The sequence below is a fragment of the Haliotis cracherodii genome, unplaced genomic scaffold, assembly GCF_022045235.1.
Source record: "Haliotis cracherodii isolate W230 unplaced genomic scaffold, xgHalCrac1.p SCAF_2, whole genome shotgun sequence".
NCBI classification, from domain to species: domain Eukaryota; kingdom Metazoa; phylum Mollusca; class Gastropoda; order Lepetellida; family Haliotidae; genus Haliotis; species Haliotis cracherodii.
The window spans coordinates 68,550,138-68,622,226 of NW_027266275.1; the positions used below are offsets into that span (position 1 = coordinate 68,550,138).

At 39.1% G+C, this 72,089-nt stretch overlaps 1 protein-coding gene across 1 annotated transcript; it reads right to left on the reverse strand.

The window, feature by feature from the left end:
• Positions 1-276: 276 nt before the first annotated feature.
• LOC139468418 (phosphatidylinositol 3,4,5-trisphosphate 3-phosphatase and dual-specificity protein phosphatase PTEN-like) lies at positions 277-48,801 on the reverse strand. Its single transcript, XM_071250373.1, has 9 exons — positions 48,416-48,801; positions 35,972-36,056; positions 31,155-31,199; positions 17,601-17,775; positions 15,511-15,618; positions 13,171-13,312; positions 11,796-11,962; positions 10,324-10,554; positions 277-8,157 (listed from the first exon to the last, which is right to left on the reverse strand). Exons 1-9 carry the CDS (start codon positions 48,492-48,494, stop codon positions 7,729-7,731), a joined length of 1,461 nt encoding a protein of 486 aa, XP_071106474.1. The 5' UTR covers positions 48,495-48,801; the 3' UTR covers positions 277-7,728.
• Between the last annotated feature and the right edge of the window lie 23,288 nt (positions 48,802-72,089).

Here is a 72,089-nt window from a genome sequence, read left to right on the forward strand (position 1 = left end):
ATGTCAGTGAACATAACCGCTCACCATACAGAGATACTGTAATTGTCTTAACAACTAACTGTGGAATTGGATGGGGGAAATTAAATGTGGGACTGCAGGAAATGAAATGGAGTATAAATATGTAAACTAAATCAAATGGAAGCGACACAAACATTAGTTTGCTTTATTATTCTGAACCGTGCATTTGTTGTTGCTCTTATCCAAAAATGAGGTAATTTAATTTTGTGAAAAAAAAGAAAAAGAGGTAATTTAATTTTGTGAAAAAAAAAAAAAAATTGTTTTAAAAAGATATCAATCTTGTTAACTAAAGGACATAACCATACTTACATCTGTCATGCAAATATTCACCCAAAAATATATAATGTTTCAACACCACATTTCTTAAAGCAGGGAAAACAAGGTGTTATGACCACCTCACACTGTGTTTGATCATACACACTGTAACACTGATAAAAATACTTTTTCTGATTCAGTTTGTCTCTATTTATTCCTGAATCTGCTCTATTTTTGACATCTTGGAAGAGGTATTGCCAGTGGCCCTGTGAGACACAACTTCAACTTTCAACTTAAAATATACCTTTTTGAAACAATGCTATTCTTGTGTGGATGATTTAGTAACTATACAAAAATGAAGCAAACAATGCAATACATTGTATTTGACATCATTAGCGCCCTGGGGTTCACAAAGTCTGAGACCAAAGGGGGGTTACATATATAGACACCTTATAAAACAAGGAGCATTCATGCCTTGGAGCTATTAACAATGTCCATTCAAGATTGGTGAACAAAGTTTTCAATCTTGTACATCTGATTACATATTAAGCAATGGTCTCAAGGTTCATACAGGTGCGAAACACTAAAATTCAAGGCCTTTTCAAGGCTTTCAACTGTCATTTTCATGATGTTTGGCTGGGTTATTAATCTATGTCTGTCAATACTTTTTTTAAAATCCAGCATACTAAATATTAGTTGCAAAACCTAAAAAGCAATAGGAACATCACAAATTTTCCATCAGGATTTATTTTCACAACCAACAACTGAAATAGAATTTCAATACTTTTTAAAGTTTTAGTTATTTTGTACAAATTCAAGGTTTTACAAGCTTTTCTGGTAATTCTCACAGCTTTTCAAGATTGACACTAAAAATAAAGGCTTTTCAATCGTGACCTTAAAATTCAAGGCCTTTTCAATCCTGTACGAACCTTGGGTTTGACATTTTTGTTAAAAATAATTTTCCCAACATAGGTGTTGGGAGTTTTAAGTGAGAACACAAGGATGTGTCACTCAAACTATTGTCATACGGCACTGGAGGGCATGGTTATCAAGGGAGGGGCGCTAATAACAGCAAATGCGATAGTTGTGACCACCTTGAAGCATGACATTTATCACAATACTTTCCTGGAAGAACATGCTCTCTCAACCCCTTGCAACTCATCACCTGCAAACGTAACAATATTCACACCCTTGGGTTCGGCTAATATGTCTTTAATTCTTTTTCTCGTTGCGTTTACAGGCTGACAACTACTTAGAAGCAATGCTAAAGCTTTGCACCAAAATGGATGCCATGAAGTTGTCTAATACACGATCATGAAGCATTTTGATTGACACCTTCAACACTGACGAAATATCGGTTCTTATTGTAGTAACGGCTTACTTTGACCAAACACTTGCTCCCATCTACATAACCAGGGCTGCAGTTCACCTAAGATCAGCCCACGTTTACATATCCGTCCCTGGTTGACTACAAAATACTGGCTCTGCATTTGATAACCATATTCAAATGACCTGTTTCTCAAAAATAAACATCTTACCGCCTATTACTGTGAGAATACACATTGAACCTTTTACTGTCAACGTAAACTGTGAGGTTTAGAGTTGTTGATTCTGATGTAATTTATGAAAGCTTCTTAAAAACTAATACATTTTTTATTCACTTATTAGACCAGAGATAGTGTCAGTTACTGTCCTGTGACCTACCTCTTGAATTTGCCAACTAGGTCTCTTTGTATATATCAAGTTAAGGTCTCACTTCACTAAAAATATATTGAAGAATATGCAAAGCGTTCTGAAATGCTTTCAATTTAAGATGTTAAAATACCTCTCATATCTATCATTCAAGGTCATATAAATCAAAATTAGCTTTCAAAACAGTTTTCAATCCAGTACATGTTGTACAATCTATGGCCAGATATCTGGTAGGACTTCCTGCACATGTAGGACTTCGTGTCACCTCACAATAGGCTTGTGGCGTACCACCTTCACTAGCGATGCCCTACTGTAGGGTGTGGCTTCCGCAACTGAACACAAGGATGGTAGGAGATGGTTAGTGATACAGTAGCCCTGAAAGGATGAGTACGGTTTGTGCTGCCTCTCACGAAAATAACATGTGGTACCTGGTCACACACGTTAGAGAAATATTGTATTGACATTTGCCATAGCTGTACCTTCTGCAAAGTGAAAGAGTTGAGTCTCAACAGCCCATTGCAGCATGTTGGTCTCACAGATTATTAAGTTTAAATACAAGATTTAATAAAATGTTGGTTTATGTAACTCTTCACAGTTTCAACTCTTAATAAGTAGAACCTTGTCAATGTGGACTGTCATGATCTTTCAACATGGAGGGCGAGTGGCTGAGTTGGTTTCACACTACAGAACAATACTTCAGTATTTTCCAGAGAGTCACATTCCCCGTAGACTCAACAATCAGCAGATCCTAGCAAGGCCAAGGTGAATTGCCAGACCTCAGACCAATGATCTCTTGAGCCAGCTCAGCACATATACTTTGGAATTTCATTAGTGTCTTGTCAGGCTGTTGACCCATTTCAGAAATCTAGATTATTTTGAGTGAAAAGAAACTGTCCAGATTAACAAGGTTACTCTTTGCCAGCATCAGGAACCTGTCATTTTTTTAATGGGGCCTTTGTCTCCCACAATTCTACTGAATAGAGATAAACAAAACTCATTGCCTGATGGCATTGTCAAGGAGATACACTTTTCATCAACCAATGCAAATATTCTAAAAGTTATTGGTGATCAGAAACAAATGAACAAGAATGTCATCAATGCATGATAATTTTGATGAAGTCAAATGACTTTTCCCTCTGACCCTCCCCAAAATAACAAATAATTTTAACCAAGGAAATAATACTTTTTGTTAACTCACAAAGTTTCTTTCCTGAAATGTTTTCCCAATAAATGACAGGGCCCTTACTTCCTTGCTGTATTTCTCAAACTGTCTTGTTGACCAAGTATGGTATGTTGTCTACATTATTCACTCCTCCAATCATCTCTTGAGCCATATTTAACCAATCACATAGGTACATTTCTCTGTAGTAGCTTCAGTTGCCATGGTGTGAATAACAACATGGTCGGATATTTGTTCCCAGGCATATCAAACATTATTCACAACAATCAACAAAGTAAACGGGACAGTAATATCAATACAGTCTTGTATGTATACACTACGTTCCTCCATCAACCATGACTACATATGGCCGTCTCCACTACACCACATGTCGACCGGAGGCTGGCGTGATGGAGGAACATCGCGTGTATAAACTTGTGAAGTATTGAAACTGTAAAGTAGAGCAAGGTGTGTTTATCCCAGCACTAGTGACATCCCCTTCACACAGCAATAATAACAAACGTAACTACGACGAACAGCGTTGATGTCTGACAGACACCAGGCTATAAGGACCTCGTCGTCACACACTCTCAAGACACATAACAATACATAACAATCGATAATTAACATCATAAAATATTTTCAAATGAAATCAACCAATCTATACAATCTTCAAAAAGTAACAAGTTAGCCCTAGGTTTGAATGCTGAAATTTCATATAATATCGTGTTCATGACAATTGTGAAAAAAAATAATCAGTGGGGAAACCATTTAATGAAAATACTATATTCTTAAAATAAAGATATGTTTTGGTGATAAGTTGAACATGATCTCATCTATTTCGTTGCTAAGGAAACCGTTTCATACAATTTGAAGGTTTCCATCAACAGATATCTTTCCATGGAAATTTCATTGATTTTCCCAATTAATATAATCACAAGTCAACTTCATCCAACATAAATTGCTACTCATAAAAAAGACCCCAAACTTCTTTGCTTTGTATAGAAAAATAAAAAGAATGCCTCATTCCACAAAGCTATCTTAGCACGAAGTTCATCGTAACTCCAATTCCTTAAACTGACTAACAACAGTCATAGCGGTAAGATTGCTTTGTGGAGCGGGCCTAGGGGCCTGTTTCACGAAGTGATCGTAGTGCAACGATTGTCAGAAGTCAGAGAGTTACGATCATCTTAGCACTAAGATCGCTTTGTGGAACAGGCACAGGGCCCTGTTTCACAAAGTGATCGTAGCGCAACGACTGTCAGAAATCTGAGAGTTACAATCATCTTAGCTCTAAGATTGCTTTGTGGAGCAGGCCTAGGGCCCTGTTTCATGAGGTGATCGTAACGCAACGACTGTCAGAAGTCTGCGAGTTACGATCATCTTAGCGCTAAGATCGCTTTTAGAAACAGGGCCCTTGTGTTTAACAACGTTCCTTTGGACTTGATGTGTTTGATGTGATGAGGTTAAGTACTGAGGAGATACCTACATCGGAAATGTACAAGGTGTGGGTGCGCCTACCCTACATGCTTGTGTGTTTAAAGCATAGCTGGGAGTTATGTACAAGCAATGTAAGGAAGAGAACTTCCATGATAGCCAGCTGCCTTCACATGTCAAGTCAGCTGATTCTGGGACGATGCAGCAAAACCCTACCCAGTGCACCAAATTAAGCATGAAAATCAACAGCCCTTGTCATAGCTCTAGGTTAGAAAGAAATATTTAGTGGGTCCTTGGATTCAAATACATCAAAGAGCCCAGTGACTTCCTTATTTTCCAATCACTGCTATCTCAGTAATGCCTAGAGGGTTCCAAACGAACATTATCTTTGTTTAAGTTACAAAATAACAGGATTGTCTTGTTTGATTTTTACTTCCGTCAAACCTTGTCATATCAATGAGTTTGATAATCTTAACAGGCTTAGTTCAATTTAATCCCAGCATGTCAGCTTGATGTGTGAAAATGTCACCGACTTTGATGAAATGAAATGTACAGAGTCTTGATTTTAAGAAAAAACAACTGAAATCTCAAATTTGTGAGTAAGAACCAACTAAGAATTAATTGTATGCATATGATCTATCACCTTTATCACTAACTGATCTCAAATTACCAAAAAGTCTTTTCATATTAAGAATGTGTGTGTATAAAAATTTATTATCCTTCAATTCTTCTGACAATTTTAATCCTAGTTTCCTGCAGAGAAGGCGGTGGGGTAGCCTTGTGGTTATAGTGTTCACTCAACCAGGGTTCTATTCTGCACATGGGTTTGTTGAAACACATAATTACCAGACTCTGTCAGGGCAACGCTGGAATATTGCCCAAAAGTGATGTCACTATATCCAGTCTAACAATGCCTATTATTCTGAATGTTTGCATTTCTAAAACGTAATGATCAGTTTTATCAATATGACGAGGATTGACAGTGCATCCCAATTTGGCACAAAACAAAAGCCTATTTCTCAGTTTCTTCACCAACACAGTTCTACCTGATGCTACAATTGGAAGCCCTCATTAAAATGCATTAAGCAACATCATAACATTCTCAAACAAACTTCGAGTTCAACTGAAAGTTACTGAAATTACCTCAGGTCGAATCGGAAATTCAAAGAAAAGTTTAAATGTTTACGGAAAGTTAAGAAGTTTCCTGTATGTATGACAGGTTACATGAATATATCGACAGGAATCCTTCAATACAAAAACAAAGCGAGATGCATTTTATGATGCAAACCCTCCGCCCGATTGGTCCAGCAACAGCCCACACATCAACTCCTGCTTGTATTGACTGACTACCACGAAATATGACTAAGCTATGAAGAACTAAGAACTTACATGACTGGCACACTCCAAAGATTCAATGTTTGTTATAAATCGACTATTTTACCTTAACATAGTGAAAATTTTATCCATCATTTGACAAATGTCCAACATAATTTTCTTCCAACAGACCTGTATTGATAATACATCCGTCCGTTTTGACAGGGTAGGGTTCCACTGCAATCGATAGCCAGCTTACAAGTTTCCTGATTCACTGATCAAGGAACTAGATGTGGGGAAAGCCGTACAACGAGTATTGGCACTTCATGTTTGGTCCCCCGTGGGGAATAGGTCCCGAGTACCCCATGCTTGTCGTAAAGCTAGACTGGGGATTGGGTGGTCACAAAGATTCCTGAATGGGTGATGCCGGGAATGACCAGTTCGTGAGTCGTAACCTAGGCCCCGTTCCACAAAACAGCTGCAGCGCTATGGCAGTTGCAAGTCTGTGTTTGAGTATGGATACTACACTCGCTACATTAAAATCAGATCCCTGTTCTCGCTACCACTAAACAAAGATCTGAAGACATCTCATTAGGGGTCACGTCAGAACGACCTTTCATCCAACCAATCAGTGTTGCTTACCAGATTATGAAAGTGACTGTCGGAATGTGATTTCTAATCATGCAATCTCGAAAACTTTAACATGGGGTATTCCGAACGATAGTTACGGGTTTAACGACTGAATCCTTATTTTCTAGACCATCTATTAGTCATTCCAGAATGGTTATTTTGTTCAGGTTTCAAATTTGTAATCGAGAATTTGTCAAAACATGTTTCGAAGCGTAGTCGCCAATTTTGATCTTTGCTTAGCGGTAGCAAGAACTAAGGTCTGATTTTAATGAGATTGGTGGAACAATGTCCCTGACAGATCCACAAAGTGATCTCAGCACTACAAACTGTCACAATTCTATGTAAAACCATAGGATTTACGATTGCCTCAGCGCAAAGACTATTTTGTGAAATGACGCCCTGGTTGACTGGTCACTGTAATTGAAGTGTGATTTGTGGCGAGAGGTTGATTGACATAACAGGCCATTGTCATACTGTTGTAATATTGCTGACTACGGCATAACACCCCATTCACTTATTCAACTAAAATACTTGCTTCATGTTCGTGAAATAAGATTGTGACAGGAAAAGTTGTATGTAACACAATGTGATTATTATTTCTCAACGGAATCTGCCATGAAAGCCACTTATTCTGTCATCTAGGAGACTGGGAAAGTAGTATTGATGGCATCAGAGTAACCCTTAACTAAATGACTACAGCCTACTGAGGTTATTACCTTAGACCAGACCAATTTTCACCTTGCATACAAGTTTATGAACAATATTAAGTAATTTGGCATTGGATCAACATACAGTTCATCTACTTTATTGAGGCAAGTTATAATTTCAATAACTGATCATTCCATTTTCTAAAAATAACAATTATATTTTTTTAATTTGACAAAATAAAGGTCTTCATGACACAGTGAAATAAGCTGCTTATATCTGAATCAAATTGATCTGGCCTTAGATTAAATTCCGGCAGATAGACACAAAAAACTATTTTTCCTTTCTAAAAGTCATCGGAGTAGAAACTTTAAGAAACATTTGTGACCATTCAACCCACCAAAATAAGACTCGAATAAACAATGCACAGTTTCCTTACAAGAAACCGTGAAGCAAACACAAGCTTCTAAAATCAGAAGTATCAACAACTGGATGTAGATTGTAACACGTCAACAATACAGCTGTAAGGCAAAATACACCCAGCCTCCCACGATTGGCTCAACCCACAGGGTCAGGGGTCATACTTGGGTCACTTCACAACCATCCCACTCATTGTCCGATTCTGTATCCGAGAGATCGTCGTCACTGAAGCCCCCAAGGGACACCCCCTCCGTGCTCCCCGATACGGAGGCAGTATCGCTGCCCCCCTCACCGCCCCCCATCCTGTGATTGTATAAAGCGTTATCTGGCGGCACGAGGAGGACTCGGTTGGGTATAGAGTGTTCGCTGAGGCTCAGCTTGTTTACGGAACTAGACAGCGTGCTGCTGCTGCTGCAATCCATGGCTTGTGGCTGAGGAACCCACAGTTTGTCCGAGGTCTGAGACCGAGGCTGTGTGTACTCGTCTCCTCGCTTGCACGTCTTGCAGATCATATTGTCAGCACTTTTACTGCGTTCCAGGTTAGGATTAGGTTCTGCCTCCTTCATGGGGGAAAAGAAAACTTTAACCTGAAAGTGTAAAGCATAGACACAATGGACCAGGTTGATCATTTCATTTGAAAATGGGAAAAGACGTACTTACACTCGTAACATTTTTCATAACTATACAAAAAAATATTAAAAACTGACCATACTACCAGAGATTTATCCAGGATTCCAAATTAAGTGTCCTTGGCAGGCAAATTGGGAAATACCAAGTCATCATTTGTTCAAGTTGGTCAGTGAAATACAAGCCTCCCGTTTCAAGCCATAACATTAGTCATTACTATATATCGACTTTAAGAATATTCACTGACATCTGCTGCTGAGGCTTCCCGCTGACTTTGGGCCAAATATGGGTATTTGAGCAGGCCTACATAAATCCCTGACACTACACTTTTAGATCTGCTCTGTTGTCTTCTGCTGCAGTCAGCACTATCCAAGGTACTACACTAGGGCTGTTACGATTCACTCGTTTAGATCTGCCTTGTAGTCTTCTGCTGCAGTCAGCACTATCCAAGGTACTACACTAGGGCTGTTACGATTCACTCGTTTAGATCTGCCTTGTAGTCTTCTGCTGCAGTCAGCACTATCCAATGTACTACACTAGGGCTGTTACGATTCACTTGTTTAGATCTGCTCTGTTGTCTTCTGCTGCAGTCAGCACTATCCAAGGTACTACACTAGGGCCGTTACGATTCACTCGTTTAGATCTGCTCTGTTGTCTTCTGCTGCAGTCAGCACTATCTAATGTACTACACTAGGGCTGTTACGATTCACTCGTTTAGATCTGCTCTGTTGTCTTCTGCTGCAGTCAGCACTATCCAATGTACTACACTAGGGCCGTTACGATTCACTCGTTTAGATCTGCTCTGTTGTCTTCTGCTGCAGTCAGCACTATCCAAGGTACTACGTTAGGGCCGTTACGATTCACTCGTTTAGATCTGCTCTGTTGTCTTCTGCTGTAGTCAGCACTATCAAAATGTACTACACTAGGGCTGTTACGATTCACTTGTTTAGATCAGCTTTGTTGTCTTCTGCTGCAGTCAGCACTATCCAACGTACTACACTAGGGCTGTTACGATTCACTCGCATATTCGGTGAATCGAACCGTATCCATTCATGAATTGAATTCGTTATTCGTGGCCACTAGAATCGAATATTTATGAATACTCAAGCATGTGCACTTACATACCCTGTACCTAAAAATATCCATAAGAACATGGTATATGCCTAGATTTCTTCAAAGACAACTCTTTTATAATAATTGATTTAACAGTATTGTGGTCACTGGTCATTGTCACATTTTTAGCAGATACTAGTACCTGGATAAGTCCAGTACATAAATGTATAATGTATTAATAATTAACAAACCATGTCAGATTATTTATGTTGTTAATGTTTCACTGAATATAAAAAATAATATATTCACTGCTGACTTTTTATTGTATTCGTGAATTAATATTCGTATTCGTTACCCTATTTTCGTGATACGAATCGTATTCGCCTCATAGTGTATTTGTTGCAGCCCTATACTACACCCTGTCAATAATCAAGCCTGGACGAGGAAAACCAGTGGCTGAAAGCATCTCCAACATCCCACATTCTCGGGGTACAGTGACACACACTCAGCCACATAAGAGTCAAGAAGTGATTGATAACAACAGCATCGATCCACGCAATTGGGTTACGAAAACATGCATCAACCAAGTCAGCGAGCCTGTCCACCTGATCCCATTAGCCGCCTCTTAAGACAAGCATAGTCACTTTTTACGGCAAGCATGGGTTGCTGAAGATCTTCACGGGTCGATTATGAGAACAACCAATGAACTACAACGAATAATGAAGTATCTGCCCCGAGTGAATGAATAGTGTTTAGACTGAGCCTTTGGCCTCATAGACGTTATTCCATATATTACTCAATGACATTTTAAGAGAGAAAATGAAAAATAACGTATGAAAAAGAAAGAAAACTTCACTGAACGCAGACTATTGTTTAGATGACATAATGTAATAAATTTGTGATGTCATTGATGAGATTGTTTCATATTCCATAAAATGAAGCACTGTGACATCATTTGGCTTCAACTGACCAATCAGCATTGAGAATCAACAAAATGCACAGTTGCAATTATCGAAAACTTTTTACCACAACAATTCTACCCTTATGGGTGATATTTGAGATTCAGTACTTACTTTAAAATTAGGGCTGAAATTTCTATGTGACTTGTCTTTGTTAGCCCTGTCGAGTTCGTTCTTGGGCAGGGTAAGTGTGAGGTAGCCTTGGTTGTACTCCTCTTGTGTGTGGTCCCCCTCGTCCCCCTTCAACGACCCCCCACTCAGCCTCTGCTTTGCCCCGTTCTGCTGGTCGCAGTCCTCCCACTCCTTGATGAAGAAAGTGTTGAACCAGAAGTGGAACATCTTCTCCTGAAAATATCCGTTTACCACATACAGTAAACTACGTTCATAACAAACACGCTTATAACAAACTGATGGATGTATAACAAACTGTTTTTTGTCCCGTCTATTTGTTGTATATATGTTGCAGATATGCTTATAACGAACTACGGTTATAATAAACTAAAAATTAGTGATCCCTTTAAGTTCGTTACAACTGTAGTTTACTGTATTATGAAACAAAGGGGAATGTCTGTCTCATTCTGATTTGATAATCTTGGGCTTTTTACCGAGTATGATTAGCTTACCTGATAAGGGTAATTTGTCTCTTAGTTCGAAACTTGAAAGCCCCGCCGCTTCCCCCCCCCCTCAAAAAAACAAAAATACCCAACAATTTCTGTTCTGATAGAAATACAATCAACGTTTTGAAAGTCAGATTTTCTGAACTCAATAAGAAGGTTTTAAGTGAAAACAAGAGTCATCTGGGGATGACATATTGCCCATTTTGGAGGAAATTGAAATTGGAGTTTGGCTACTTATACCCAATTTTGCTTCAATGCTATTGGATACCTTCAGTTCAGAGAAGAAAACACTAAAACTGTTCAGTTTTTTTCAATATCCTAACACAGGAGCGGCACCAGTTGACCACTAGACTGATTTCTAAAGCAGGTTCCATCTTGAAATATTTAAGGGTTTTGGAGTTCTGCTCCGGAAATGGGCCTTACCCTCATTATCAGTATAGGTTTAACTTTAAAAATAAACAAATAATATCCCAAATAATCAATAGGCACCAGTTCACATAGCAAGTTTCAAAAAGATGTATTTAACGGTTTTGGAGTTCTGCTCCAATAATGAGAAAACAAACAAACTAAAAAAGAAACAAATCTCAAATCATCAAAAGGTACCAGTTATCACTAGACTGATCTATATAGCAAGTTTCAAAAAGAAGAATTTAACAGTTCTGCTCCGGAAATGGAAAACAACATGTTTTCATCATGAAAAATCATCAAAACAAAATGAAAAGAATAAAAATCTCAAATCATCAATAGAAACCAGTTGCCCACTAGACTGATCCACACAGAAAGTTTCAACAATATATATTTAACGGTTTTGGAATTCTGCTGAGGACGGACATGGTGATCCCTATATCCCAACCTTTTTCAAACAAGGGAGATAAACAAGTAAACAAGGTAATAAAAAGTAAATCAGAAAAAGAAAGTAAATACAGTATAGAGGGAAAATAGTAACAGAATAACACAAGGAGTGCATACCTTCTTCCCATATCTTGTTCTATGAAAGAACTCGATCTTGATGTCCCCGCACAGCGGAACCGGCTGTGTTATCGGCATAAGAAAGTATTCATCTTTCTTCTTGAAGCCATCAAAGTTCTTGGATGAGAATACTTTCACTTTAAGCTGGTAGACTTCAAAGCAAACAGCTGTAGAATGTAAACATAGAAAACAGGTGAACAAGCTTGAAGTACATTACCGACATGTGCTAAGATAGTGAGTGAGTGAGTTGGGTTTAACGCCGCTCTTAACATTATTTCAGTTATATCACGGCGTGTCAGCTTAATGTGGGAGGAAAGCCCGAAGTGATGCAGGTCTCAGACGTTTACCACTTCGGTGAAACCCACGAGCACGGGTATGGTGCTGACAAACCTAGAAACATAATCAGGGCGAACCGGGATTTGAACCCACAATCATAGGTTTCTGGCATGTCCAAGGGACGCAACTCCTTAGACGACTGGGCCACCCGTGCCCCCTGTGCTTAGATAGTAGAATGTCAGCAATGATGATCCTTCATAGAAACCATGTAGGTGGAGACAATTGCTTGACAAAGCTTGTCTGTTATCAGACTTTTCAGTATTCAAACATTACACTCTTTCCTATTATGCCTCATTAAAATGAAGTACCGTTTTCTCCATATTGAGCGCTCTGCTCCAATATGCCCCCGACCAACTTCAAGACAAAGCTGTAAGTAATCTTTATAAGTGCACCTGTATAAGAGATGTCCATATAAGAACATATTTCCTTTGCCACAGAAAAAACACAAGTATATAATTGCCCCAAAAATCTTTTCTTTGTTGACTACCGCTCGATCTCTGAAAAGAAGTTAACTTATGTATGATTTTAATAAGTGCCCCTTCTGTCAAGTTCCTACGCGCCAATTACGGTGAATACGGTACCACAGATTTAATCCTCTGGAAACTGAAACCAAATTATCATGAGTGAAATCAGTTACCATATTCAACGTAATAAGCGCCCAGGGCGCTCTCAAAATTAGAAATAGGGGGCTCTTATTAGAATATTAATTGGGTGGAAAAAAACAGAGTTGAAAGATAAATTTCGTGGTTTATGCTGATGGCCTGAACTGTATATATACCACAGATATATTTTTCCAGAATTTAATTGCCCATAATTAAGGGTGCATATAACACACGAGTGCATATTATACACAAACAAATAAGTCACGTGTACATTGATCAATAGGAAGGGGTGCTAATTGGGATTGTTCACTTGCCAATATATTAGCAAATATCGCCGTGGGCGCTTATTAGAGTGGGGCGCTTATTACGTCGAATACGGTAAGTGAGACATTTCAAAATCGAAAACATATTTCTTGTCACAGAACCTTCGTACTTACAAATTGATCCAACATTGACCATGGGCACAGTTTCAAACATGATCTGTTTGAGAAGCAGACTGACAGGCTTGTAGTCCAGCTCACTCCGCAACAGCTCCCCGTAGTACCGGACATACCTCCGCTGGCTTGGTATTGTCACACCCTGCACACATAGACAGTCACATAGCATCCATAAGGGAAGAAAGATCTACTGTAATATCTTTCCAATATTTGTACATGTGTATTCCAGGAATTACCAATGCTGATTGGATGGCCTGAACGTCAATGTCACATTGCTTCATTGTTGAGAATAAAATGGTAAGAACATTCTTGACAAATTGATAAATCTAAGTCGTCTGGGGCAAGGTGAAATGGAGGTTTAACATCGTGGTCAAGATTTTTGCACTTCTAGAGTGACGTGTGTGTGACTGCTTGTACTAGTACACAATACTCCTGTCTCTCCACGGCAAGAGAGTTAACCGACTATAAAAGTCCAGTTTCCACCCTTGCCGAACTAGCCGGTATTATGGAGTTACATTTTGGCTGGACTAACGAGTCTATGCATAGTCCAATCAAAATCGTGCAACGAAATCGAAATACGGTTTGTAAAGTGTGGTGCAGATTTCGGTTGATTGCATGTGCACCGCCAGCTCGTTGTTTTCCAAGTCTTACCCTCATGTTTTTTATGAAGGTGCTCACGTGATTTGAGCACTTCGTGTTGTAAGACCCGTTTTATCACAATATAGATCTTGATTATCAATCAGATCGTCATGACTGGGCACTGCCATTTTGTTTAAAACAAATGTAAGCGATACGAGAGGTGGAATCTGATCGGTCCATAGGAGAGGCTTAGAAGGGACATAACTCAAAATAACCACTGTTGGATCGAACGCAGGAATTCCAGCCTAGTTCGGCAAGGGTGGAAACTGGACTTTTTGACTTGGATGAGCCTAATATTTTCAGAAGCTTGAAAGGACGCAGTAGGGAGCAGTGAAGATCGGTATATGTTTGCTTTATGTACTCAAACAATAATTGTCACCATAATACTTGAACCAATTCAATGAGACACAAGAAAATCATGAGTGAGTGAGTGAGTTGGGTTTAACACCGCTTTTAACAGTATTCCAGTCATATCGCGGCGTGTCAGCTTGATGTGGGAGGAAAGCCTGAAGTGATGCAGGTCTCAGACGGTTACCACTTCGGTGAAACCCGCGAGCACGGGTATGGTGCTGACAAACCTAAAAAACGTAGTTGGAGCGAACCGGGATTTGAACCCACAATCATAGGTTTCTGGGGTGCCCAAGGGACGCAACTCTGCACAGCCAATCGCGGTGCCTTAGACGACTGGGACACCCGTGCCCCCTAGAAAATCATGAAGGCAGATATCCTGTAAGCATTATTCCAACAGAAATAGAAACAAATTTTGAAATCTTTCGTTCTGAGGTTTGTTTGTTTGCTTGTTGTTTGACGCCGCATTCAGCAATATTCCAGCTATATGACAGTTGTTTGTAAATAATCCAGTCTGGACCAGGCAATCCAGCGATTGACATCATGAGCATCAATCCACGCAATTGGAGATACGATGACATGCTTCAACCAGGTCAGCGTGCCTGACCACCCGATCCTGTTAGTCACCTCTTACAACAAGCATAGTCGCGTTTTTAAGCAAGCATGGGTTGCTGTAGACTTGTTCAAAGGTACATGACGTCAAAATGTTCTACAGATTGGAAGTCTAAGCATTGTGATCTGGTGATCTGGTCAACCTGTGATGATATTTCTGAAATTCACAATACACTTTATAGGTATTTGTTCAAGTTTTATCTTAAAATAAATTCAATCAAGAAACCCTACCCTCACATGAACCTGAGTCAAATGTGTTTTCATGGAAACCAGGAAACAATACCAATTTTGAAATTCCTATATAGCATGATGCACCAGTTCATGACTAGGCTGACATCTGGGCAAAGGCTGATCAAGAATTATTGAACTATCTCAGAGTTATGCTCTGATGGGCAGACCATACCAATTCCTTAATCCCCCTTCCACTTCATGGCATAATAAGCTCTTTTCCCAATGTGATGAAATATAAGTTTTGTCTCTGATATCAAATACTGACACTTAATTTAGGTCCAAAACAAATAAGCAATCCAAACCTTGTGGACACAAATAGCCTCAAACCATAAAAAGCAGATGGAACTGTTTGTTCCCACTAACACCTAAACATCCACATCATCAACATTTTGACACCTCTGCAATCCCATTATTACATGAAGTACTTTTTTTCTTAGAAAAACATCAATTTATTTTTAAAGAAATCAATAATAAAAGAGGGTTGCTTCCATTGTCCTTGGCTGTACGAACCTTATAATCTCTGGTCCTTGTTTTCCCATAGTATTTGAGAGCCTCGTCTGCATCTTGGAACCTCTTCCTGTGCAGCATGTAGGCACAGATCATCACTCCAGTCCGACCCTGGACACCAGAAACAAACATTGCACATCGGGGCCAAGCAGTCAGCTTTGAACAACATATGACAGGTGATTGATATGAACCTCACATAGAAAGACTTGACCAAAATACATTAGAATGATTCATTTTTCAATATAATCCCCCTCCCCTTTGGTTTACACTTTTGCCAGCGATGTTGAAAGGATTTTAACCTCGTTTCGTAGAAGTCCTTCTCATTCCTGTCAAAGAAGGTCTCCACTGCTGCTATGATGAAATGAGTTCCGGCTGGAGCCTTCATGTTTGGGAACAGATGAAAGACTGATAGAGCTAGAGCAGGCTAAAAAAAATAATATTCTTGGTTCTCTAGCAACGCCCGCATCATCATCAAGTCTTCCTCACGTTTCCTTTTTATTTCCATTTTAAAAAATCCAAAAAATCCAAATACTTAAAAACAATACGGTCCAATATAGCACACAGTTATACTGCTTTATGTGCATCTTGTGTTGTGGTCACGGCCGCAATAGGAGTTTGTAGTCTTGTTTATGTAGGGAGGCCCTTTCCCAGGTTGATGGTACACAACTGTTTATTTGGTTACATACAAGTTTGAACAAGCCTGCCCGCACTATATTTTCAAAAGTGATTGCCTGAGAACCAATTCTTTAATTTTTTTAAACCCAAGGAGAATAAGGTGGAAGTTGAAGTCAAGTTCAAAGTCACTCAAAGTTCAAAGAGACTGTAGACATGGCAGTGACTGACTTGTGCACTGGCACTTTGTCATGATGGAGTGAGTGATAGTGAGTTGTGTTTAACGCCGCTTTTAACAGTATTCCAGTTATATCGCGGCGTGTCAGCTTAATGTGGGAGGAAAGCCCAAAGTGATGCAGGTCTCAGAAGTTTACCACTTCGGTGAAACCCACGAGGACGGATATGGTGCTGACAAACCAAGAAACATATATGGGATTCCAACCCACAATCATAGGTTTCTGGCGTGTCCACGTGACGCAACTCTGCACAGCGAATCGCAGCACCTTAGACGACTGGGCCACCCGTGCCCCCTTGTCATGATGGAAGAGCCCCCACCTTTTCTCAGCTTTCCATGTCCCACAGTCTTAATTTCACACTGCTATTGCATCAAAATATACTCTGTTTAGTGGCCCTTTGAAAGATTGCCCATCATGATGAAACCCTCTGCAGCTTTTTCCAGCTGATGTGACAGTCTTTGCCTTCTTTGGTGGTGATGTCAAATGCTGCCACTGTTCTAATTGTTGTTTGGACCTGTTGCAAGAACCTTTCTGGATCAGCTTCAAGCATACCTGGTGTGCCTGCTGCAATGTCAGAAGCTTTGAAAACAAACAAGCTGATACTTATTTCATTGCCAAAGTTTCTGTGATAATCAAATGTCATTCTCCGGTCTGTCATCACTGTATCGTGTATTCTCTGGATCATTTCAGCTGTCGCTGACATCGTTCTCCTTGCTACTCTTAAACCCAGCTGCTGACATCTTTATGGTGGCATGGGAAGGAGGCATCTTTGCCTAGAGTTGTACTCATATCTTCATGGATGGTGTTTGATGCTAATCCCTTTTTTCGCAAGTACTTGATCACAGCATGCTTTCAAGTTTGTCCATTTTCCAAAGGTGACAGACCCCAGCTTGTTGTATTGCCTTGTCATAGTGAAACAAGTCTCTCAACTGACTCAAGTTTTTGTGGGAATCCCTCAATGACATCATGTGATGTCCACAACAAAAGATTTTACTATTAGACAATACCTTCTAGGTGAGGATGAGAATGAATCAGTCAACCCTTGTTCTTCATTAAATGTGGAATAGTGTTTCTATTTGCATTAGGAGATGAATCCAGGCCTTGAAATCTTGAAATATCTCCCCAAGGCAGTCAGGAAACTTAAAACTACTATATTCACCTACATCGCCCGCTTCATAGAAGAACAGCTACCATATTCACCTGTAGTTGCAGCAATTAAGTAGATACAACAGCTATATTCCCTACCTTGCCAGCTTTACAGTGAATAGCTGCTATATTCTCCTTGTCCTGCAACAGCCATTGGTCCAGATCAATACAGAATGGCTTAATCAGCTCCAGACGGGGCGGATTGTGATCATCAAATGGGAACCTGGCGACACGCTGGTGGAACTTGGAGGTATCATAGTCTCTCTCACAGCACCTGCAAATATTGGAAAGGTTTTTCAAGAGCAGCAGCAATGGTCTACCTATTGAGTGAGTGAGTGAGTGAGTCAATGAGTGAGTGAGTGAGTGAGTGAATGTTGTTTTACATCATCATCTTGATTTATGTTAAACAAAAGTCAAAACTTGACTGAATAGTCTGCACTGAAACAGGTTATAGAAAACTAAAGCCACCACACTCTAAGTTCATAAATCATCATCATCATCATCATCATCATCATCATCATCATCATCATCATGTCCTCATTATACATCATCATCATCATCATCATGATGTCCTGATTTTATGTTATACAAAAGTTATAGCTTGACTGCATTGTGAAGTGAAATGGCCGGACGCTCTACCACTAGACCACTAGGAGGCGGTCTTGACTGAAAAGTCTGCACTGAAACGGGTTATAGAAATCTAAAGCAATCACACTCCCATGTTAATAAAACTTCCCACTATACACTATCTAGACTGACATATAGTCCCCAAATAAAGTTACGTATAATGTTAAATAAATAAAATTTGAGAAGTACATGTGCCCAACAAGAGTTGCCCAATTAGAAGGAGACTGTTCCTGCATCACTAATTGCAAACAGTAAAAATATATATACAAATATCTGCAAAAATGTCGCTGCATCTCTCTTCTACACACAGCTCCCAATAGGTACAATACTTATAATTGCAAAGGACCCGTGAAGATGCGGGGTAGGATAGGTCTTCAGCAACCCATGCTTGCCGTAAAAGGCGACCATGCTTGTCGTAAGAGGCGACTAAAGGGATCAGGTGGTCAGACTCGCTGCCTTGGTTGATGCATGTCATCGTATCCAAATGGTGTGGATCGATGCTCCAACCTCATTAAAATCAGATCTTAGTTTTCGCTACCGCTAAACAAAGATCTGAGGACATCCCATTACGGGTCACGTCAGGACGACCTTTCGCAAATTTTGACCGACCAATGAAATGACTGACAAGAAATCGACATTAGCCAATCAGAAGGTAGTTTTCTCCAGCTTTATGACACTAGTTTCAAACTGGCAACTATGCATCGAAACATATTTTGACGTATTCTCGATTAAAAAAATTAAAACTGATAAGAAGAACATTCTGGAATGGCTTATAGATGGCCTAGATTGTATGGATATAATCATAAAACCTGTATGGACATAATAATAAAACCTGTAACTGTCGTTCGGAATACCCCGTGTTAAATATTTCGTGGTTGCATGACTAGAAAACACATTCCGACTGTCACTTTCATGATCTGGTATGCTCTGATTGGTTGGAATCAGGATGAAAGGTCGTTTTGACGTTACCCCTAATCGGATGTCCTCAGATCTTTATTTAGCGATAGCGAGAACTAAGATCAGATTTTAATGAGATTGATCGATGCTCATGATGTCAATCACTGGACTGTCTTGTCCAAACTTGATTATTTACAAACCGCTGTCATACAATATAACTGGAATGCATTTTCAGTCTGACTTTGGATGTCACTATGCAATAATGCATTTGATTTTTAAACAGAAAGCACCATTAAGATATATTTGTTGTGACAACCATGTTGTGTCTGAAAGGAGAAACATAAAGTTTTAAGCTACAAAAGCTAATTTTCCATCTAAAACACAATAACAAAATATTTTTCTAGTTTTTCAAGAATGAAAGCTAGTTTCATATTTTCCGTAAAATAAGAAAGAAACGTGTCTGGCCTAATATTGAGTTTGCATTTGTAAGAGCAATATGTGGATGAAACCACCAAATATTGAAATCAGCGATAGAAAGTAACATTTTTAGTCCACTAGTCCTCATTATAACATGGAGAAAGACCCTAATAAAAGGCAAAGTTCTACTAGTCCTTATGATACCTTTACTATCGAGCAGATTGGCACAGACTATAGGTGTAGTGTCAATTTCTATTGCTGGAAATAATACTACAGAAAAAAGGAGCATGTGAATTTGCATAAAATACGCAAATCACTATTACCCAATTTTGAATTGCCTGCCTACAAAGATGTGAGATGAATTCCCAAAACCCAAGAGTATTAAAACACTGTAATTACCCAGTGTATCCTGTATAATGTACATGGATTTCCTTACCATCTTTATTTAAGAAATAAATGATGTGTGGGAATTATTTATCGCAGTCCCGAGTGGTCTTTTCTCCCTGCAGTGTTTTATTGTATGATAAACCTAACCTAAAGTCGTTTATTACTTATACGAGATATCAACATTTTGTACAGCCTTCTTAGGATGTCAATAAACTGTACAAGCTTTAAAAACATTTACTCGTATTTAAATAATGATGACTCCACGAATATAATACAACCTCGGCAATGTCGGACGACTCCATTTATGTACAAGGGGGATAATTTTGGTCTTCTCACATAGATTATCTGTATCTTTTCTCCCAATACTGATTGTCATATCTCTCCCGCTTCTGGATGCGATCATTCAGCCATCACGTTTATCTGCGTTACCTAGCTACATTTATGAGGAATAACTCACTAGACACTTCCCTCTCAAAATTTATGAAGTCATCAAGTTGCGAGCGTATGTTAAAATTCAAGAAATGATGTCATGATAGAACATTGTTTTATCGTAAAAAAAACCATGCTTTGTTCTTCATTGTTCTTAGCGATTTATCATATAGCTATCTTATATTCACTCATCAAGTGCAGATAGCACACACATATGAACTCTAATGCAACAAAAAATACACAAGAAAGGCGTTGCGACTTGCTTACTGATAACTAGACGTGGGCGTTACCGCTCTTCAGAGATATCTCTTGAGATATGTTAGACACTTGGGGCAGCACACAAACAGAAAGAAATATCTGTCTATTCATTGGGGTAAAAATACCCAAAAGACTCAACCGAAGGGAGAAAAGAAATATTGAATACTAGGGCTGGGACGGGTAACTCAGGTACTCTGGTCGGGTGGGTACAGAGTAGGCCACGGTTACCAATAGACCTACCCGGACACGTGGTTAGTCACGTGATACATTGTTTCATGAGGGACATTCAATACGACCAGTCCATCTTTACCTACAAGTCGCTAATGATTGCACATCTTTCTGACTTTTGTATGTTACAGCTTCAGTCAACTTCAGTGTATGCAGGGTTAGAAATTCGCACTAGTCCTGCCCAATAGTTAAGGTATCATAAGGACTAGTAGATATTTGCCATTTTTAAGGATTTTGCTATATATATTATCACAATAAAGACTAGTGGACTAAAAATGTTAGTTTCTACCGCTGGTATGCATGACCCAATTTTTTTTATATCATTTCAAATACTTTTGGCCAGGGGTCTGGTAACACAATTCCTAATAGGACATTTTGTACCAAATTCACGAGACCTACAGGGGGTATCTGGGTAGGGTTGGATAATAGGGGGTCGGGTAGCTGGGTAGTAAGCTTGGTGTAGTACCAGCCCTATTGAATACCCAAACTAAACTATCAATACCAGACGTGAATGATTAAGGTGTGTAAACACTCAATGGCTAGAACAGTAATTTGGAGCACGCCACTTCATGTACGACAGTCTTCACTTCCTTCAGGTTTACATATGACAAAGAGGACTATTTATGGATCTGCTTCTTATTCAGATTTATTTCCATGTAGGCAGGACAAAGATTATTTCCTGTTTGAGATATTTTGACATTTTACATATTGTGTGTCCTAGTTATAAGTGCCTGGTTGTTGTCTACTTCCTGTATTCAACCACCTGGCCACACTACTTTCACTACAATTCAAAGTAAGGAAAAGTGTCACGACAAAATGAATACATAAAGAACATTGTCACTTCCTCCTGGTTTAAACAAAGACAAGGGTGAAACGGAGTGTGAGTGAGTGACTTGGAATGTGAGTGAGTGACTAGGAGAGTGAGTGAGTGAGTGAGTGAGTGACTGGGAGTATGAGTGAGTGAGTGAGTGACTAGGAGAGTGAGTGAGTGAGTGACTAGGAGAGTGAGTGAGTGACTGGGAGTATGAGTGAGTGAGAGAGTGAGTGAGTGAGTGAGTGACTAGGAGAGTGAGAGTGACTAGGAGAGTGAGTGAGTGGGTGAGTGACTAGGAGAGTGAGTGAGTGAGTGACTAGGAGAGTGAGTGAGTGAGTGACTGGGAGTATGAGTGAGTGAGAGAGTGAGTGAGTGAGTGACTAGGAGAGTGAGAGTGACTAGGAGAGTGAGTGAGTGGGTGAGTGACTAGGAGAGTGAGAGTGACTAGGAGAGTGAGTGAGTGAGTGACTAGGAGAGTGAGTGAGTGAGTGACTGGGAGTATGAGTGAGTGAGAGAGTGAGTGAGTGAGTGACTAGGAGAGTGAGAGTGACTAGGAGAGTGAGTGAGTGGGTGAGTGACTAGGAGAGTGAGAGTGACTAGGAGAGTGAGTGAGTGGGTGATTGACTAGGAGAGTGAGTGAGTGAGTGACTGGGAGTATGAGTGAGTGAGTGGGTGGACAGGCTAAAACAAAGACAAGAGTGAATGAGTGGGTGAGTGGGAGAGTGACTGAGCTGTTAAGTGAGTGAGAGAGTGGACAGGCTAAAACAAAGACAAGAGTGAGTGAACGGCGGAGGAGGGATTGAGCGGGTGGGTGAGTGAATGAATGAGTGGGAGAGTGAGTGAGTGAGTGACTGGGAGTATGAGTGAGTGAGAGAGTGGACAGGCTAAAACAAAGACAAGAGTGAGTGAATGGGGGAGGGATTGAGCGGGTGGGTGAGTGAATGAGTGGGAGAGTGAGTGAGTGAGTGACTGGGTGTATGAGTGAGTGAGAGAGTGGACAGGCTAAAACAAAGACAAGAGTGAATGAGTGGGTGAGTGGGAGAGTAACTGAACGGTTGAGTGAGTGAGTGAGTGAGAAAGTGGACAGGCTAAAATAAAGACTGAGGTGGGTGACTGAGTGAGTGGGTGGGTGGGTGACTGAGTGAGTGGATGAGTTGGTGGATGGTTGACTGGGTGAGTGGGAGGTTTGTTAATGATGAGTGAGTCCGTGACTAAATGAATGAGTGAGTGAATGGAGGCATAAACTTGGTTGAACTATAAATGGGGGGATAAACTTGGTCTAACAATGAACTGGGAGATAAACTTGGTCTAACCATGAACTGGGAGATAAACTTGGTCTAACAATGAACTGGGAGATAAACTTGGTCTAACCATGAACTGGGAGATAACTTGGTCTAAATGTGAATGGATGGATAAACTTGGTCTGAGTATGAACAGGGGGACAAACTTGGTCTAACTATGACTGGGGGATAAACTTGGTTTCACTATGAATGGGTGAATAACTAAATGGCTGGTCTAACTATAATTGGATTATGATTAATGTTTCAGTCAAAACATTGTTGAGATGTGTGTGAGATTCGCACAGATGCACTTACAGAAAACAGACCTCTCAGTGAACTTTAAGTGTTTCTACTTGAAACATTTCAAGAGACATTTGTTTATTTTGTTACACTGAGGAGCTACGAGAAAATGTAGAGATGGAGAAATATTTCTCCAGTATACACTGCAGGTAGGGTGCAACTTGTAATATTAAATGTAAATAGGACAAACTTGGTTGCAGCACAAACCAATACAGACAAACATGATCTAATCACCCTCTTGTTAGTGCTGTAGTGGGTAGGCAGGGTGGGGACGGTCTCCCAGACACTAGAGAATAAATTATCAAATTAATCCAACTCAAGTACAGAATGATTTAGCAAGTCTATATTGTGTCAGTTCTGTGTTTACTTCTTATTTTGCAGACATGTACCGTATTCGACGTAATAAGCGCCCAGGGCACTCTCAAAATTAGAAAGAGGGGGCTCTTATTAGGATAGTATTTTGTGCCAAAAAAAACAGAGTTGAAAGATAAATTCTGTGGTTTATGCTGACAGCATGAAATGTTTATACAGACAGATATATTTTGAAAGAATTTAATTGCCCATAATTATTGTTCACTAGCCAATATATTAGCAAATATCGCCGTCGGCGCTTATTAACTCGAATACAGTATTTCAAATTTGTCATAATTCTGGGACAAAATGTTAGTCTAGGGGTGGGGAGCGAACAGTGGAATAAAGGCAAGCCAGTGGTTGACTGTCAACACAACTGGGGTACGATGACACACAATATGCCAGGAAAAACATTGGAACCTCATACTCATTTTAGGGCGGTGGGGTAGCCAAGTGGTTAAAGCGTTGGCTTGTCACGCCGAGGACCCGGGTTCGATTCGACACATTGTACAATGTGTGAAGCCCATTTTCCTGTGTCCCACCACTGTAATAGTGCTGGGATATTGCTGGGATATTGCTGAAATATTGTTAAAAGCAGCGTAAAACCATACTCACTCACTCATACTCATTTTAGGCAGACAAGAAGGCAGTTTTTCTATATTAAGAGTACACTTAGGTTGTTCACGTTTGTTCCTGCAGTATTTGAATCTGGGGACACTTTAATATTCATCTTCTGAAAATGATACACAAAACTACCCTTTCTTTTATCGATCATTAACATACTAAAACTTAAATAATCATACAGCTTTGCACCTGAACGTCTAACATGGATTCTCCACTCATTCCCCACTCAGACACAGCATACTGACTCTGAGCCGACCAGTCCTTGTTTTATCCCCTTAATGCCAAGCACCAGGCAGGGTGACAACAAGTACCATTTTTTAAATATCATCTTTGGGTATGATGTGGCCAGGGGTTTGAACCACCAACTTTTCAGTCTTCAGGCAGATGCTCTTTCGACAAGAGCACAGAGGCAGTCAAACATTAGCCAACTTTAAAACTGCCAAAAAATGATTTGCTTGTTTGTTGTTTAACACATCACTTGGCAATATACCAGCTATAAAGTGATCTGAAGATAATCAAATCTACGTACGCAATTGGGATACAATGACATGTATCAAGCAAGTCAGTGAGGCTGACCACCCCATCCCATTTGTCGCCTCTTACGACAAGCATAGGTTGCTGGTGACAAATTCTACCTCGGATCTTCACGGATTGGCTAAAAATGGTACTAATCATTAGGGCTGTTACGATTCACTCGCGTATTCAGTGAATCGAACCAAATCCATTCATGAATCGAATTCATTATTCCTGACCACTAGAATCGAATATTTATGAATATGCAAGCATATGCATTTACATACCCATAAATATAAATACCCATAAGAACATATTTTATGCATAGATTTCTTCATAAGACAACACTCTTATACTATTTAATTTGACAGTATGGTGGTCACTGGTCATTGTTGCATTTGAGCAGATACTAGTACCTGGATAAAAGCAGTATATAAATGAATAATATATTTAATAATATATTAAAAATTAACAAACCATGTCAAATATTTTATGTTGTTGCCTCACTGAACATGCTGAATATGACAAATGATACATCAACTGCTGACTTGTTATTGTATTCATGAATTATTATTCGTATTCGTTCGCCTATATTCATGATACAAATCGTATTCGCCTCATAGAGTATTCGTTGCAGCCCTACTAATCATGCTAACTGATTTTATGATTTCAATATTTCAAAAACATGAACCCAAAATTACACAATCAATGTCAGCCTGTCCCTCTCTCACAGCAGTAACCAAACACATGAGAGTGAAAAGTAGTTTTTTCTCGTCTTGCCTCCATCTGTTAACTTCAACAAATAAATAAATAAAGAAAGAAATATTCCAAGAGAGTTTACTGGGGGTAAATGATAAGGACATTTTCATGATGTCAGCAGCTGTTTATAGGATATTCTGTATCACTACCAAATAGGAAATTGTTCAGGAAACCTATGCAACTTTCACCCCCTTATCCCTACAATAATTACGATAATGAACAAGATTTAATCCACAAGTCATGGATAGATTAGTAAAAAAAAGAGGCTTAGATTAATAAAAAATAGCTTAAGAGATCAAAGAACTTTACTGCAGGCAAATATCATAAGACAATTTCATGATTTTTGAAACCTTTCATAGAACATTCTGCATCATTAACCAATTTGAAATTCTTCAGGACAATTGGATGACGATGAGAATGAACCAATAAGAAACCCTGATTCCATTTAATAAAGAATAAAAACACTCCTTAAAATAGTTGGTTCCTCAATCACTAGACAATCCAAGTCAAATTAATATGAAGTCTCTATAACAGCAAGTACCGGTACATGTATACGTAAATCAATGAGCTCTGTCGGACTAAGATACATACGACACATAAGCCAGTTAATCAAATATCGGATAACAAACTTAACGAGTATAAAATTCCCATGAAGGTTTCACATGTGTAGTCTAGCTGAGTCACATGACCCCTGGCTGTTTCTGTGCAAAGTACAGAGGGTCAACAATGATACGATGAGTATCATCCCTTTTCATGTATATTTCGTGTCATGTCAATCTCGTTTGTGAACATGCTAATAGTGAGAGTGCACACTGACACAAGCAAATGATGTTGGTTACACCCATGATGATGTCGCTTGCGTCACGCTCAGATAGGATCAGATATCCCACATCTTGGGCATGTAGAGAGTAGGGTTTCTTTTTTCTCTGCCTCTCTATTCAATTCTGCATGACCTGTCTAATTTATCTACTGCCATCACAAATACTGAACTGTGAAAATCGTGGGAATATGCATCATAATCATATATCATGAATATATTATGAGCATATCACGTACTCTATGTGATAGACATTGAGGCTAAAAACCACACACTTCGTCACACAGCAATAGATGCATCAATAGCAAGCTGGCAAACATCTTCCCCAGGCAAGAGAGCTAACTGCCGAACTAGGCTGGGATTATGGAGTTTTGGCTGGAATAACGAGTCTATGCATAGTCCAACCAAAATCGCGCACCAAAATCGAAATCCGGTTCGTAAACTGTCATGCAGAGTTCGGTCGATTGCAGGATTTGCAAAGCATGTGAATCGCGAACTCTTTGTCAACAGATATTTACCAAATCTTTTCATGATTTTAATCAAGGTGCTCACGTGATTTGATGTACTTCACGAAGTAGATCTTGATGGTTGATCAGATCATCTTGACTGGCGCCACCATTTTGTTTGAGGCAAATGCATGTGATACGAGAGGTGGAATCTGATTGGTCCATATGGGAGAGGCATAGAATGGACATAACTCATAACAGCCACTGGTGGCGCTATGATGGAGCCCAGGAATTCCAGCCTAGTTCGGCAAGGGTGGAAACTGGGCTTGTATAGTCAGTTAACGCTCTTGCCTCGGGAAGATGTGTGGCAAAATGCATGAAAACTTGCCACTTGTCATATTAAGCGAGTGAGTGAGTTGGGCTTTGAACTGCATAACTATTTCAAAGGTATCACAGTGTGTCAGCTTGATGTGAGAGGAAAGCCAGTCCACTTCGGTCAAAACAAACGAGTTTGCTGCTGATAGATCTAGCAATAAAATCAGTGTGAATCGGAGATTTGAAGCGACAATCACAGGTGTCTAACACGCCTAAGGGAGGAATGCAACTCTGCACAGCGAATTGCGGTGCCTTATACGACTGGGTCACACGTGCCTCGTCATATGAAGAAGTCAACAAAACAACAAATTACTTGTCCTTCTGTATCAAGCACAATGGTACTGCCTTGTGTCTATACTTATAAACCTCTTTTGAAGAGGTTCTCTTCCAAACCAAGGGTTACGAAAACTGTCCCTTCTAAACCAGCTTTGAGGTGTTACATTTCAATTGAAATACCTAGGTTTTACAATAAACATTTTATAAACTTGCCTCTTGATATGAACACAATTGTCTTTAATGATTGGTTAATAAAAGCCACAATTTATTTTTACATGAAAATTCCATGATGTGAATCGAACCTGCAACCTCACATATCGTGTAAAGTTTCTTGTAACGAAATGTTTTCCTACTGAGCTTCTGGGGCAGGTGATCAGAAGTTGGTCAATTTTGTGTGTCATGACTCGAGCCGGTCCATGCTGCATGTGTTTTTTCTCTCTCACTCTTTGATTGAAATTACTTTTATATCATGACACACTGTATTGTTTGACTATAAAATATCTTGATATTTTCTCATTATTTTCTGTCATTTCTTGCATTAAGATGGTTTATAAGTGAGATAAAGCACTCTTTCTCAGTTGTGGTCCAGAAAATAAGACGGAGGCATGAGGGCATCGTCTCCTCGGTCTTACATTGCCGATACCCTCTTGCCCCGGTCTTACTGCCTCGACAATAACCTCGGAGTCGTGCCTTATCCTTCACATAACATCATGCTACTATACTCGTATCGTGGCACAAAGTATCGCAATATCGAAGGATTAGTTACAGCTGTGCTAGACATTTCATCAATAAGGAGGAAGCAATTGATATGTACTAAAATATAAGGGTCACATTCTCAAATAACATTCTTGCCCCAAATTCAGATAATAGCAAATTTTGCCTCCACAATGATTACTTATTTATATAAATCACAAATCATTGATAGACTTGTCCAAAAAAAGCTTAGATTAATACAAAAATGAATAAGAGATTGCAGAACTTTGCAAAGAATTGATGAAATTTAATTTATCAATGGAATATTAAATGTTTGGCTGTGGAATTCAGCAGGACAGATGATTTAATATTGAACAGTCTTCAAAATTCACAGTAGTCACTCGCCCGCAGAGCATGCTGACAAGTAAAAATCCAATGATGTAGTCCTCAGTGACTAGTAGCTTGAAGGCTTTCATTCTGAACAAGTTCGCAATGCTTCAATTTGGCTACAAATTGAACTGACATGCTGAATAAAACTGACAGAAAATGAAAACATGGCAAACATTTTTGTCTTGTTCAAGCATGACTAGCTACATACTGAGGACTAGTGAAATAAGACTCTGGACCCCTCCTAAGACTAATTTCTATGGCTGTTGAACATATTAAACTTCATCAATCAAGTACGATAAGCCTCAGCTACGTTGGCACTAAAAGCACTGTGTTTTGGACTGCCTGAGAAAATCCCTCTACATAGACCTTATAGTTGGTTAATTTTCATCTTTGCCTGACATTTCTAAATAAACTAAGTCTGAGGTTTCATTCATAAGCTCTGCACTCTCTCACATAACCCATGGGACATAGTTATTCTACCCTGGTGATAAGACACTGTGTTTCCTTAGAAATTGAGGGGATCAAATGGCAAGTCTGACTGTAGCAGTTGAATGCTTGGTATAAACATGGGATCGGATGCTTTATTTAAAATACTGAAACTATGTGCCTCTGATAGATTGGGGTAGGGTGATCTCTAGAATTCTCTAGTATTCTGGCATTGCATCTTGTGTATTTATATATCAGGAGGGCTGTTTGATAGAAATGGGCATACAGATTCATTATTTTAATCAGAAATTCAGCATTAGCTGTTGGGGGGTTTCAAAATCTCTGTAAAATTTGGACTATGACACGGTCCCTTTCAACCATAATTTCTAACAATAATGCTCAAAGGTCAAAATAAGATTAAAAGCATAAAGAGTTTTAGTAAGTATGATTTTACGCTGCTTTTAGCAACATTCCAGCGCTATAATGAGAGGGGAAACTAGAAATTAGCTTCACACATTGTACCTATGAGTGGCATGGAACCCAGACTTTCGGTATAACGAGCTGACATTTTAAGCACTTGTCTACCCCACCACCCTTAAAGAGTTTATAAACAAAATACCTACTCCATCCATTGCGACTTAATTTCTCGGCTGCAAGTAGTGTTATGAGTGACCTTGTATATTTGTGTGGTTCACAAGGGGTCCAGTTTGGGTGGACGGCGTCATGCTTGATTGAGTTAAGCAAGCTGCCTGACGGGGAGAAGCGTGCTTGTGGGGTGATTGCAGTTTGAGTTGGCTTGGTAACTGAGTACCCGGTACCTAGTCCTGATTTTGAAACATTTCCTATCTGATGATGTCTAACCAACAGAATATCTGATGATGTCTAACCAACAGAATATTTGATGATGTCTAACCAACAGAATATCTGATGATGTCTAACCAACAGAATATCTGATGATGTCTAACCAACAGAATATCTGATGATGTTTAACCAACAGAATATCTGATGATGTCTAACCAACAGAATATCTGATGATGTCTAACCAACAGAATATCTGATGATGTCTAACCAACAGAATATCTGATGATGTCTAACCAACAGAAAACCAGAACAATGGATGCAGTGGGGTGATTGCAGTTTGAGTTGGCTTGGTAACTGAGTACCCGGTACCTAGTCCTGATTTTGAAACATTTCCTATCTGATGATGTCTAACCAACAGAATATCTGATGATGTCTAACCAACAGAATATTTGATGATGTCTAACCAACAGAATATCTGATGATGTCTAACCAACAGAATATCTGATGATGTCTAACCAACAGAATATCTGATGATGTCTAACCAACAGAATATCTGATGATGTCTAACCAACAGAATATCTGATGATGTCTAACCAACAGAATATCTGATGATGTCTAACCAACAGAAAACCAGAACAATGGATGCAGTGTGTGGGCCCTTAACCACTAACCTGAAGCCCATTCAGGTAAATCAAGCCATTAGATGTGGCCCTTAAGTAAGTGTGACAACTATTCACAATAATAATAATAATAATAATAATAATAATAATAATAATAATAATAATAATAATGATGATGATGATGATGATAATAATAATGATGATCATAATGATGATGATGATGATGATGATGATAATAATAATAATAATAATAATGATGATGATGATGATAATGATAATAATAATAATAATAATAATAATAATAATAATAATAATAATAATATCCGGAACCAAAAGAGTTTAATTTGAAAGTTGAAGCACATATTTGGAGCTTGACAGTAGATCTGAGGCCCCTTTAAGATGATGAAGGTGTTCTATAACAGCAGTGATATGCCATACACGATCTTAAAGTCAAATCTACCCTCTGCTGAATCAATAACAAAGAAAAATATAAATCCTGAGCATAGAATAGAACAGTTTAAGCAAGCAGCAAAACCTCCTGAAACCCATCCCGGCACAAGGCCCATTATCTCTATCTGCGGCCACCAATTTAGACAGCATTACAAAGTAGTCCTATTTGGCCTCCAGTGAGGCTTAATCATAATTACAACTCTGCTATTATTAATTTGCAGTTTTATCAACACAAGAAGTTCAAGGTTATCAGCACCAGGGAGATATATGACATTGGATATCTCCGATCTTTGTGTCAAGATGAAAGCTAGAAGGCTTCTCGCATGTACCTCAGAGTACGAAATCTGACCTTTAGATGCATGATGTATGTAATTATGCTAATTTGAAGTTGACTGCATTAAGTAGACTGTAATTAGATCCCATGTCAGTCAGTACGTGCAATCTTCAACATCTCCCACAAAGCCGAATTACTTACAAGTTGTACACCTTGTACTTGTCTTTATGCTTCTCTTCCAGAAATCTGAAACAAAAAATACAAATTGTAATTGAAATTGGATTGAGGGAGAGAGACCAGTAGACCTGGGCCCTGTTCCACAAAGCTATCTTAGCGCTAAGTCGGTCGTTACTCCCACTCTTTAACACTGACTTACGAGAGTCGTAGCACTAAGATCGCTTTGTGGAACGGGTCCCTGGTTGGTATGGTAGGTATGGGAGCAAGACAACTCTGGTGCTGGAGACCTCCAGTTTTGATAAACGCGATCTTAGCGCAAAGTTGATCATAACTCCCATACCATTGACTTACAGTAGTCGTAGTGCTAAGATGACTTAGTGGAACGGGACCAAGCTTGTTTCTAAGAGTGAGTATTGTTTTGCGCCCCTTTTAGCAATATTCCAGCAATATCATGGTGGGGGACACCAGCAATGGGCTTCACACATATTAACATTAAACCATGTGGGGAATTGAACATGGGTCTTGGGCATGACGAGCGAACGCTTTAACCACTAGGCTACCCAGCTCCCTTGTTTGTAAGAGGTTCCTTTCCACTGTTAACCACATCTATAACCCTGTAACTGGAAACACAAGCAGTCTGTATTAAGATGGGGCTTAGTTTCATTTCAATCACCCAAAGAATACAACCATAAACATGAGAAAAACAATTCCTGAAACTGCCTAAGAATTATTCCTTATTTCCTAGGAATGTTTCGTCCCACTCTAAATCCTTGCTAATGATAATGCCTCAAACGTAAACCACCAAATGTATGTTTCTTTCAAAGCCTTTTCAAAATATTTCAAGGCCATGATAACTCATTTCATTGGTAAGCAAAACCCAAGTGTATTTTCATACTTTGTGTCCCTGGCTGGATATACATCCCATTACGCTATAAAATTATTCAAGTGTTTCAGTATTATTTATTGATTAAATTATTGAGTGCGAGGGCTGGTCAAAAGCCTAACAAAACCAAAAAAAAACAATTGTGAAAGTGTTATTAATTTTATTTTTCAAAATAATTTTCCTGCTTTTCAATACACTTCTTATATCGATAGTGAAGCTTTTCAATTCCAATCAGGAAGAAGTTTTCTGAAGCCACCCTGAAATACCCATTCATGGCAGCTTTGAGGTCATCGGTGTCATAATAGTGCTTTCCACAAAGGTGTTCTTTCAGTTCAGGAAACAGGTGGAAAGCACTTGGGGCCAGGTCTTGCGAGTATGGAGGGTGAGGAAGCTCTTTGAACAAACATTGTCGCACAGCAGCCTTTGTAAGTCGAGAGGTGTAAGAAGAGGCATTGTCATGAAGTAGTAGAACTCCAGCAGTCAGCATTCCTAGACGCTTTTCTTTGAAAGAATCTCTCAAGCAAATTAGCATAGTAGGCACCAGTAATTGTCTTTTGACTTTCAAAGTAATCAACAAGGATCACACCCTTTACATCCCAGAATACAGTGGCCATAACTTTCTTCACTGATCTTGAAGACTTAAATTTCATTGGTGCTGGAGAAGTGGAATGGTGCCAGCCATAAACATAGCTGCCCAACGTTTAACAGTGGAATAGCTTGTGGAATAGTGGAATACTCTTGTCACATGTGGTCATGAATGACTTGGGGGAGCACTTTTCTCTAAAGTAAAAAACTTGATGACTGCTTGGTACTCATACTTTTCCATGTCTGTATCCATTTGGACCCCTATCACGTTCAACTGGCTGTTACTAATATACAAACGTCCTCAGCAGACCAAATACACTTTCAATGAACTACTTAAACAATGTACTACATTGACTAGTTCACTTTGTTATAGCCCATAGTTTAAAGTTAGCCAGGCTTAGAATTTTTTGACCAGCCCTCGTACATTGCTACATGATCATGATGATGTCATTACGCATTATTTGAGAACAAATAATATTTTTATTTATGTAATAGCAGAGTCAACACTGTGCCAAATTTCATTATTTTCATAAAATTGAAGGCCTTTTAAAGGGTAGTTCAAATTCAATATGGGACTGTCAAGTTCAAGGCCTTTTATAAAACCTAAGGCCTTTTCAGTGGTGAGTTTGAGAAAGTTTGGCAAGGGTGGAAACTGGACTTTTACAGTCAGTTAACTCCCTTGCCTTGGGAAGATGCCCAAGGCCATGTGGAGGCAAGTCCCAGTTATCAATATTCATCACATCAACTTTATCACATTAGTCATGCAAATTTGTGACATGACGTAGATAATATCACTGGTATCAATGGTTTCATGTAGTGCATATTATGTAAGCAGCTTGAAGTGGTCTAGGACAAACAACTCCAGCGGTTATAACCACTGACAGGTACAACCACAAAGTGAAAAACAGAACATCATTAAAACATATTACCGCATTTGCCGTAATAAGAGGTTGTTGACAATTAGAAACTGACAAACGGGGGCGCACATAAAAAACATACACAAGTTAAATTTGTTTTAAGAGCTCTAGTGATAGTGAATAAACTTAGCTCAAACATAGATGAAACTAAACCTTTTTCGATCATAGTTACTGGGCAAATGCCGCAATTATATACCCTGTATACACTGCTGTTTTTCTGTAAACAATGTGTAATATACAAAAGAAAATATTGGCGGTCATGTAAAGTTTCGGTGTTAGTAGGGGACTGTCAGAAAGATTAGTTAGCAATTGGTCTACATGTTGGTCCTGGGGGCTCTTATTGGAGCAGAGCGCTTAATACAGTGAATACAGTAACTCCAAGCCAAACATGTCAAATCCACACAAATAATTAAAACATGGTACGTACAAAACAACTAATTTTTGATTGGCTTGTATATTTAATTTCATATTCTATTAGTCATATAAATTAAAGAAAATTCATTGTTATTTTTTGTGAGGGAACTACTAGGAACTGGATTAGAAGATATTGTGAACAATGTTTGAATCATCATAAACATTATCTATCATGTTTTTTAATGATGAAATAAGCCCTTATCATGCTGCTTGTTGTCCAGGTAAAAATAAAACAATTCATGAAATGATTTGTATCGATACAGAATGAAATGTACAAGATTAATATTGCCTTGCATCTGTGATTTTCCAAGACAGCCAGTCCTGATCTGAAGTTAGGTTCGTGGGTGGGCTCTATTTCCAACACTGGTTATCTACACAGCCAGTGCCAAACACTGTCTACCAGTCCCAACTTGACTCTTAGCATCATTTTAGAGTTATTTTATATACTGAGCTGAGCCTACTACACATAAACGATATATATTACACCTAGACTAATGGCTAGAGTCTCCTTAGACTGTCTTCATGTCTACATATCAATATCTAAAAGCAATACAGAACAATGTTGTTTGTTTGTTTGTGGTTTAACGCCGCACTCAGCAATATTCCAGCATTATGATGGCGGTCGGTAAATAATCAAGTCTGGACCACACAATCAAGTGTTTGACATCATGAGTATTGATCCACGCAATTGGTATCGATGACATGTATCAACCAAGTCAGCGAGTCTGACCACTCGATCACGTTCGTCGCCTCTTACGACAAGCATGACAAGCATAGTCGCCGAGAACAATGTTCATGACCCAAATCATAAGCAATATATAAAATTTCTCTGACTTTTAATAAAAATATATTTAAATGTCAAAGCAAATGATTCACAAACCATGCAAACTGTGATTACAGCATGTTCAAATAAGTGAGTGAGTATGGTTTTACGCCGCTTTTAGCAATATTCCAGCAATATGATGGCGGTCGGTAAATAATCAAGTCTGGACCACACAATCCAGTGTTTGACATCATGAGTATTGATCCACGCAATTGGTATCGATGACATGTATCAACCAAGTCAGCGAGCCTGACCACTCGATCACGTTCGTCGCCTCTTACGACAAGCATAGTCGCCGAGAACAATGTTCATGACCCAAATCATAAGCAATATATAAAATTTCTCTGACTTTTAATAAAAATATATTTAAATGTCAAAGCAAATGATTCACAAACCATGCAAACTGTGATTACAGCATGTTCAAATAAGTGAGTGAGTATGGTTTTACGCCGCTTTTAGCAATATTCCAGCAATATCATGGCAGGGGACACGTCACCAGAAAATGGCTTCACACATTGTACCCATGTCGGCATGTTCGAATAAGGTGTGAATGATGTGATAAACAGTGTGGCGCAGGCTGAAAACATGGGCAGTACTAGGGTTGAGGCAATTCACAGGTACATCGCAAATTTGAAGATTGGATACACTGCACACCTAATGATGTACTGACTCTTGCTATTATTCTGCAAAGACTTTAAAAAATGTATCGATACAGAACAAAATGATTAGGACATAGAAACTTCAATATAAATAATATATTAATTTGTAGTGAGTGAGTGAGTGAGTGAGTATGGTTTTATGCCGCTTTTAGCAATATTCCAGCAATATCATGGCGGGGGACACCAGAAATGGGCTTCACACATTGTACCCATGTCGTGAATTGAACCCGGGTCTTCAGCATGACGAGCGAACGCTTTAACCACTAGGCTACCCGACCGCCCATCAAGCAGGTTAGCAACAAGTACCACCTTTTAACATCTCTTAGTAGGAAGTAGCCCAGAATAATCAAACTTCCACTATCCGGTCAGACGTTCTATCCACTAGGACACAGAGGCGGTCAAGTAGAACAAAAACAAATAGTCTTCAAGTCCTGGCAAATCAGATCTTGACAGTTATTAGTCAAGGCAAAATGAACACTTTTCACCGTAGCATACTCTCACAGAATTGTACAACAACTTAATTTCATATCCAAAAGTGTGAGAAGACCATGAGGACTTACTTGACTACATCATCGATGTTGTTGCGATAGACACCTTCCAAGTTGTCAGCAGGGAAGCCCATTGCTATGATGTTGGGAATAATATCTGGCAAAGTTAAGGCAAATGCAAGACATTGTTTCTATGGTTACAAGACAATATTGACTTTCTTTGGCTTACATATATCATCACATCATGCATACAAGGAAATAGATCACATTTCGCAACTGTATATCTGACATTAAATACAATTTTCATGTATTCAGTGAGTATTTGAATGTAGTTTGTAATCTATACTTGTTGTAAGAGGTGACTTATAAAGGGAATGGGTGACAAGCTTACTGACTTGGTTGATTGCTAGTCATTGTATCCCAGTTGCGTGGACCGATGCTCATGATATCAATCACTGGATTGTCTGGTTCAGACCATGTTTACAGATCATATGACAACAAACAAACTTAAGATAAGCATGGGGTACTGGAGACCTACTCTGTCTTGAAATCACAACTGAGGCTGTGATTTTGATTGTTGTGTGACACAGCACTCAACAATATTCCAGCTATATGATGGCTTTCTGTAAATAATTGAGTCTGGCCCAGACAATCCAGCCATTGATATCATGAGCATCGGTCCACGCAATCAACCAAGTCACTGGACCAGACCACCCAATCCACATGGACCAGCTGTAGCCATAGACGAGTACCTTGTTTTTAAAAACATTGCTTTAAAAAATTGTAGCTATATTTTTTCAAAAGAACCTTTCTCCTCTGCTGTTTTCATATGTGGAATCAAGGAAACCAGACTTAATTTAGTTTGATCTAGTCTTCCCCAGCCTTTCAGTAAAAAAAAAAAAAAAAAAAAAAAAAAAATGAACTATTTTAATTAATTTTGTAATATTCTACAGTCATGGTCCATGACTACTAGGACCAATCCTAGCCCACAATCCCCACAGGGCAATATGAACACAACCAATTAGTTCTAAGAGGACACATTTTCCCACCATTATTCAAGGAAGCCAAACCAACACAGCTTCCCCGTGGGTCTGCCTGAAGCATCCCACCCCCACTAGCCCACCTTCAGGGAGCGAGGGCGCGAGATCCAGCTGGTGTATGTGTTGGCTGTTGTAGATGCTGCAGCTCCTCAGCCATACTGACAAATGTTCCCTGACTCCAGGTAATTGACTCAGTGAGTGAGTGGGGTGTAAGCACATCGGCACTGATTTCAACACTACTTATCCCAACCCAACTGTAGTATGGCAGTATCCCATGTGATGCTGAAATTTGCCCATCTTCTAAAATTACCAGCTGCTATGGTGATGGATCGAGTGGTAGTTTCATAGAGTTTCGTCAAGTTTCATCAGTCAAAATTATCTACCTGAAACATGTTACCCGGGGTAAATGATTTTCCTGATTAACAAAACTGAAGACTTATTCAACAGTTACCATGGCAACTACCTAAAAATGAGGTTTTCAGAATAACAAGGGCCAGAATGGCTACAACAAAATAATTTTAGAGATTTCAATAATTTTAGACAGACAGACAGACAGACAGACAGTTCTATTCAGTTGAAGGCCTCCTGCCCAAAATACATACCACAATCTGATCATGCATTTCAGACTTCATTCAAATGAATATTTAAAACGTTAGCAGTGGTTAGGTGGAAAGATGTTTATCATAAACAAACTCATCAAGGCATCTACTGTCAATAGATGTGATTCACATGAAGCAGGAGTTTTGCTGGACTGTACATCAAGGTATATAATTCCTCAAGTAAAGACACTAGGTACACTGAGTTTCTTTGTCTATGGGCATGAGAGGTACTTGGGGACCAAAAATGATTGGGGGGGGGGGGGGGAAGTTAGAAGTGAGACGGGTGGGATAATTAATTTATTATGGCTTAGAAAAAGTCTCCTAGAAACTTCAGGAATTGGTGACATTCCTTGTGGACCAGCACTTTTACTATTAGATAGATGGCAACTTTGTAGCAGGCCAGTTTTACTGATTAGTGAAAATAAAAAATTATTTCTAACCGTGCCTAAAGAGTATCTCAGAAGGCATATGCACCGTCCTTTGTTCTGGTCAACACATTCCTCATGTAGCCTATGTTGAGCACACTGAGTGATGCAATTGCATGTGCATGTGGTCACATGACACAGTCATGTTATATTCAGGAAGTTCCCACATGATCTGTCAAAGGCCCGGGCTGAGATGACTTCCTGGAGCAAGGGACTGGCTTTTTGTCAAGCCCATGACGTGGCACAGGAATTTATACAGTCCCACGTCATCCCTAGTTGACAGCTAACCCCCATTGGGTACTACTGACAGCTCATGTCATGTGTTTCCCAGAATGCACGTGGCCTAGTTGACAGCTAACCCACACTGGGTACTACTGACAGCTCATGTCATGTGTTTCCCAGAATGTACGTGGCCTAGTTGACAGCTAACCCACATTAGGTACTACTGACAGCTCACGTCATGGACATTCAGGTATTGATGAGGCCACGTAGAAACATCTTGTTCCTCATCACCAACCCACCCAACAAACCATAACTTGTCAATATGGAAATCTTTCATTTGCATCTGGTTCCTGTTCTGGATTTTTCATAATAATATGACATTGCTAAAAAACATGACAACAGCATTCAAAATTCAAGCTAGTCTGCTAGTCTGCGACTACAAAATTGTGCTGAGGTCAAGTAAAAATCCAATAATGGTAGCTTTCATTGACTAGTGGCATTTGAAGGCTATAATTCTGACTGAGTTCTCAATGCTTCAATTTTGCTACAAATCGGAATGACTAAAACCAACAGAAAATGCACACAAGTAAACATATTTGTCTCGTTAAAGCTACGAACCCTGAGGATTAGTGAAATAATTAGTGAACTTGTCTTAAAGTACCAAATGAAATGAAAAACAATCCACGTATTTTGTAGGTGACAACAAATACATATACCATGTGTATACTGCTCATCGCAAATCTAAATATTCTGACCAGAAGAATTTCCAAATAATTTTGCTCCATGTTTGGACGAAACAAACAGTCAGACATATCAGACAAAGGCAGGAAATGTTAATGTGTTGTTGACAAGTGGAATCTTCCATTTCAGTTGTGCTAGGATAAGTTGAAGTCCTCTCGAATCGAAAAAGAACCATCTTGACACTGGTACTTATGTAACTAAACTAGTGAGTGAGTGAGTTAATTTAAAGTCACATCGGCAATATTTCAGCCATATCGTGACTGTAACTAAACTAAATATATCAAGTACCGTATTTTCTTGAGTATAGAGTGCATCCCCCTCTAGCGGATTCAGTATTTTGAATAAACTAATTTGAATATTATGCGCAGAAAAAAAAAAAGGTAAATGAATGGGTGATAAGAAACTTGGTCAGTACAAATGTGAAAGTTGAGATAAAAAAAATCACTAGACATGTTCATTTACTGTTTAAATTGTATTTTTTGTTCTGCTAGGCATTGTTTTACATCCAGGGATTAAGATTACCCGTGTGTATTTTCTCGTAAACTAAGCTGGAAACAGCAATCATCATACACAATTTAACCGAAATTAATTAAAACAATATTAAAAGGAATTTTGAATAAAATTAATGAAATAAGTTACCAACATTAGTCCAGATATACAATGAACACTTTTTAGAGCCAGACAGTGTAATTACATGATTAATTTGTGTATTTGTGTATGGATTTGTTGACATGGTATTTCCATTGTTACATGCTCACTGTAATGTCTTTGCGTTGGGGGGAAAAAAGACATCAAAACTCATTATGGCGTGTACACACTTTCTACACAGCTGTGTTTTTTGGAAAAAAGTGTGCACTATACTCAAGAAAATATGCTATTCCTACACATCGCATATGCTCATTTAGTGCAGTTTTAGCCTTGTATAATAATTTCTATTCAAGTAATTGTGCAGTAAACTTCATCATGGATTGTACGTGTCATTATCATTGATATTCAACGTGTGCACATCATGCAAATTGTTGAAACATTAACCGACTTACCTATTTGTTAAAACAACTGGTAACTGAAGTCCAAATCCAGGTTTAAGCATGATACAATACACAAGTCAAACGATATCTTGCCTATTGTACCCATAAATAATCAGATTTCAGGAACAAAAGTCTTCAACTCCCAACAAAAAGGCCTTTTTAGATAGGTTGATTCATCTTAAACATGCTCGTCAGACGTAAACATACTAGTGGTGGGACAATACACCCATGCATCGGTAGACCGCGATTGTTTACTTCTCGATACAAGTATCGATCAAAGTCGCACACTAAATAAAAAAATACTGATTCTGACCTTAAATGTTTGCTTTAATAACTGTTCCACTAAACACTAATCAGTAGTGAACATTAATAGTGAAAATATACATATGTTCATTTGCTGTGCCATACTTGACACTGCCAACTGTAAATCGTCAATGAGCCAGGTATTTCCTGTCTATGAAAACGATGGCTTACGCAACACAGATAAGAGCACATGCAAGTATCGGGATACATATGGGAGGGGCGGTCAGGTAGCCTAGTGGTTAAAGCGTTCGCTCGTCACGCCGAAGACCCGTGTTCGATTCCCGATGGGTACAATGTGTGAAGCCCATCTCTGGTGTCCCCTGCCGTGATATTGCTGGAATACTGCTAAAAGCGGCGTAAAATCAAACTCACTCACTCACATATCGGATCGTGAGCAAGGTATCGTGATACGTATCGGATCTCACAGTTGGTGTATCATCCCAGCCCTAAAACCATACCATATAGATATTGAAATAGATTATGTTTGGTAACCAAGGCAACCATCACTGATCAGGGTGACCAGAGCTCTGCCACTTTGTAATAATTCTGCATGAAAGTCCAAAGCTAAACACAAATAATCAAACAATCCTAAACACGAAACTCATTGAAACACCACACACAAAAAGGATGGGAAAGTTTTCAGCTCTTTATCAAAACTGGTTCTTCAATTGCTTGTCATCTGGGTGCTTTCGGTTTCCAATCTAACCAGCTAATCCATGTTAAGCAAGCTTCTCAATACGCCAGTGTTAAGAGTGACCGAGCCAGGCGGAGCAAGCTGGTATTATCATTACACAATCAGCTCACTACAGCCTAGTTCCTCCTTGCGCACACATTTGTGTTACTGTGTCACCGTACCACGCTTATTTATAGATATGCATATAAACACCCTGCATGTGTTTATTCAAAATCCATCTTTTCAATACCACCTGCCCATAATGGCAGGACTGTGGATCAGGGATCTATAAAAAGCTTTCGGTACCAATAAGCCTACAGCCAGGCAATAAATGCCGTATCAATTACCAACCTTATGGCATCCACAGAGCCCGAGATCTATGGAGACTAGCTCCCAAAAAGAGTGAATTGGGGCTTCACCATTCTCCAAAGCTGATAGCAGGATGGCGGACCATGACAAAGAACTACTTGTTGCTGGGGAAAATACACAGTGGTGAAAAAGTATAGCTGCAGAAGTATAGATGGAAGATTGGGTATGCTTTGAAGGCCTCTGGGGCTGGTGTGAGTGGCTGCTGTGTGGTTATATCTAATACTTTGCTTCCAGGACCGGTGGCAGAGGAAAGATGGCTGATGATAGGCATAGGAAACTGAAAATAAAATCTAGCAACATTTTATCAAGTATTTTTCAATGTTTTCTTTTTGAAAGTCTGTCCCAGTGTTTCAGCACTGACGGGCATATTGCCAAGGCTGGATATCTTTTGGCAAGCTTCAGCCTTGTAGCAGTTAATACCGTTGAGGATGGAGAACTTTCTTTCACAGGTCTTAAAGCATTTCTGTTTCGAAAAGAGATTGTGAGTTAAATATGAGTTGTAATGATACAGGTGTCCAAAATGAATCCCAGGGTAAAGAATATTGAATTTATTTAGCACTCATACAATATTAACCTGAAGCATACTCAGACAAACAGACTTATCCAAGCTGAACTAAACTATAGTCAACAGTAAGAGTAAACAACACACTGGAGTGAGTGAGTGAGTGAGTGAGTGAGTGTGTATGGTTTTACTCCACTTTTAGCAATATTCAAGCAATATCACGACGGGGGACACAGATTGTACCTATGTCATGAAGATACGGGGCAGAATATGTCTTCAGCAACCCATGCTTGCCGTAAAAGGAGACTATGCTAGTGCATAAAGGCGACTAACGGGATCGGGTGGACAGACTCGCTGACTTGGTTGATGCATGTCATCGATCTCAAATGTGTGGATTGATGCTCATGATGTCAATCACCAGATTGTCTGGCCCAGACTCAATTATTTACAGGCCGCCGTCATACAGCTGGAACAGTGCTGAGTTTGGCTTTAAACCACAAACAAACAACAACAAACAACAAGTAAACAATGTGAAACTGCTACACATGCTGAAAATTTCAATATGGCAGCCAGGGTGGCCATATTGAAAATCTAGGTCTGTGAACAAGCTGTCATGACACCATTCCAGATGTCAGCCATACAAAAGTTTTATCTATCCATAGTCACTGAAACTATGTGGCCATTGAAGATTTGAATGCCAGATAACTGACAATGTACATCAAACTACAAGTTGACTGATGCACATTTTCAAAATGGCTGCCAAACAAAATTCAAATCTGAGTGAGTGAGACGATATGGTTTTACGCTGCTTTTGGCAATATTCCAGCAATATCATGGCGGGGGACACCAGAAATGAGCTTGACCCATTGTACCCATGTGAGGAATCGAACCTGGTCCATCGGCGTGATAATCGAACACTTGAACCACAAGGTTACCCCACAACCCCTAAATTTAGTTCCCACAAGCCGATTAGCAACTCGTGTCCCTCTTGTGACCATTTTGCGACTGGATTCCGTCTGAGCACAAACGGGCAAAGTTAAAAGAACTGTCAACTCGTTGCGTAATGATTCACGTATATTTCCACCGCATGCTATTTCCAGATGCTATCTAAAACACATTGGGACTTACAGTATTTACACAGCATGATTGAACACATTTAACTGTATCTAGGGTATATTTTTAGATGCAAGGAACATGTAAAATCAAAAATTATTCCTGAGGGTGGTTTGATCTAAGCACTTGAAGTCATGCAAACTCTGATAGGTTTGTTGTATTTTCGCACATAACATTCATCGATACGGGACGAATCTTCTTGCAGGTTATGGAAAGGGGAGAGTGGTGACCAATGCCACTTTAGTACAGGTACAGGTGGCCTACTCAGCCTTTGAATTACCTCAAGGTTTCCAAGCCATTGATTTTGAGATGTGTATACTGATATTCTCCAATCTGTTGATATTGAAATTTTGACCTCAGTCAATAATATCTATCTCAAGTAATATCTAACTGAGTTCATTCCTGATGGCGTGGACAAAATTTTCAAACGATTGGGGCTTTTAACGACACACTATCAGTTTCATATTGACACTGAATAAACTGTATGAAAGGACGACCTGTTTGTTATGATATGATCTTTTTATAAAACATGATAAATATGACAGAGCGAAGTTCGACGTCTATTATCAGATTTGCAACTACTCTAAACACAACACTGAAAGGATGGGACTGTTTGTTTTTATATATTTTTTTACACAAACATGATAAACATGACAGAGCAAAAATTGACGGCCATTATTAGCTTTAAAACTACTTGAAACATAATTTTTGTTCACTTACCAGAGAATGGAGGTTCTTTTATTGTAGTAATAGGTTTAACCTTGTAACATTAAAACCCGAACCAGTGTTGGGTTTCTGTCTATTACCTATGTTTTCAAGCTCTGGTACAAAGCATGCTAGCCAAGGGTAACTCGTAAAGGTAATCAGGTAAGCATTTGTGTAAAAAAGGTTTTAAAATCTCGCACCCCTCGGGACAGTTCAAGCGTGATATGACAACAATAACAGATTCAGTTACTTCAACAGCGGTACAGCGGTACCTCTATACAACAAAACTGTTGAAATGGATTTCAGCATGACATAAAACTGATCAAGTGTAAACTGTGAAATTAGCCAGATGTCAAAACTTTACTCTAAAGAAATATCTTACCTTTGATTCCTGTTTTCAGATTTATAAAATTCAGGTAAGCTTGGGTACATTAGGCTTTACACCAAGTTATTAAACAGACATGATCTACACAATCTAGGGTCTCAGAAATCTAAAACATTAGAGTTTGGATTATTAATACAAGGATCCACTTTCTTTCTTAGTTTTAAACACTGACGTGTTGTTGTTGTTGTTGTTGTTGTCAGAACAGGTCCCCAGGAACCTTTGCCTGCAATAAGACATGAGTACGATAAGACTTTTAAGACGTGATTAAATGGATTGGGAGGTCAGGCTAGGTGACTTGTTAAAGTGTGTGTCATTGTACCCCTAGAGCACGCGATATTGCAACAAAATTCTGCAACAAAATTCCCTGCAGTCTATGGGTGGTGACTCCTCATATTCCAGGAGGGTAATGAGTGAGTGACTTTGGTTTAATGCTGCTTTGTATAGTATTTCGGATGTATCACTGTGTGTGATGTATCACTGCTTGTCAGCTCAAGGTGGGGGGAATCATGGAAGTGATGCAGTTCTTACACGTTCAGCACGTTGGTGAAACCCATGAGTATCGGTTAGCAGACAAAAAACATTATCAGGACGAATATGGGATTTGAAGATATGATCGTAGCTTTTGGGCATACTTAAGGGACGCAACTCAGCACAGCAGGAGGTGGAGGGAATGACGGAAGTGATGCAGTTCTTACACGTTCAGGACGTTGGTGAAACCCATGAGTATCGGTGGGTGGACAAAAAACATTACCAGGACGAATATGGGATTTGAAGATATGATCGTAGCTTTTGGGCATACTTAAGGGACGCAACTCAGCACAGCAGGAGGTGGGGGGAATGACGGAAGTGATGCAGTTCTTACAGGTTCAGCACGTTGGTGAAACCCATGAGTATCGGTTGGCGGAAGAAAAATATTATCAGGGCGAATATAGGATTTGAAGATCCGATCAAGCATAGGTTGCTGAGGACAAATTCTTCTGGAATAAGCAGTATTCACACACGGTATCCCCTTTGAAGATCCTGGTTAGAATTGGTCTTCAGCAAATCCCATCTTCCTGAGGCAAGTGAGTTAACTGACTATAAAAGTCCAGTTTCCACCCTTGCCGAACTAGGCTGGTATTATGGAGTTACATTTTGGCTGGACTAACGAGTCTATGCATAGTCCAATCAAAATCGCGCACCGAAATCGAAATCCGGTTTGTAAAGTGTCATGCAGATTTCAGTCGACTGCAGCATTTGCAAAGCTTTGCACCACTAACTCGTTGTCAACAGATATTTTCTAAATCTATTCATGTTTTTAATCAAGGTGCTCACGTGATTTGATGCATTTCGCGATGTAAGACTCGTTTTATCACAATATAGATCTTGATTATCGATCAGATCGCCTTGACTGGGCGCCATCGTTTTGTTTGAAGGAAATGCAAGTGATACGAGAGGTTGAATCTGATTGGTCAGTAGGAGAGGCATAGAAAGGTCAAAACTCGCAATAGCCACTGGTGGCGCTACAATCGAGCCCAGGATTTCCAGCCTAGTTTGGCAAGGGTGGAAACTGGACTTTTAAATTCAGTTAACTCTCTTGACTCGGGAAGATGAGCAAATCCATGCTTGTCTCTTCCGTTCAGAACCAGGTTAGATTTGGTCCTCAGCAACCCATGCTTGTTGTGAGAGGTGACTATGCTTGTTGTAAGAGGCGACTAATGGGATCGGGTAGTCAGGCTTGCTGACATGGTTGATGCCTGTCATCATATCCCTATTGTGTGGATCGATGCTCATATTGTCCATCACTGGATTATCTGGTTCAGACTTGATTATTTACAGACCACATTCATAGAGCTTGAATATTGCTGAGTGCGACGTTTAACAACAACAACAACAACCAATGTTCATAATACAAAGCATGCAAGGAAGAAATATGATCATAGCAACAGGTTAACATATTATTAGTTCTACTATTCTGATAATTGTTCATATAAGGAGTGTTGAGAATCACTCTAACAATTCTGATTGATCATTACCTTAAGACAAATTGCTGATTCACCTTTGTTAATGTGAAACATTTACTAGCCCGAAATTGTGATAACATTTACGAGACCCCTCTAAAAAGCCTGATCTTCAACAGGGCCTTAGGATGCTTTTAGCATTAGATTGAAAATCTAGTGCTAAGTTGCTTCCCTGCCAATGATTGCCTTACAATTGAAAACCTTTTAATGCCCTTGACACTTCATCTTAAACACCCATGGTCTCCAGCAACCTGCTGACTAAACAGATCGGGTAATCAGATACGGTGACTTGGTTGATTGCATGTCATCGTATCCCTACTGCATGGATTGTATTACTGGTGCTCATGATGTCAATCACTGGATTGTCTGGTACTGACGCAATTATCTACAGACCACCTCATTTATCTGAAATATTGTGGCATTTAACTACAAACAAATTATCATCCAGAAAAATCAAAAGTAATATTTGTCAAACATCAATGTGACAAACTTTTGTTTAACTCTTCAAGTCAAAACAAGATCTATCACAGGAATTCCAGACTGACAGTGACACAATATGTCACATCATCTTCCAGATTGAAAGACTAGACAAACATTAAAAGAAAAAACTGGAATACTGGTGTCAAACATCATGAAAGGCGTGAACACACCAGACATGACACCTAGCGTTGCTTCACAAATGAGTGCAGGTAACGGAAAAGTGTCAACACTACTGTTAACAGTAAAGGGCATTGACCTGACTTTCATGTTGCAATTCAGGGGTAGAAATAACATTTTTTGTCTACAGTACTTATGATGACAACATATAGCAAAACCCTTCAAACATGTAAAATGGCAAATTTCTACTAGTCCTTAAGATACCACAACTATTGGGCAGTTTGGCAAGGACTACAGGACTAGTGCCAATTTCTAATGCTGCAATTTCTTGCAATGATTCTTGTATTGTGATACACACCACGATATAGTGCTGCTTTTCTGTCATCTGCAATTTGTTGTTAACCCAAATAAAAATAAGTTATCTTCACACTTTTTCACAATTTTTTTTATCATTTTTTTACAAGTCTGAAATGGACCCATACATCGGACTTCCTGTCACAATTGGCTTGTGTAATAGACTAAATAATACAAGAAGCTGGACATGAATAGTTTCCCTTTATCGATCACAGTAATCAGAGGCTAATTTCTGATTTTCATAACTTCAGATCGACTTGTCACTTATTTCCAACATGATGAAAATATGCATGATTTTGAAAAACATAACATACCAGTATCTTTCAAATCTATTGTGATATGTATTCATTAGTATTTCACATTGTGGTATTCATGTAAGAGTCTGTCTCCCAGACACTAGAGAATAAATTAAAAATGAGTCCAACTCAAGTTTCAGCTCTAAAATCAACATTGTTCTGGGCTCCATTTGGATTTTCTTTTATAATATTTTGTAGATATATATTTTTAAATAAGATAACTTATTTCTGGAACTAAATATCAGTCAATATGGTAATACTGCACACCTCTAACTATTCCGACTAATTATTGGCAGATTGAAAATGTCTTGGATTGTATTTCACAAAAAAAAGCTGTAATTTGGTCATGTTGGTTACAGGTTATATTTCACATAAATAATAGGTTAAACTTAATTTAGTCCAGGGTTTCTGAGAATATGCAAATTGCAATCTAGTTTACTGACCTGGCTTACACCTGTAATAGCGTCAAGGGTAGCCGGGACGTTACAGCTGTATTCACAATACAGAAAGCGAATGCTTAAGCCTCTGATAAAACCTTTCAACAAACCCCAGAAAATATTGTGATTGTGGAGCTCTTATCAACCATTACTTCCCCTAAAACCAGTAAATGATTCAATGACAGTCATGTTCTGAATATGAAAATACCAATACACAAATCCACTAGCGTGCACTCTCAGGCTACTTGCATATAAAGTTGCAGGAAGTTGATTGTATACTTGAATAACGTGACTGAATTAATTGTAAAAAGTCAACATGTGGTAGAAAAAGGGTCTGATATTACAAGCTGACTAAAAAATATGTTCATTGTTATTTAATTATTGTGTAAAATCGAATGAAACCTAAAATTAAACGACACCATGTACCCTACACCACAAGATCAGGAGTCTAGGTTTTCGAGAATTACTTCCTGTTAAGATTTTGTGGTGTGGTTATCATTATGAGCCTTCCTGAGTTTATGACACTGACAGCAAGGAGTATCTGAGCCTGTGGTACAATAATAAGACGCATTCAAATAGTGGAACATATGCATTCATGTCAATTCAATAAATAACACTGGTCAAGCTGAAAAATACGAAAAATAATTACTTAGAGTGTCATTTAACTCGTTGGAGTGTGAAATGTTGTTTGACATTTTGAAATGCTCAACATGTGTTAAAAGGATACAAGTCAGATCCAGATCGTAGCCATCTTCCTTGTACCGGCGTTTGTTTTTGCTGACCCACTCTTTGATTTTATTCGCCATTCTTGGAAATGTTTCGGAACACTCAAAAGTCAATGTTGGTTGAACTATATAAAATAATCGCGACAGTGCACCGATAGATCTATATTCACATGATATCAACTCTTCGGTTTTGGCAGGTGCTCGCTCTTTGTCCTTTTCGAGCCCTGTAGACACAACATCGCTTCAAATTTGGTCTCAATCCATTCCAATTTTCACACCGGATCCAAAAAATCCATTTTGAATAACAAAATCCCACTGTCAATTCATGTTCAAGCTGAACAGGTCTCAAGCCGACTTGTGTGCGGAAATAACAGTGGCCATGATGGCGGCCGCCTTACCGTTAACTGCGCACCACAAGAAATAGTGCGCATGTACTACATTTAATACGCTTCACTGTTCACATGCTGAAATATTGTGTTTGCAGGTACATTGATTTTATGCATTAATCGATGAATTTAATTTCATAGACTTGAAAACAGACTTGAATCTACGCCGGTTTAAATTTGACAACAGGTCAGGGGTCAATGTAGTGTAAGTTCTAAGCCCCACTTTGGTGACCTTTTCTGCTCGGTAACTGGGTCAGATTGAACGTAAGTATCGTATTTGACCCAGTGACCGTGAGATGCACCCCGGCAAAATGCATCGATTAGCACGGGACGAACATAATTAGAATTGTAATGTCTCATGCAGCGCAAGAAGGGTCGGCGTTGGGGATGTGATTTGTCGTTGTTTCGCCGTGTTAGTTTGTCAGACGCATTTTATAACAAGTTTGGTTTCTGCATGCACGTTTATTTATAGCCATGATCAATGATACGTTTTATTTTATTCCCTCGATTAATTCAAAGCGCTTTCTTTTCCTCATAATATAGACAATTATTTTAAAAATGAATTTCCATTAATGATTTTGAGATGATACGCCCCGAATTCCGTATTTGGACTGAAAATATATTTCAAAGAAGATTTTTATTATAAGCCGATGGAATTTAAAGTTCCTTATTCTGGTTGATATTGTGGGTTTTTTCGATTAAAAATAATATCTTAACACGTCAAAATAGTAAACACACAAAGGCAAACGAAAATGTAATCACGATCCGTACCTCTTTTTCATATTATGAATATTTAGAAGCGCATAACTTCATAATCTTTTATAATTAAGAGGGATTGAGATTTCTGAAAATTTCTTTTAAATTCAAAACTTCAAGTTTCTATATTCTGCCATGTAGTCTTTATCGGCATAATTATTGTTGATTTTTAGTTCCAAATAAAGATCTACATTCTGATCACTTTTACATTTATTTAAGAGACAAACGATGAGTGGGGGTTGTTTATCGTAAAATTAAACACTGCAGGCGAGTGGTTTATTCCCCCCTCAATATTTTTATTGTACTCTAAACAACGACCACGTGTCGTTATTTTCTTATCTGAGATATCAACATTATGTAAGTCTCTTTAAGGCTTATGACAAAATGTACAAGCTTTAAAAATATTTACCCGTACTTTAATAATTTTCCCGCATACTTTCACAATCCTCACGTTGATTACTTGTCCCGTTTCTCCCCAAACCGATTGTCATATCTCTCAGCAACCCTGCAGAGTCCTTCGCTTGGAGGAAGTAGTGGCGGTCGGGTAGCCTAGTGGTTAAAGCGTTCGCTCGTCACGCCGAAGACCCGGGTTCGATTCCCGACATGGGTACAATGTGTGAAGCCCATTTCTGGAGTCCACCGCCGTGATATTGCTGGAATAGTGCTTAAAGCGGCGTAAAACCATACTCACTCATTTGGGTGAAGTCGGCTGGCCTGAAAAGTGAAACAGAAGGCTTTCTGTTTGCTGCTTCGTTGAAAATAAACTTTATATGTATAAAAGCCTGTTGCTCCAAGGTATACCTAATTCCTTTCTCAATTAATTTCTGAATTCTCAAAAAATGGTGTAAGCTTAAAAAATGATTCGCTTTTGTTTGGTACTGTAAACATTTCGGAAAATGTAAGGTTGATTTTATCATACGTTTTTCAACTGAAAATGTCTTAAATTAGCGATATACCGTATTCGACGTAATAAGCGCCCAGGGCGCTCTCAAAATTAGAAAGAGGGGGCTCTTATTAGAATGTTATTTTGGTGAAAAAAACAGAGTTGAAAGATAAATTTCGTGGTTTATGCTGACAGCCTGAAATGTTTATGTACGACAGATATATTTTTCTAGAATCTAATTGCACATAATTAAGGGTGCATATAACACACTAGAGCGTATTGTACGCGAATAAATAAGTCTTGTGTACATTGATCAATCGGAAGGGGTGCTCATTGGGATTGTTCACTAGCCAATATCTTAGCAAATGTCGCCGTGGGCGCTTATTGCGTCGAATACGGTAATATCCAAACCATAAAGTGTATTGGTGCTTAGTCCGCACTTAGTAAATACTTCTACATGGTTTTATTTTTTAGAATATACAAATTCCTATACTAACTGCCGGGCAAAAGAAAGTATACTTGAAAATTGGATTTGACCAAAAAAAACATACAAACGTTAACGAAACGTTACTAGGCTGACCACTTGTGAAATACTCATTGCTATGATGCATGTAATATCGCCTATGATACCCGTATGAAATACGTCACCATTGAGTAACCATTTCTTGCTTGTTTCATGCTTAGCCAAATCAGCCATGGATGTATACTCTCTTTTGCCCGGCAGCTAGTGTATAAGGTACAAATATGTACTCAATAGGGTACCTTTCTTAAAATGGCTTGCACAAAGTGGGGCCAAAATAAGATATAATAAATGCGAACAGGATATTAGAACAATATAATGTCTAAACATTAATAGCCCCTATGTGGGTGAAATATTAATAGTTGTTAAGAAATATTTCTTACCTACGGCACATTCCTTCGCGGATTATTCGTATTCCGTCTAACAGTTCTTCTATGTTAGGGGCGGTGGGGTAGCCTAGTGGTTAAAGCGTTCGCTCGTCACGCCGAAGACCCGGGTTCGATTCCCCACATGAGTACAATGCGTGAAGCCCATTTCTGGTGTCCCCAGCCGTGATATTGCTGGAATATTGCAATATGGCTTTACACTCACTCACTCTTCTATGTTAACTTGTGATTACCTTCGTGTGGCCTAGTGGTTAGAGCGTCTGCTCGGTGAGCGAAGGTCGGGTTCGATCCCGGCTGCGTCATAAATACCAAACACTTTAAAAGATGGTACTTGCTGTTACACTGCATGACTGGCGCTCGGCATTATGGGGATAAAACAAGGACTGGTCGACTCGGAGTCAGTGTGCTAAGTCTGGGAGAGATATCCATGCATGTTTAAACTGCTGCAATATATTTCAGTGGGATGTTTTCAGCCTACAGTAACGTTTGCAATTTATTGATCGAATCAAAGTTTCATGTATATACTTGCTTTTGCTCGGTAGTTTAAATGAAATCGGCGACAATACGTGATGTCAACTGTATGAATATAACTATGAGAATCCGCATTTAAGAATAAAATAATGAAATTGTATGTCTCAGAGTGGATGCCAAATTAGAACCTGTTCCACCTAGAGTTTATTTTAAGCAATTTGAAGCCCAAATACAGTCTATCCTTTTTTTACGGCTCAGAACTTTGAACCAATAGAGAAAATACATTTATATGCATGTAAAATGTTTTTGAAGACAGTTATATACACTCCAAACTCTGTGGTTTATGGCGAATGTGGAGGATATCCGATGTACGTTAATGCATATATTCGTGGTTTAAAATACTGGTTTACAATTTCAGAAATGCACGAAGACCGCCCACCTCGAAAAGCATACAGCAGGCTTCTTACTCTGGACAATCATGGGCATCAAATATTCGTTACATGTTATTTTATCACGGTTTCGGTTATGTGTGGTTGTATCAAGGGGTCGGTAATAACCATGATTTTTTAAGATTATTTCATAGAAAGTCACTAGATATGTTTCAGCAGGATTGGAGATCGACACTTGAAAACAGTTCAAGATATGTCATGTTAGATCTTTTAAATCGTTAATTAAACTTGAATTGTATTTAAATGTTATAACATGCAAATCTCTGCGCATAACATACTCAATATTTCGTCTCGGATTGTCTGAAATGATGGTTAACATTGGACGACGTCGATCTATACCGAAGCCAATGAGATTGCGTCCCTTCTGTCAAACTTCTATAGAGGATGAACTTCATATACTGCTTGTTTGTACTGTTTGTACTGATTTAAGGGAAGCATATATTCCACAGAAATACCCGCGTTACCAAATGTGTATTCATGTAAATCTCTGTTAAATTCTTAGATGAAAAAAAACAATTCTTAGGTAAGCACTATTTGTTCATCATGCACTTTCTCGGCGCAAGAATCTTATAGTATCGTGACGTCACTCCGTAAAATAATTGTGTACACCCACTTTGTAACATTGTCCTCACATATGTATTGTATGCAGCACAGCTCTATATAATAGCTGTGTTGTACTCACGGGTATTATCTCTTTGTACTCTTGTTTTGCAGGCCGGAGGCCTTAAGTACAGTAAAACATCTTGAACTTGAATACATTTACTATATATAGGTCTGTGGTATATTCAGTGTTGAGGCTAAAAGTGTATACATTCCAGTTACACCCACAGCAATCTCACAGCATGCAGATATATATTTGAGATAACTCAGTAAACTATTTCTTGCTCGAGTAGGTCCCCTTGAGAGGATACTGCCATTGTTTCTTAAACTGAATGCAGCATTTTGTCATTGTAAACTATACGATTCTATTGAGTGATCTACCTGAAAGATGTAACCCTAATATTTTATTCTGTACATATGTTGTATAACTTGTACCAACATACATGAAATCAAACAATATACGACTGTAACTTCAATGTACCACACCATGCAAAGTAAAGTAAATATTAGCCTTTCTCCAAGGCTGTACTGAATGATAAGTCCATGGATGTATAGTAATCCTATCCTCATAATAGGCAAGTCTACTTAAGCAAACAGTACAGCCAGTCTCTTATAGGGACAACTTGCGCTTATTATTTATATAATCTAGAAATTATAATTTGAACTAACAATGGTTGCCTTGGAGACTTGTGCAAGTCTATATGTGTATGTATAATTGTACACTTTGTATTCAATGATGATTCATATGACGTTTAAATGTATCCTTCCTCCAGTTCTAATTGTTTGTATCCTTGCACCTTATCCCTTTGGTTGTTGACAATATGTTAACATCAAAATATAAAAAAAAGGTGTTACATATATACTGGTGTCTGTGATATACGTAGAGGAGTATTTTACGGTAAGAGAGACATAAATTGCCATTGTTTGATATGGATGACCTACTGTAGCCGGGACCTGGGCTTAATTTCCGTGTTTGCCTTTGCTTTGCTTCCTTTGTATCAATAAAACAAAGGCTTGAAACAGTCAATTATTTCCGCCACTAGGAAAAACTACATGTGTGTCACCTGTCGCCCACAGCTGACAGTGAGGGAGAGAATGTTGCTTTATGCCGCAGTATATTCCAACCATCACGGCGGTCTACAGTTACTGGAGTGGCTGAAGGCACGTGTGAGGATCAATTCATTTCCGCATCGAGGCCACTGGCCCTCGTCAGTTTTCTTATATTGCAAGCTACCGGAATGGACAGCTAGCATTCATACACGGTATCCCCCCGGGAAGATCCGGCGTAGAATTGGTCTTTAGCAACCCGTGGTTGTCTCTCCCGTGAAGATCCGGGTTAGAATTTGTCTTTAGCAACCCATGGTTGTCTCTCCCGTGAAGATCCGTGTTAGAAGTGGTTTTCAGCAACCCATGGTTGTCTCTCCCGTGAAGATCCGTGTTAGAATTGGTCTTCAGCAACCCATGCTTATCGTACACTGTAAACATCTGTGTTAGAATGTAAACACATACACGATATATTTAGATCTTAACATGTTTGAGAATGAGTTTTAACCCTATACGGAAGACACATTTGTTATGTTCCAATTAAACACATTTAGGGTCAAACATGAAATGAGCTATCGTTTCACAGTCTAGGCACAACGTCCTCATTATCTTAACATGTTTGGATTTTAAATGTGTTTAAAGTTTAAACTTGTTAAGAATTTTAACACGTTTAAAAATGTTTAAAAATATTTAGAATTCAAACACGTTTTAAAATGTTCAGAATTTAAACACGTTTAAAAATGTTTAGAATTTAAACACTTTTAAAAATGTTTAGAATTTTAAAAGGTTTAAATGAAAAGTATATCATGAGGCAATAATTCCAATATTAGTAAATGTATAATATATCGAAATTAGATCCGCAAATCAGATTCACGGGCACTTGCATAACACATATCTCACCAGTACTTGCAACAAACATGGTTCAATATTAACATAAAATGTACAAATAGCCCAGGATCTGTTAATGGCGACTAATTGACAAGTCTCCGTAGCAAAGCTGGTAGAGTGAAAGACGACAGATCGAGAGGTTGCAGTTTCGTATCCCGCCGAGGTGTGAAAAGTGTTGGTTAATGTGCTATTGCTGTATGGCTGTATAGGTATTTCCCTCAAGGAAGCTTACAATGAAAGTATATCTCATTAACACGACAAACCCATTACATTTTAAAGTTATACCACCCCCCTCCCCTCCTCTAAAAAAGGAGACGAAAATATTATTCCATTTATACTGCTACAAATATCTTTTACCACCCCCACACCCACGTCTATCTCCCCATTATACGCTAAAATATCGAATGCGCCCCTTTTTCACCTATATCACCTAAAATGAATTTCAAGGAGTGCACACGGGTCTTTCCCACATTTAGACCCTAAATACAATCCTAAACATGTCAAAAGTATGGGACAAGGAACATGTTTAGGTTTGTGTTTGGGATCTAAACACATTTTTACAGTGTAAGAGGCGACTAACGGGATCGGATGGTCAGGCTCGCTGACTTTGTTGATGTATGTTGTCGCATGCGTGGATCGATGCTCATGATGTCAATCACTGGATTGTATGGTCCAGATTCGAATATTTTTGGACCACCACCATGTAGTCTTGATATCGCTGAGTGTGGCGTTAAACAACTAAAAAGCAATCAAATACAAACAGCTGGTGAATGGGACGCGGCACCGACAATTTGGCGTCCCAGCAAATTTGATAAGGTCTCTCAAACACCATTTTATTAGTCTGCGCGTAAATTTGATGTATGTCTATCTGTAGTCGTTTACCAAGTGCACACCTGATGCAGCAACAACGTCTATATGACGCAGGCCAGTTGACAACTTTCCTTGCGTGCTCCAAATGTAAATAGAGTTTAAGCGTATCTACGTTTTGTTTCATATTTAACTCCGTAGTGGATTGTGAATACTTTGGTTTTAATTATGAACAATCACAAAGAGGTGTTAATTTAACCAGTCAAACCATCTTTGCATCCTCTTCATCCTCTCTGAAAAACGGGGGGATATTGGGATCAGCATGTCCGTCCGTCCGTCCGTCCGTCAGTCAGTCAGCCGTCCGTTATCTTATATAGAAACTTTCCATATAGACTAGTCTAGTGCGGAACCGGCTCCTTTAGATGATTTGGGATTTTTATTCTTTTTATTTTGTTCTGTTTTCATGTTTTAATTGTGAAAACAAATTGTTTTCCGTTTCCGGAGAAGAACTCCCAAACCGTTAAATATTTCTTGTTGAAACTTGGTATATAGATCGGTCTCGTGGCGAGCTGGTGGCTCTTGGACAAGTTGGGCTTATACTGAGGATGAGGGTAGTCCTCTCCTGATGACTCTTGTTGTCTTCGAGGAGGGATGTTTTTAAAATATGACATGGTAGATCATTTTATGAATTGAGCTACATGATTAAAAAAAATAAATAAATACAAATAAAACTATAACTGCATTTTAGCTCAAGCTTGTGTCAGTATACACGAGAGTTCTGCCAATATTTGAGCCTCACTGCTTCCATTGAACTGCGACCTCAGACATTTATTTAGGTGAAATCGAATATTGATGTCCCACCGTCGAGAGCGGAAGGTCTGGGGCCGCGTCATACCATGCAAAAGACGTTAAAAGATGGTACTTGTTGTTACCCTGTCTGGTGCTCGGCATTAAGGGGCTAAAACAAGGACTGGTCGGCTCGGAGTCAGTATACTGTGTCTGAGTGGGGTATTCATGTTAAACTGCGGCATGGTATCTCAGTGAGCTAGCACTGTAAGTCGGTATCAGTCTGGACTAGTACAAGCAGCCACAAACACACACACACACACACACACACACACACACACACACACACACACACGTGTATGCACGTCGCTGTATAAGTGCATTAATCTTGGACGCGCTGTTAAACTCAATTTCACATCACCCCACCAGCGAGATGTATTGAAAGAATATTGCCCGAAGAAGCGTAAGACCCCTGCTCACTCTTGCGCACAGTAGGGCGGTACAATTATTTTTGTTTACACTTTTCCAAAACAAAAAAGTGTCGTATAACTGCAGTCAGCCCTAGATGTAGACGTAACTGCTTGTGTCTAAGAAGCTCAATCTCATTAAAATCAGATCTTAGTGGTCGCTAGTGCGAGCATTAAGATATGATTGTAATGACATTGAGGAACGCTCGGTGTAATATACAAAAGCTTACTATAGGCTCTGATGAACACGGGGTCACAAAACAAATGCTGCAGGTTCTACATGTACCACTAAATGAGCTTAGCACATTATGATAAACATTAAATTATCATAAATTTGAAAAATCCTATTTTTGTGTAAGTGAAAATAAAATGTCATGTGGTGTTATTGGATGAACTACTGTTTGAAAGTGCGCCATACTCTGACAATTATATTTGGATAGAAAAGCAAGGTTGATCAACTCAAGGACGCCATCGAGTGATACATTAAAGCTGGAAGACCTAAAGTACCACGTGACCTAAATACGCCAATATGGAATTATCTTCCTGTACATAAAACCGGTACGGACTTATGTGCAGAAAACATTGTACTGTAACGTAAGCCTCATTCTGGGATTAGCAGCGCTTGGAATGAGTGCTTGATGATTACCTTTAATGGTTACCTTTAAGGGTTGAGAAATAATTCAAACAAACCCGACATCGGGCATAAAAATTCCTTCAGAAATGATCAGAGGCGGTATATACATGTTTAGTAATAATCTATTTATCCACGCTTAAGTATTAAATTAACAGTCTCTGGTGTCGAGTTGATACAGCGTCTGCCCGGAAGGTCGGTCGTACGATCATAGCAAAAGACGTTGAAAGATGGTACTTGTTGTTACCCTGCCTGTGCTAGGCGCTGACTGTGAAACAAGGACTGGTCGGCTAGGAGTCAGTATACTGTGTCTGAGTGGGGTATTCACGTTAAACTGCAGCATGGTTTCTCAGTGGACTAAAGCTTCCCACAGGGCATTATATGTCGCTATATATAAACCGCGGTTCACCTCACCTCATCTTATATCATATACATATCGGTATAATGGAATTTCAGTTAGAGATGTAGCAGTGTATGTGAAAAGGGTGTCTCTAGATTAATAATGAACACAAAGAAACTATACGAAGGTTGATGATATCTTTACAAACATCACGTCCTGACATCGACTGAAACATCTCACAAGCTATGTTGGGATACATATAATATGCACAGAGGCGAGATCAAGCCTTTGTGTGATCTATCCTTGTCATTTAGCGAAACCAATTTACACATCTATTCAAATAAGCATCAATGCTCTACTCGGTGACAGAGCGTAGAGACGGGCAATTGTACTGCAACCGAACCCGAGCTGAAATACATCGTCTTGACTTCGACATACGTCATAGTATTGATATATAGGAAAAGCATCCTTTCCGACGTTTCTGTCCGAATGCCAACGCATATCATTTACTTTAGTGCCCGGCTAGAGATACGTCAACCCTTCACAGGGATGTAGGTAGCCTATTTATAGAGAGTAAGCATTGGTACTCTACGGAAACAGATTGCGTCAGCGGAATCAGGATCTATTAGGAGGTTATTTCTAACAAAGGAATATGACTTGTGACGTATAAGATATCATTCATGTGTATATACGAATTCTATAAGCACATCTTTTATTTCATACTTTACATATCTATTTAGAAAATCTGATAAAGGAGATATATTTGAAATGGAACATATCAATCTATTTCAAGGAACATACAGACGTTATAGAATTTTAAAAAAAGACATGGTTTGAGACAGTTTGTGATGACGTATTATAAAGCACCTTTTCGCCCTCAAACAGAAAAAGAAATGTTGAAGATTTTGTTATCAAATACGTTCACAAGAGAGAACTCGCATTTCAGCTGTTGTGTTTATGGTTGGTAGGTTTGTGGTTTAACGCCGCACCCAGCAATATTCCATCTGTATAACGGCGGTCTGTAAATAATCGAGTCTGGACCAGACAATCCAGTGTTTGACATCCTGAGCATCGATCCACGCAATTGGAATGAAGACATGCATCAACCAAGTCAGCGAGCCTGACCACCCGATCCCGTTAGCCGCCTCTTACGACAACATAGTCGCCTTTCACGGCAAGGCTGGGTTGCTGAAGACCTGTTCTAACCCGGATCTTCACGGGTCACACGAATTAGTAATCCACTCAGATATAACCTATGTGATATTAACCTGTCTGACAAACGGAGTGTAGGTTAAATGTGGCATCATGTGCCTGTGTTACTTTCCTTTCCGTGTGATATCATGGGGAACGGGTTTGCCAGTCATCTAAAGCGCCGCAAATAGCTGTGCAGAGTCACGTCCCTTGAGCACCCCCGAAACCTATGATTAAAGGTTCAATCCCTGTTCGCCCGGATTATGTTTTTGCTTTGTCAGCACCATAACCGGTCTTACCAATATTGAAAGGGTTTTGTTGCATTTATTTTTATAATGTTATTTATATAATAATTGCTTTTGTAGAAAGGTGTTAACATCTGTTTTTTATATCGCAAAGCAACACATACACTTTGATGGAGTATAAATGGCATAGAAAACTATATCTGTATCAACGATATAAATCAGATTCAAATTCTGAAATAGCATCAAGGAAGACACACGTGTTAAACGTTTTAGACGTTTATGATACTAACGTGTAAGAGAGAGAGAGAGAGAGAGAGAGAGAGAGAGAGAGAGAGAGAGAGAGAGAGAGAGAGAGTTTCCAATGTAATGATAAAAGGCTATATGAGGCTGTAGTCTGGCTGGGGTAGTGCACTATCGTACCCCGGGGATCTGGTGGTTGTACAAATGGGTAAAGTGTCACTTGTTATGTTGTGTGTTGGCAGTGAAGTGTTCACTCGTCACACGTTAGGTCGGGGTTCGAATCCCCCCTACTGTTTCCAGGTACCAGATATTGATAAAATACTGCTGAAAACGTTGTATATTTAGTCAGTACATCCTAGTGGTTAAAGCGTTTGCTCGTCACGCCGAAGACCCGGGTTCGATTCCCGACATGGGTACAATGTGTGAAGCCCACTGCTGGTGTACTCAGCCGTGATATTGCTGGAATATTGCTAAAAGCGGCGTAAAATTATACTCACTCACTTACTGACTTACAGAGATGGGTCCTGGGAAACAAATCGATAGTCATGATTGATAACCACTCTTGCGGACGATGGGGATGGTAAGGAAGAGAATTTAAGGATGTGAAATTCTTTATTATGAGGAACACAACGTTTCGGAGTACATGCTTACTCCTTCATCGGGTGAATGAATGTCATGAGGCAGAGATTACTTACTTACTTTGGAGATTTAACGTGCGCTTTCCGACTGATGCGTATTTCGCACACGACCCGGCCAGGCCGTTTTATGTGTTTCCGAAAGGGGCGAAAGTGGTCTGTGCAACCCAAGAAGGGGGTTTAGGGGTTGCTTATATAGAATTTGGGAATTTTGAGATTTGGAATAGATGCCGATGGGGTTGGGGAGGAGAACTAAGGGAGCTGGGTATATGGTGGATGTTTGTTTGTTTATTTGATTTTGATTTGGTATGTTATTGTGTTTTTAGATGCGTTTTATTAGTTCCGTTTTTATTAAGAATACGCCTAAGGCCTTGAAGTTTTCTAGTTTATTTTGTGGGTTTAGTATTGCTTCTAGAGTGAGAGCCTTGTTTAGATTGAGGGTGGTTTGTAATGCGGTTCGATGTGTTAGGTAGTGTGTGCAGTGGATGAGTGCGTGTTCTGGGGTTTCTGGTTGTTTGCAGTGTGGGCAGTTACCTGTAGTGTGTTTTTTTAAAAAAAAATTTAGGTGGTTATTTAGGTTGGTGTGTCCTGTTTGGAGTTTAGTGATTACTCTGTCGATTTTTTTTGATGGATGGAGAATTTTGGGGTTTGGTTAGTGGTTTGCTGAGCACTTTTTTTATTTGGCTATTTGAGTTTACATATAGGTTATGCTATTTTTGTGATTTTTTGCTTGTTTACACTTTTAATTTCTGATTTTGAGATTGGTAAGTTTAAGCTTATTTCTGGGATTTTGAGGGATAGTTTAGGTGCTCTTACCGTATATTCCTACATGGGCGGGTATCCACAAGAAGGTTATTTGTTTGCCTGCCTTAGTTAGGTCGTTGGAGCTTTTAAGTATTTGATTACTTAATTTAGGCCGGTTTTTGGTATTTTTGTTTTGGAGGGCTTGCAGAACACTTAGGGAGTCGGTAAGTATTAGGATTTTTTTTGTGGTTTTTGGATTCTTGATTATGGAGGGCTGAGGCCATGCCCATTAGTTTTGCCTTGAATATTGATTGGTTGTTTGGGAGTCGGAAGGATTGTGTGGTTTTAGTTGGTTGTGTGGTATAGACTCCGAAACCTGTGTATTTGGAGGTCGGATCTGAGGATCCGTCCTTGTAAATGTGAAACCAATTTGGCCAATTTTCGTGTATGTGGTAGTTTTAGCAATGTTTGGGTCGGTTTGTTTATTTATTTGGCTAGCTAGTGTTGTGTCTACTTTGGGTATTTTAAGTTTAGGGGTGAAGATATTTGATTGTTTGCAGTTTTGTTTGAGATTTTTAATTTGGTGTTCATTTAGCTAGTTTGTTATTCTTTGGGATATTGGGGTAATTAAGGTGTGTTTACGAGCTAGAGCTTGGGTTTTGGGGCTGATGTTTTGGTTTATTAAGTTTTGGATGAGAGGGTTTGATTGGGACGCAGCCCAGAAATTTAAGCTTAGCTGTTCCCTGCGTAGACTTAGTGGCATTTCTCCTGTTAAGGCCTGAAGTGAGATGTAGGAGGTGCCATGTTGGGTGCGTGTAATTAGCTTGAGAGCCTGATATTGTATTGAGTCAAGTTTTTTAGATAGAGAGTTGTTAAGGGTGTTGTATATGGCGCAGCCGTAGTCTAGTTTTGATCTAATTAGTGATATGTAGAGAGAGAGGAGGGTATCTTTGGAGGCTCCCCAGTTAGAGCCAGTTAGGCATCTTAGGGTGTTTAGGTCTTTACTGCATTTAGTTGTTGGTTTTGGATGTGAGCATCCCAGGTGAGATGTTCATCGAAAATAAGTGTTTTTGAAATTTGATTGTTTGATTGTTTAGCTGGAGGATTGGGGAGGCGGGTTTCATGTTTTTATGTTTGAATACTATTCCTGTTGTTTTTTCTGAGTTAAGGGAGAAGCCCCATTTGTCAGCCCATTGTTGTATTTTATTAAGAGATTTTTGGAGTAAATTTTGGACAATTTTCATGCTTTTAGTGCGGATCCAGATGGGTCCATCATACGCGAAGAGGCAGAGAGCATGTATATGTACATTTAAGGACAATGAAAATAAAAAGATAACAAAAGGTGGAAACTAACAAGGGATGAAAACTCACAAGGGAAGCCAACAGATGATTGGCGCTGATAGGTGATTAGCAATAGACACTGGAAGCCAACACTTTAGAGTAATTAGCGCTGATAGTATGGAAGCCAGTACTTAAGTTATCATAGATAGGTAAAAGGCAACGTACAATGGGCAAACGGGAGACCAGGGAAAATTAGCACTGGATAAGGATGGTGACGCGAAAATACACGTTGTCCTATTGTCTTGTTGTTATATTATTAGCCTCTCAGCTCTGTGTCATTTGTTATCATACCCCGCCCAAACTCTACTATCACCATACGTGGCTTCTCTCCCGTTAATCCTGTTGGCTTTTTCGTTATATTTGTGCATTTGTGTCAACACTGTAAACGCAAGATATGGATATTTTATGAGTGCTTCAGTAATTTCTTGCACTATGCAAAGGGACGTAACTCTGGTTTGTGAACCAGTGGAAACCATGTGATTTGAGAGGTATGATAAAAACATTGTGAAATGGGCCTAACAAAATGGTATATTGTTTTAATTATAGCTAGGGTTAATATTTTGTTAGAATTTAGTGTTTTTGCAACCATAAGGATGATAAATAAACATAACTATTATCACTTATTCCATAGTGTGGTGTACACAGTTTTGGGAATATTGTTTCAGTGAACATGGTAAACTTTGTATGCAGCATATTATGTAACGATGTAATTTTAGTTTGAATTATTTATTGAATGATGTAGTGCATAGTTCAACAATTCTTTGCTTTCTATCTGTTATAGTCAATCGTCTCATCTGAGAGAATTGTGAAAGGGAGAAAGAAAAAAATAATAAATGGGATGATAAAGAAATATGTATTTTGTTCATTATAAACATATTTGTACGCTATGAACGCAAAACGGTTAATTAATATCCACCTGATGAAGCAGAAAGGAGTAGCCCTCAAATGTCGCCAGAAACAGTAAAGAAGTTGTCATCCACGAAAGTTTCATGTTTTCACAGAAACGTGATTGTTTCATATTGTATAAAATTTTGGTGTGTAATATTGTACTTCTTACGGTGATCGGGTGGTCAGGTATGTCATGAAGATCCGGGGTAGAATAGGTCTTCAGCAACCCACGCTTGCCGTAAAAGGCGACTATGCTAGTCGTAAAAGGCGACTAACGGGATCGGGTGGTCAGACTCACTGACTTGGTTGATGCATGTCATCGTATCCCAACTGCGTGGATCGATGCTCATGATATCAAACACGGAATTGTCTGGTCCAGACTCGATTACTTACTTACCGCCGTGCTTCAACATTGAAATAAGAGACTCAATCAGTGGTTACTGGTTGGATTTGAAAGTTGTGATGATGTTGAAATATCGGCATTAAATCAGATGTCAATGTTGAAACAATGTTTTGCTTCAACGTTGAAATGATGGTGACTATTGGTCGGATTTGAAAGTTTAAATGATGTTAATATGTAGACGTTGAATCATCAGATATCAATGTTGAAACAATGTCGTGCTTCAACGCAGAAATGTCACTGATGTTGGATTTAAAAGTTGATATATCGATGTTGAATCACCATCAGATATCAATGATGAATTGTAGTTTGGTATTGGTTGAATATTGGTTGCATTGATACATACAGTTATGTGACCCGTGAAGATCCGGGGTAGAATAGGTCTTCCCAACCCATGTTTGCCGTAAAAGGCGACTATGCTTGTCGTAAGAGGCGACTAACGGGAACGTGTGGTCGGGCTCCCTGACTTGGTTGATGCATATCATCGTTTCCCAATTGCATAGATCGATGCTCATGATGTCAATCACTTGATTGTCTGGTCGACTCGATTATTTACAGACCGCCGTCATATAGCTGGAATATTGCTGAGTGTGGCGTTATACAACAAACAAACACACATACATTTATATCAAAGTACATAATCAGTTCAAATGGACTCCCAAACTCTACTCCTTGTCTAAGTTGCATCTTCTTAGATACAGGAAAGCGCCGAGTGAGGTCCCCGGCATGCCAATTTCTCCACACTGGAACCCCGTTCTTTCCGTAGGGTGACATGCAGCATTTTGTGAGAGTTCAACATACCTTCAAATATCGAAAGGATATTTCGACATCATCACAACTTTCAAATCCATTAAAAATCAATGATATTCCAGTGTTGTAACATGACATTGACTAACAGTGTTTCCGTAAACTTCAGATGACATTTTCTTTCATTTTAACAGAATATCCCGATCCTATGAAGACAGAGATGTAACTATGCCCATGGTCACCACGTTAGTAACGGTTTAAACCTATTTATTTTCACAAAAGTGTGAAAATGGATTGGTAAACAATCGAAGCGCTTATGTTAATACCGCTCCAGTACACATAGAACATATTACAATGAATACATAAATGAAGGTTAGATGTTACACATGAATTGTACATGCCAAGCTAGATGTGTATATATAATAAACCTATTTGCACTTTATATTAAACAATTAATTTAACTGAAAATCTGCCAGTTTTGAATATGAAATTTTCAATAGAATCTAATATTAGGATTTGCTCTTCCTTACTCAAATACGAATTTCCGCATAGCACTGTTTGTAAAGAATAACCATGTTGGTAAAAATATATTACACGTTAATATCATAAACGTCTAAAACGTTTAACATGTGTGTTTTCCTTGATGCTATTTCAGAACCACAGCCATAAAAAACACCTTCTTTAAAAATCTGTTTCAATTAATGGTTCCTTATCAGGTTTTATGTTACTACGGCAACGTCCACTGGAGACACATATCTGATTTATAACGTTGATACAGAAATAGTTTTCTATGCCAATTATACTCCATCAAAGTGTATTGTAAAAAAACAACAGATGTTAACACCTTTCTACAAAAGCAATTATTATATAAATAACATTATAAAAATAAAAGCGACAAAACCCTTTCAATATTGGTAAGAACGGGTATGGTGCTGACAAAGCAAAAACATAACCCGGGCGAACAGGGATTGAACCTTTAATCATAGGTTTCTGGGGTGCTCAAGGGACGTGACTCTGCACAGCTATTTGCGGCGCTTTAGATGACTGGGAAACCCGTTCCCCATTATATCACAAGGAAAGGAAAGTAACACAAACACATGATGCCACATTTAACCTACGCTCCGTTTGTCAGACAGGTTAATATCACATAGGTTATATCTGAGTGGATTACTAATTCATGTGACCCGTGAAGATCCGGGTTAGAACAGGTCTTCAGCAACCCAGCCTTGCCGTAAAAGGTGACTATGCTTGTCGTAAGATCGGGTCGGGATCGGGTGGTCAGTCTCGCTGACTTGGTTGATGCATGTCATCGTGTCCCAATTTAGTTGATCGATGCTCATGATATCAATCACTGGATTGTCTGGTCCAGAGTCGATTATTTACAGACCGCCGTTATATAGCTGGAATATTGCTGAGTGTGTCGTTAAACAACAAACAAACATACAGACATATAGAAGTACATAATCAGTTCAAATGGACTCCCAAACTCTACCCTTTGCATCTTCTTAGATACAGGAAAGCGCCGAGTGAGGTCCCCGGCATGCCAATTTCTCCACACTGGAGCCCCATTTGATTAGGGTTACGTGGTCTGATTAGGGTGACATGCTGCATTTTGTGAGAGTTCAACATACCTTCAAATATAGAAAGGATATTTCAACATCATCACAACTTTCAAATCCATTAAAAATCAATGATATTCCAGTGTTGTAACATGACATTGACTTACAGTGTTTCCGTAAACTTCAGATGACATTTTCTTTCATAATGACATAATGTCCTGATCCTATGAAGACAGAGCTGTAACTATACCTATGGTCCCCACGTTAGTAAGATAAACATCTAAAACGTTTAACATATGTGTTTTCCATGATATTATTTGAGAACCACAGCCATAAAAAACACCTCCTTACAGAAAGAAAGTTTTAAAATCTGTTTCAATTAATGGTTCTTCATCAGACTTTATGTTACTACGGCAACGTCCACTGGAGACAAATATCTGATTTATAGCGTTGATGCAGAAATAGCTTTTTATGACAGTTATAAGCCAACAAAGTGTGTTAAAACAGATATTCACACCTTTCTACAAAAGCTAAAAAAAACAAAACATATAAATAAAAGCGACAAAACCCTTTCAATATTGGTTAGAACGGGTATGGTGCTGACAAAGCAAAAACATAACCCTGGCGAACGCTGATTGAACCTTTAATCATAGGTTTCTGGGGTGCTCAAAGGACGTGACTCTGCACAGCTATTTGCGGCGCTTTAGATGACTGGGAAACCCGTTCCCCATGATATCACATGGAAAGGAAAGTAACACAAGCACATGATTCCACATTTAACCTACACTCCGTTTGTCAGACAGGTTAATATCACATAGGTTATATCTGAGTGGATTACTAATTCATGTGACCCGTGAAGATCCGGGTTAGAACAGGTCTTCAGCAACCCAGCCTTGCCGTGAAAGGCGACTATGTTGTCGTAAGAGGCGGCTAACGGGATCGGGTGGTCAGTCTGGCTGACTTGGTTGATGCATGTCATCGTGTCCCAATTTGAGTTGACTGGATTGTCTGGTCCAGAGTCGATTATTTACAGATCGCCGTGATATTGCTGGAATATTGCTTAGTCCGACGTTAAACAACAATCAAACCAAAAAAACAAACTTATTCATTGCCCCTTTGGGATAGCATATATTCGCCCAGTATGCCATTTGTTCCACACGTTAAAACAAGATAGGAGCCAGGCAGAACAACGCGATACCTGAGAGTATCGAGCATCTTTATATGTGTACTAATTCAGCACTATATTAGATTATCTTAAATATCAATATTAATCTTCCAATATTGATTAGTTATCTAAATATTCAATCTTGCCCAGCATCTCATCTACTGCAGAACTGTCAAGCAAAAGGTTAAACGATATGAAAGAGAAAGTGTTGTTCTACAGTGAGTTTAATTGGATCACTGGCAATTGGCAACTATATATTTCAGTTTAAGTTAACAGTGTTTTAAAATAAGAATAGTTTACTAAACTGAAAATCCTGATCTCCGCCTTCTTCCCACTGCAGACATGCCTCATTAGAAGGACGGTGGATTGTTCTATTACAGTAGGGGGTTGTCTTAATTGATTATCATCTCCTGTGTGCCCCCACTGCAGACATACCTCATTAGAAGTACGGTGGATTGTTCTATTACAGTAGGGGGTTGTCTTAATTGATTACCATCTCCTGTGTGACACATGGCTAAATAAATGTGTAACTAATGGGAGGGACTCATCGCCCCAATACATAAAATAAAAGTATACACATATCCCGTTATTTTCATAATATTATTAATTTACTTTACAAAGAGTGAGTGAGTTGGATATAATGCTGCTTTAAAAGTATTCCAGTTATATCACGGCGTGTCAGCTTTATGTGGGAGGAAAGCCCGAAGTGATGCAGGTCTCAGACGTTTACCACTTCGGTGAAACCCACGAGCACGGGTATGGTGCTGACAAAACTAAAAGTATAATCGGGGCGAACCGGGATTCGAACCCACAATCATAGGTTTCTGTAGTGTCAAAGGGTCGCAACAGCGAATCCCGGCGCCTTAGATCTAGACGACTGGGCAACCCGTGGCCCCCTTAAAAAAAGACCACGATTAAAGGTAATATTCTTTGGTATTTATTGTAGTGAGTGAGATCTTACGCAGCTCACATCAGTATTCTAGCAAATACAACAATCTTCAAATCTTTAAACTAAAGACTGATTACTATTACTATACTGTTTATGTGTTAAGTTGTGACGATGCCACCGTTAGGGCGGGATACATTCCACCTTTTCGTGAACACCTGGTATCATCACTATTTCATAGTGATTCATAAACTCATGATACTGTCAGAATACAACAATCGACTGTGCTATTGGCAGAGATTTCGTGTGAAAATGGAAAGGGTTTTGTCGCTTTCCTTTCAATTCTGGAAATGTCCACAATCAAGGTCACAATTGATGCTTACCATCCGGAATATATATCTACAGAACAGTAAGTTAGGAGAATGAATATATTCATAATGTGCATTGCCCCATGACAAAATCAACACAAACAGACTAATTAGTGCATGCTATATAACTACAGTAAACTACGGTTATAACCAACATGATTATAACGAACTGACGGATATAACGAACTTACTTTTTTGATCCCGACTATTTGCTGTAGTTATGTTGTATATATGCTTATAACGAACTACGGTTTTAACGAGCTAAAATTAGTGGTCCCTTTGAGTTCGTCATAACCGTAGTTTACTGTATTACGCATCCTAATTATATGGTAGGACCAGTAAATACTAACGTTTATAAAAGGACGTCCATATTACTCAGTATGACAATACTTGTATCACGTCACGTGTTTTGACACAACTCAAAACATATCCCAACTACTTAGCGTTGTTTTGAGATACGTGTAATAAGATCAGTGTCTGTATTATTAATGTCAACATCTTAATCTATATCAAGCAACAATCTAGCGAAATATTTATAGTCAATCTTTGACCATTTAGAAATAGACTGATTTATGTCACAAGCCGTCGGAACGCGATCGCACGCAATCAAACAAGTCACCGAGCCTGACTTTAAAATTTATTGACAACATTTATAGCTTATTGGGAATTATTGTAAATCCCCATGTATTTTTTTATCATTGCTGCATTTTACAGTAATTCTTTACGAAAGGCCAACGTAAGTATATCAGATTATTTAATGATCTATTGTGTTTGCGAGTTTGCACGCTGGTCGTGGTTTGTCCAAGGAAAACTCAAGAGAAGTAAGTTTTTCACAGTGTTTTACAACAACAAGGTAAGCAAACTTTGTCTTCGAGAAATAAAATCAAAATTTTGAGAAGTGTCCTTTATCTTCACCCGAGTCTTCTCCTTCGAGAAGGGAAGATATCCTTTGACTCACCTTATAATTCACTTATTCTTTTATGTTTGCCTTTATTTACTTATAATCATAACCTGTCGGATGTGGTCACCAGTGTCAAAATGGCAAATTCCATGGTGCATGTTACACTGATAGACAACAGTTATGGAGGTCAGAATCTTTACCACAATTGATTTAAGTACAGAGTCAACAGACGCAGAGCTCAGAAAACATACTGGAGATGTACAGATGCCAACTGCCCATCGTACCTGGTGACATTTCGAGAATGATGGACATAGAACCAACAATAATTTGGAACAGACTTTACAGGTATGCCATTAAGAAACATCAGAATGTGTTTGAGGTTGTGCGATTGCTGCAGAAAGAACAATCAGCCACTGAAGTAAAAATTCAGCAGATCCCAGGACAGCAGAGAGATCCAATCCGTAGACGTCGCTACCGCATCATCCATGCTCGGATTCGATCCTTGAAGGCCGATCTTCTTGCTGATAGACTTACCGAGTTAAACTACACAGACCATGTGTCAGAGCTGCTGCATCTTGGCTAATTTGGCTCAATATTCAAATGGATGGACTTTATGAATGATCCATTTCTCAAATTTTACTTTTTTGTGTGATATTGTATGAAAATATGTTGACCATATGATATATATGCATGTTGTTATATTGACTGAATAAATTAATATAATGTGTACTAGATATCTCGCACTCTGTTGTTAATTGCTTTCTTTATCTCGGGAACACCGTAAAATCACTCATTTGTGACATCATCTCCACGTGTAAAGTTAGTTAGTTAGTCACCTCTTACGACTAGCATAGTCGCCTCTTTCGGTAAGCATGGGTTGCTAAAGACCTAATCGATCCTGGATCTTCAGGGGTTGCTTAAAAAGTAGGTGAATGGCAGAAATAGATCATGCTGTGGGCAGCAGAATTATACTTGTTGAAATGACAATAAAAATTAATGTGATCGTGAATACCGTGCTGCCAGTTCTTGCAACCACCTAGTTCATGATACGTGCCAGGATCTGCTGTTTTCGGATTCGTACCATGGATTACAACCGATTATTATATTATGATTTGTCAGCACCACACCCTAGAATATCCACGCAATACACAAAGCCTTGATTCGGATTATTATAACGAATATACCACATCATTTGGTTGAGTATTATGGCAGATATCAAAGTACCCTACACCTACAAGTTACAGAAAACACTCAATAATGAAGCAATTAGTGCATCCCAAAGGGGGGATTTGTACCAGTCAGAACGATTATAATGGACGCCAAACTGTTCAAGAGTACGAGGTTAATGTACCTGCATTTGTCAAGAAAGTATACAATAAACACAGAGAAAACTACATAACAATATGTTTGACATTGTCAAAGCGATGTGTATGCATTTAGCTGTTCTGACATCAAATATCACGTTGTTACCCTGTCTGGCGCTCGCAATTAAGGGGCTGAAACTGGTCGGCTCGGAGTCAGTATACTGTGTCTGAGTGGGGTATTCATGTGAAACTGCGGCATAATATCTCAGTTGGCAAGCACTATAAATCGGCATTAGTCTGGACTTGTACAAGCAGCCACATACACACACACATGCATGAACGTCGCTATATAAGAGCAATAATCTTGGACGCGACGTTAAACCCCATTTCACCTCACCTCAAATATCAAAGTATTCTTAACCCATCAAAACATCGCCCTTGTAGGTTCAATTTCATATGAATATAATACTGCTTTGATATAAAAGGAAATATACTGAACAGCAAAAGAAATGCAAGTTCCAATTGAAGTGTAACCATTCCATTTTTTCCGCATGTCATGCATATTATTGTCCATTCCTCACATAAACACAAAACAACCACAATAAACAAAGAACTTTACACGTGGAGTCATTATCTGGGGTAACGGCACGTGCATTTTCACTCAAAGGTATACTTTATAAAGATGGATGTCACTCTAGAAGATCAGCAGTTGAAGTCAGCTATGCCTAGACTGTCGCCTGTGCACATGGTCTTTGGAATGTGGCAGGCCGGTATCTCTGGAACTGCTGTAGCCAGACAGTAAGGATGTCATTTCACCACTACCACAAGACGTGAACCACATCGTCAGCAAACAGGGGTCACGGGGGGCCCAGTCGTCTAAGGCGCCGTGACTCGCTGTGCACAGTTGCGCCCCTTGGGCACGCCAGAAACCTATGATTGTGGGATCGAATCCCGGTTCGCCCCGATTATGTTTCTAGGTTTGTCAGCACCATACCCGTGCTCGTTGGTTTCACCGAAGTGGTAAACGTCTGAGACCTGCATCACTTCGGGCTTTCCTCCCACATTAAGCTGACACGCCGTGATATAATTGGAATAATGTTAAAAGCGGCCTTAAACTCAACTCACTCACTCACTCACTCGTCAGCAAACAGGGTACGTCGCTGATCGACCAAGTTCTGGCCGACCTACAGTTACAACACCAACACCAGAACAAGACCGCTAAGGGTCACTCATTTCAGGAATATAAGTCAACATCCACAACTGCAGTTGTTCCAACAGAACAACGTGCGCCCTCATACAGTGTTCTGTTCCGGCTCAGAACAACATCAGCATTAGGGACGTCATATTTCGTCACAAACATGTTCAGTGGGAGACATACCAAGAGAGGGATGCCCATGGAATAATGTTGATGTTCGGTTCTTTGAAAGGCATTTAGAAGTGATAGACATAGGGAAGAGAACATACGGATGTCAACTTCTTTATCATGAGGAACACAACGTTTCGGAGTATATGCTTACTCCTTCATCAGGGGAATGATGATGATGAAGGAGTAAGCATATACTCCGACACGTTGTGTTCCTTATAATAAAGAAGTTGACATCCATTTATTCTCTTCCTTATGTGGAAGAACATGTCTGTGACGAATTAT

Bases quoted from the DNA above. Each gene is read 5' to 3' on its own strand.
- LOC139468418 (XM_071250373.1), bottom strand. From the start codon at position 48,494: ATGGCGAATAAAATCAAAGAGTGGGTCAGCAAAAACAAACGCCGGTAC. The intron at 36,057-48,415 runs GTATCCTTTTAA...TAACTTTGCCAG, and splicing joins CTACGATCTGGATCTGACTT to ATATTATTCCCAACATCATA. The intron at 8,158-10,323 runs GTAAGTACTGAA...TTACACTTTCAG, and splicing joins ATTTCAGCCCTAATTTTAAA to GTTAAAGTTTTCTTTTCCCC.